Raw genomic sequence first — 72,089 nt, 5'->3', positions numbered from 1 at the left:
CTGGGGAAACTGGTTCATTCCATTTCATGGAGGGAATGGCTGTGTTTTCTTGGAGATATCAGTTTCCTTTTCCTGGCCTTGGTCTCATCACCTGTGAACCAAGGAGTTGGATTAAATACAGTTGGTCTCTAAGGCCTCTTCCGACTTTCATGATCCTTTCCATCCCAGAGGATTTGGCCTGGTTCCTTATAGATGCTACGAGAGAAATCTCCTGCATTAAGCGTGTGCCCTGCAGAGTTGGAAATCATCCAAGATGTACATCACTCATACCTTGCTTTGACTGTGTGGCAACTGGGGACTGAGGAAGTGGGGGAAGAGGGCGTGGAGGAGGGCAAGGAGTTGCTGAGATAGTCTTGGGGGATCTCTTATAAGTATTTGTTCTTGACCTTTCTCCAGGAACTGATTAGAAGGCCGCACATGTGGCCTGGAGAGTCATAATCCTTTGCAGCAGTCCCCACCTGGAGTCCTGTCCACTTGCTAGAGACCCACGCTGAATCCCTGTAGCCATGTGGGAATCAGGCCAAACTCAGTGTGGTCCGAATTAACATATTTTCCCCTCCTCCTCTACCTCCCTCACACCTGTCAGTGGTTCTGCTGTTATGTCCCACTCCGAGGGCTAGAAACCTTGGTGACAGTTTTGGACCCCTTCCTCTCCCCAGTCCTCTATATCCCTGTCTTTTGAAGATACATTTTTTTCCTTCCAAACATTGCTTAGAACTTAAATCTTCTCTCCCGTTCTATTGTGACCATCTAGTCTAGCCTACATAGGTGATCCTCATAGTAGGGTCTTCCTGAGGTTTCTCACTGTACTTCCCATTGAGAGCCACCTTACATACTCCTGCCAGCCTAAGTGTCCCGCATTTGCTCTCTCCTGATGCCTCCTTCCTGTTCAGGAACCTACAACAGCTCCTTACTATTCCTACATCAAATCCAAACTTCTCTGCCTCACTTCATAATCTGGCCCCCCTCTGACTCTGTTTTTCTTCAACACTCTCTGTTCAGTGAGACCTGTCTCCTCTCTGCTTTACCTTTCATTTTGGCCTCCGTGCCTTTCCTCCTATGGTTACCTTTGCCTGGCTTGTAATTCAGTTCAGCTGAGTGTACTTCCACCAGCGTTCGTGAAGCACCTGCTCTGTTCAAAGCACAAACACACCTTTGCTGCTCCCAGTCCTTCTCTGATGATCATCCTGCAGCCCACAGTTTGCTCTTGATGTTTTCATTCCCTGTCTGTGCCACTCCCCTCCTGGACTCACATTCCTTGAGGACAACAATTGTACCTTTTGCTCTTTGTAATCCCCTACTGGGACTTGCTATTAAGTCCAGACACCGAGGCAACCTTTCTAGCCTTATTCACCATCTCCTTCCCACCCCTTCTATCATCTGTGAGTTAATGATAATAAATCTACCTCACAAGGTTGTCTTAAAGATTAGAGATATTTGTTCAGGGTGGACCCTCAATTAATGGCTGCGATGATTACATTATCCTTCTTACCCATCCTTCCCATGGTCCTTCAGGTTTTGATGCACAGGCTATTAAGTATTTGTAGTTAGAGAAAGGAACAAAAGGGATTTTATCACTACAAGACATGGACATTGTTCCTACCCATAATTCCTTTTTTTTTTTTTTAGCAGAAAGTAAAGGCAAAGGACACCCCTATACTTGATTGTAAAAGTCCACACTCAACTCCAAAATTACAGTAGGTTAATGCATCTCATGTCACCTATTCATAGGCAAGCATTTATTAAGTGCTTGCTGTTTACCAGGCACCGTTCAGGGCTTATCATTAGCAATTTCAGTGACCTTTTTTGTAGGTGAGTCATTCCCTCTTCCTCATCTCAGACCCAGGCCTCCCTGCCTAAGAGGAAGTGCAGTATGGGAACTGTGCAATTCAGAGTTTTCACTGAGGGCTTGGTCCTGAGCCTCAACCACATAAACCTCACTCACCCTCCGCCCTCCTGGGTTCTTCTCCTGAGGTTGTGGCTGCCAGGTGCCAGCTGGGGCCTCTGTCTGCTGGCAGCCTGGGCTATTCAGTTTTAGAAAAATAATTTCTAATCCAAACTACAACTATTTGAAATTCATTCAAAGTGTAGCAGCAATTCACTCATTCAATAAATTCAATCAATGAATAAATTCTATTCAGTAAATGTTTGCTAAATTAAAGCAATCATTCAGTAAGACTGAGTTAATCTCAAAATGTCCACTGTATGTTTCTGCAATAAGCTTTACCATATAATTTATTTTTTAAAAGGTCAGTCGATATTCCTTTGTTTTCTGCTATTTCACATAATACACATGCTCTTAATTCAAGGAAACTTTTTAAACTAGATAATGTGACATTATACGATAAATACCAAAAGAACCATCAAAACAAAAAACAACAACATCAATAAACCTTGGCTAATAAGAAAACATTAAAAAAATTACTTGAGGAATCTATTATCTAGATTATCCCAGCTTTAAGACTGTTCTAAATCTGTGTCCAGTTGTTCTATGTGTGAAGCTGGCACAAAGAGACCAGAATGTCAGAATTGACATACTAATCATTTACAATCCTTGTCTGTATGTGTGTGTTCAGGGGGAGATTGATTTAAGCCAATATTTTCTACCTAGCCTGCACATTTATGTTGGCAGGATTTCACTGGTAAATATTGGTTTAAACCAAACACTGAAATCTTTAATCACATTTAAACAGACATTGCATTATACTGCATTAAACACTGCATTAGAAAGGGAGAAACAGGGAAAGAGTAAGTACAGCTGATAGCTCCGATCTTTCCAGGGTAAAAAGGAAAAATTAGAATTATGTAAAATTCTTCGGACGGAGAAATGCCAAGAAAACCATTGCCGAAATACAAAATTTTGTTTTTCTAAAGTCTGGAACTGAGTTCAGTTAAGTGACGTAGTTTACAGACCAGGGGAAATTGGGCAGGAACGGAAGTACTGCTAAATTAGGAGAAATTGGCCAAAGGAAAGCGAGCTAGCTGTGACATACACAGTGTTGGCTTCTTTGATTCTCAAACAATTCTTGTTTGCTACTGTGTCGAGTTGGGTTGCCATGAAACCTGAGGCCTAATTTTATATTTTGCTGGAAGTTCTGAATCTGTCACATAAAGCGACTGTTTGTCTAACCCACAAAAGCTGCAAAAAGCATACTGTTAACCTTTCCTAACACACATGCACACATACACAAAACCCCAACACCCCAAAAAAGTCACTTGGCTTCCTTCATTCTGTGTCTTCATTCACATCTAGTGGCTCTTATTAAATAATCCAGAACCCCATAAATCATCTTGAGAGCCTGTAAGTCTCCTGCTAAAATGTTTCTTCCTCCAACCCTCACCACCTCTGCACTCCCTAAGTTCCATTTCAGACACAGTCCTAGGCTGCTTAGATATTTGCTAATAAAGTCTTCAGGAGGACTGGTTGTTTTATCTCTAAAATCTATGATTATCCCCATATAATTAAACCACATTTTGTGGTAGATGACAAGATTTGAGAAAAGCAGGGATCCTGTGAGATGAATGGGCAGCCCTAATGAAGGCTGCCTTCAGGGAAATGTTGTTCGTATTTATTTATTTTCTTTTCTTTCAAAAAAAAAATTTTTTTTCATCAGCTCTTAGGAGAGGAGAGGAGGTGGGACTCCCAGGAAAGAAATGCTGAAAATGAAAGACTCAGGTAGGGGAGTTATCACCAAACCCAGCTGAAGATGGGGATCCCCTGGAGCAATTCAAAAAGAGCAAATTCCTGTAACCCACCCTGGAGAGATGACTTTATACATCTAGAGTTCCGCCGGGGATTGCCCCCAGGAAATGCAGACACAGCTCTTCTGGAGACAGGTGTGGTGATAAGTATCAACTTTGAATTCAGGCTGGATTAGAAACCGGGTTCCAGTATATACTTAGTGGTGTGACTTTGGTCAGATTGTGTAACCTCTCTGAGCCCTAGTTTGCTCATCTATAAAATAGGGATAATAACTATTTACTGGATTTGTTGCAAAGGTTAAATAAGATAATATGCAAAGTCTCTCATGCATTGCCTAACTTATGATAGGTCAAAAATAAAGCCCATCCAAATGTCTCCTTGGGACTTACCCCACTGAGACAGCCATGATGGCTTTCCTGGTAGAACTGAAGGCAGACTGCCTAAGTCTGAATCCTGGTTCTGCTAAGTCTGCTAAGTGACCCTGGGAAAGTTATTGAATTTCTCTGTTTCTCATCTATAAAATAAAGTGATCTATTATATATAAAACAATACTCAGGTCATCAAATGATGATAAATACTAAAATAGTTAATGGATATAAAGTGCTTAGAAACAGTGACTGCTACTCAATAAATTTTAGCTACAGTATTTATTGTTATTACCACCTCTTTTAAGACAACATTTGTAGTGGGATGACTGCTGGCCTTGGATTGTCTAAGTTCTGACTGTAGCCTTGTGATCTAGAACAATGCTGCCCAATAGAAATACAACACAAACCACATAGGTAATCTTAAATTTTCTAGTAAACACAAAAAGAAACAGGTGCAATTAATTTTAATAATGTAATTTACTTACCTCAGTATATCCGAAATATTATCATTTCAGCATGCAGTTAAATATAAACATTTATTGAGCTATTTTACATCATTGTTTTTCATATAAAGTCTTTGAAACCTAATGTGTATGTTATACCTGCAGCACATTGCACAGCAGACTAGCCACGTTTTAAATGCTCAGTAGCCACATATGACCAGTAGCTACCATATTGGACAGTACAGAAATGTCAGATTTTAAAACAAGTCCTCTCACCTAGATTAGCCTCAATTATCTCATTTGTAAAAATGGAGATAACTCTAATGACTTTGTTTGCAGAAGAAAATTAGTGAACTTGAAAGTGCTGTGTCAACTGGAAAAGACTGTACATCGCAGGCTTTCTGCTCTTTGCAATACTTGCACTGTCAAAGGCAAATGCGATTCTCACAAGGTTATGTGCCAAAGTTCTGTAGGATCTGAGACATCACCCAGCAGAGCACCAGGTAGAGACACTTCCCTACAGGCAGATGGAAGAGATTTTAGCTGGTAAAGTTTCAAGAGATTGGAACTGCTTGTCTTCTTTTCCTCCCCATCCACCACCTCCATTCTCAACAGCAAACACATTTACTTTTACTCTCCATTGATTCTTGGAATTCCTTTGACAACTTTTCTTCTAAAAATAAAGATAAAATTAAGGTATAAATAACCCTTGCATTCCCTCTGATACCACCTTAAGTTGAGGCCCCTTACTTCCTAAACTACTAACTTTTCCTACAAATAATAATCTCTGATGCTAATCATTTACTTGCTTATTCTCTATACACCATCTTATAATTCTTAAAACTTTCTGCTATCAGATCAATAATTCATCTTCTTGTAAGCTATACTGTATATAGCAAGAGCACTGAACATGGAGTCAGAAAGCCTAGAATCAAGTTTTTAGGTTTTGCATTTACTAATTATGGGATTTGAGGTGAGACACTTAAATTCCCTGAGCTTCAGCCTCTTCCTCTATAAAACAATAGACAATAATACCTCTCCCATGAGGTATGATGAGAATTAAAAGAGATGACACAGAAGAAAGTGATATATAACTACAAAGCATTAGACAACTATAAAATCGTATTAAGAGATTTATAAACCACTTCGTGCATGTCATTCTTATATTGAGCAGTTTTCATTGACTTCCTACTGTCTGCCAAATAAAGTCAGATTCAGTTAGTCTAGTATAAAGAGCTCTCCAAGATCTGGCCCTGACTTCACTACTTTTGCAAATCTCTCCCACTTACCCAAGCCAGATGTTCTAACCAAATTGGACTGTCATTTTTGTCTTCCCCAAATAGGAAGTGGAGTGACATATTTCTAATTTCATACCTTTCTTCATGCTGTCCATTGCCTTGTGTCATTTATTTATCTTTCAAAATTCCACCCAGTCTTCTTTACCTGGCCTCCAAATTTCTCCTGATCTTTCTTTCCCCCAGCTCTATCTGTGCTGCCTCTGAACTTGCCTTGTATCTTCCTTATGACAACTGTAAAAATCTATTTGGAATTCTAGTAATGGTTGGTGCCTGAATGTGGCTATTCGGTGAGACTTAAATAAGGAAATCTACATGTGATTTTGCAGAAGTACTGTTGAGAGGCAGAATGTCCCCCATATTGTAAGTAGCCAGTGTAGAAATCTAATCTAATCAGGACATGAAAGCAAAACAAAGGCAGGGCTCATCAATTCCAGTAACGTTGAATAAATCAGCACAAAGAAGGTGGTTGTTCGCATACTAGCAACAAAAGAACAAGGAACAAGAATTTCTGAAATTTTGTCTCCAATACTATTTAGTGGCAAAGGCACCTTTTTGGTAATGGATAACCCATCTATTGATATGCTGAGAAAGTCAACAGTTCAAGCAATATTTTTTGAGCTTCTACTAGATAGTAGGTGTTGTGCTGCATAAAAAACCAGCCTAAAGGGATTTGTTCCCTGCTCTCATGAAGGTTGGTATCTAATAGGCAAAGAAAACTAAGAGAAATAGTTGCAATGAAATATGTTGCATTGGAAAAAGAGGCCTGCACACAGTGATATGAGAGCTTAGAGGAAGGGAACTTAATCGAACCTAAGAATACTTAGAAAATTTTGTAGAGGAGATGACTCTAGGCTGAGTCCTAAAAGATAAGTAAGAATTAGCCAGGTAAACAAAGTTGGGAAAGGCACAGCAGGCAGATGGAAATGTATGAGCAGAAAAAACTGCAATCTGTCTCAAGAGTGAAGGTGAGTATATCAGCCTTGAGGAAAGGAGCCATATAAAGCACCCAGCTAACTCTCCTGCTCTGATTTCATACTTGCCAAGCAATCTTATGGTTAGAGTTTGGTTTCCCATGGAGGAGAGCGTGTGATGACCAGAAGACATGAAAAGCTTTTTGAAAATTATTGCTTTCTCTATATTAATCCATTGGCTTCTGATTCATCACTGGGCTCTTGTGGGTTAGACTAGTATAAGCTGAATCAACTAAAAATATACTGATAAAATCACATTGATGGACCTGAAAAGCTAAAGTGAATTTTGTTCATCAAGCAAATACCACCACCCTAGAGGTCATATGGTTTCAGTTTGGGAATGTCTCAAATCCCTTTACCTCTCTTCATCTCCACTGCTGCTACATGCTTCTAGCCATCACCGTCTCCTGCATAGGCTACTGCAATAAAAAAATAATAGTGCTGTCTTAGTCCATTCCTGCAGCTATAACAAAATATCTGAGACTGGGTAATTTGTGAAAAACAGAAACGTATTTCTCACTATTCTGGAGGCTTGGAAGTCCAAGATCAAGGCACTGGCAGGCTCCGTGTCTGGAGAGAGCTGCTCTCCCGGCTTCAAGATGGCACCTTGTTGTTGCATCCTCTGGAGGAAATGAACATGTTGTGTCCTGATGTAGCAGAAGGGAGGGAAGGACAGAAATGCCTCGCTAGTTTCCTGCAGCCCTTTTGTAAGGTTACTGATCTCATTTATGAGTTCTTGCCCTCATGACTTAATCACTTTCTAAACCATTGGTGATTAAGTTTCAACCTATGAATTTTGGGGGACACATTCAGACAATAGCCAATGCTACCAGCAACTGGCATGAATACTTACTAGGTGCTGGGTAACGTGTTATATGCTTTAATGTGGTTTACCTCATTTAATCCTCTTAACTATCCTGTATGAAACATATACATACCCCCATTTTAGAGATAGGAAACTATTAATAGGAAACTATTAATAAGACTTAGCAAAATTAAGTTCACCCAAGTTCACACTGCTAATAAATGGCAGAGCCAGAAATCAAACTTACGTATGTCTAGATTCTGGGCTCTTATTTAGCTACCCTCACTGCTAGTCTTTAACATTCATTCTTGACTTCAAGTTCATTTGCCATAGTGATCTTTTTAATTGCAAATTTGGCTAGGCCACTCCTTCACTAGGGCTTCACAAAGTTTCCCAATTGTTTCTAGAATACGGTCTAGGGTCCTTGCCAGGGCCTTCTGTGGCTGGGTATGACCTGATCCTAACTTCTGCCAGTCTTTCCCTGTCTATGTTTCGGAGCATACTCTGATGTCTCCTTACCTAGAGTGCCTTCCTCCCCCTTGGTATCTAATTCTTATTCCTTTGAATCTCATAGCTTTCCAAGGCAGGCCTTGCCTCAACTCTCTTTACCACATCCCCACATCTCAGACTTTTGGGTCATCTGTTATTCCTGGTATAAATTTTTATAGCACTTTATACTTCTTAGTAGCTCCACTCTGAATTGTAATAAGTTTCTATATAATAATTTGTCTATCCCTGCTAGGATATAGGCTTCAAGTAAGCAAAAACTCTATAATATTCACCACTATACCCTTAGACATTCATAATGTGCCTAAAACATGAGCAATCAAAAAAAATCTACTCATTAAATATATATTGTATCATATTCAATAAATAATAACCAGCACTTATCTAGTACTTGTAATATAGCATGCACTGTCCTAAGCACTTTACATTTATTTGTTAATTAGATACTACAGCCTATTAAATAGATACTATTTTTATCCTCATTAGATGGATGTGGAAACTGAGGCACAGAGAGGTTAAGTAACTTCTCCAAGGTCAGATAACAGTTAAGTGGCGGTACTAGAACCTAGGCAATGTAGCTCCAGAGACTAAGCTTTTAACTACTACTCTGTACTCTTAATAAATCTTTCTTCTACATATTTAATTTGTTATAAAAATAATTGGACAGAAACTTTCCTCTATCTCCAATCAATTTCCTGTGTCATTGGTCTTTAACACAAACACAGGTAGATAATTAAGTTCCTTGAACATCCCTTCACATTGGTGGTACATATTTTGCCTGGATGAGTACACATTTTCATTAGTAAGTTAATGCCAATGTCGCTGTCTTCCTGGAGAGCAAGTTTGGGTAAGGGTGAAGACATTGAAAGAGTGGGAGATAGACCAAAAGGAAATAGTGCTATGAGGCTGGCACATAAAAGGATGTAGTTTTGTCTTGTCTAAGCCTGCTTTGGTAAATGAATGAGACACTTAGACCATTTCTGTATAACAGGTCTCATGGATTAGCAAAAAATGATCATGGTACTAACAATCAGAGAACTTAGGTTCCCTCTCCCTGCCTCCTTCTCTCTCCGTCTCTCTCTCATCATATGACTTTGAGCAAATTGTTAAACATGTCCAAGCCTCAATTTTCCCACATTCATAATGGAAAATGTATGTCATAATGATAATAATTTCTATCTCATGGGATTTATTTTTCAAGGAAAAACTGAGATATGCAAGAGAAAGTGCTTGGTAAACTGTCAAGTTATATATACAATTGCTAGTTATGATTATGAGAGTTTTTTTCACTTGTAGTCTTAGAGGAGTTTGCTAAAGAAGATCAGCATCAAAATGACCTACTTTTCACTGTTATTTCCCTTGAGGGCAGTGAACCTCTTCTCCTATGAATCCACCCAGACTCCCAGAGTGAAATCCCTGTCATATGCAATTGCAAAATTCCATATTTATAAAGACATGTTAACAAAGTCCTGCCTAAAGAAAGACCACATAGCACTTGCAAGCTTTGCCTTTGGAAGAATTGCATTACAGTTGTATACGTATTCTCCAGTTCCTGTCATTAATTCTAAGAATGTTTTATTCCAGGTTAAAACAACAAGCTTTCTTGAAATGTTGCATTATGGGTGTGTTTCACTTAGCAAATATTCATCACAATAAACTATATAACTTTGGACATAATAACCTATGATGAATAAAAGATATTGATAACTATAAGGAAAAAAATCATGACTAAGACCACCAAATAAATAGGCCCATAGCCCCAACCTAATACCTTTATGTAAGGGGAGGCCGATGTCCATATGTACTTATTGGACTATGGGGAGGAACACAAGATTGAAATAAGCATGCTGACTTTGGCATCTAGAGTGTAGAGAGGAGCCCAGACATAAGGACAAGGCTTGAAGCTTATGAATAAAGCTAGAATGAAGCTGGATGTAAAAACTCAATTAATACACACTTCTTACTTGCAAGTATCAGAACAGTAGGAAAGGAAGTTGATAAGGCACCTAGCTTCACAGACCTACCATTTGGAGAATGGAAAAGGGATTTCCAGTAGAATCATGCAGTGCAATGGACAGCACCACATCTGAGGTATTGTGTTCATTGCTGTATTCCAGCACCCCACCCAACAGTAGGCTCAGCACATAGTAGAGGCTCGATGTACTTTGTAAATGAAATGAATGAAAAAACAGCTTTCTTATACAATTTTCCACGTTCAAAGGGCCACTAACCTGGTATGTCAGTCAGGATTTGGTGAAAGCCAAATGATCCAACAGGTCAGGCCTAAATTTTAGAAGTGAAAACCGCCAACCTCCAACCTAAGACAAGTACCAACAAGGCAGTTTTTTGAAGTCATGCAGTGGCAGGGGCATTTGAGGATTTCACGGCCAACCTTACACGTGCTCGCTTCCCTAGGACCGGAGCAAAACTCCAAGACTCAGCTGTCAAATATGTGTCAATTATATTCTCAGGAAAGTGACCCAGGACCAGAGAGGTGGTGGGGAAGGAGGAGGAAGTTCCCGACACATGCCAGATGCTGTACCAAAGGCAGATGTTGATTAGCTTAATTCTCACAGCTAGTTTACAATATCTTCCTGTTTTACAGGGGAAGAAATGGAGGCACAGTGGGCTAATTACCTTGTCTAAGGTCACACTGCTAGTAAATCGCACAGTCAGGGTTTATAAACAGCTGGGTCAGACTCCCACGTATTCCACTGAATTTTGAGCGTCCCGGTCTATGTCATATCAAAACTAACATTTTTGCTGTTTTTCAGCTGTGTGAGACTTAAACTCTGTTGACACACATTGCTGTAGCTTAGCAAAAGGAAAGGAAATGTGTTCTTAGAAATCCAGCTCTTGTTTTTTAAACTGGACTTTCCCTAGATGGGACTGTCTGTCGAAAACCTACACACAAAAAAAATCAGGAAGACAGAAAAGTTCACAAATCACAAGTGTAGAAATCAGTGAATTTTCATAAAATGAACACACCCATAAAACCAGTACCCAGACCAAGAAATAGATCATTGCCAGTGCCATAGAAGGTCCCTCAAATCCCTCCTGGTCACTAACTCCCAAGGTGACAACCATCTTGACTTCTAATATCATAGATTGGTTCTTCCCTCTTTGGAATTTATGTAAATTGAACCATGCTCCTTTTTCATATACTTTTTAATATTTGGTTTCTTTTGTTCCACATTTATGTTCATGAGAGTCATCCCTGTTGCTGCATGCAGCAGTTGTTCCAACTGATTTAACCACTAATACAACCTTGTAAATAGAAAGCACCTTCTCTGATGGGAAGAGAGTCCGATTATGTGAGGCTCATAAACAAACGGTTACATACAATTCTTTTCTAGGTGCTTTCTTTGGGTAGAAAATGGGGAGACTTGACAGATATGTTCTGATGATACAGAGCTATGTTAAAATTATATTTAGATGCAATTTGTAGGAAACGTATTTTGGGTATATTGTTATGCTTTCACTTGGGAATTATGTATAATTTCGGGCAGGGCACTTACCTCTCCAAGCCTCAGTTTTCTCATCTGTATTAAGAGTGATGGAACTTAGGGTTTCAAAGTGAAATGACATGAAATATGTAAAAGGCCTGTACCCCCACTTTTCTAAGGTATCAGTAGGGTAATGAGATCACACTTTTTGCATAGATTCCAAGCCCGCTTTTAGGGCACCTGAGGTCTGTTACCAGCTTGGCCAGTGACTTCATAACTGCTAAAATCTGCTCCCATGTTTTCTAACTATGAGCAGCTAGCTATTTGTGGCCAGGCAGAGGTTTCTAATTACCCTGTCCTGTCACCCTTCTCTGGATCTCTTTCTCTTCCCAACACCACTCTGCTAATATATACACATTTCTACTGGATTTGCATGAAAAAGCTGGGGAAACTGGACTATGAACCTAAGTATTAGATGAACTAAAAAATTACTAAAACAGAGTGCCAGGCGCACTGTCTGGAGAATGGACACACTTGAGGCTCTGACTCAGGGGGATGGGCGGGACATGGACAATGTATATAACCTGAGCTTTTGTACTCCCATGATGAGCTGAAATAAAAAAAAAAAAAAAATTACTAAAACAGAAAAAAAGGAAAGCTCATTGACTGAAAACAAGAATGTTGCTCAGCAGTTTGTACAGTGTGTTTAGATTATACACATGTGTATGTACATACACATGTACATGAAAGGATATGCACAAAGGGGCTAACCATGGTGGTCTCTACTTGCGAAAAATGTGAGATTTTTATTATTTCAAATTTTTGCTTCTCCATAATTTTCTAATTTTCTACAATGCAACATCTGTAACAATACTCCATTGTAACAATAAATGAGATATTTGCAAAATTACTTAAATGTTTGTGTGTATTCTCCTATTCCACCTTCCCTGTGAGAAGAATAGGATATTTTTTTTTGCCCTCATTTTAGAAATAAAGAAATTTAGTCTTAGAGGACTTAGGTAATTTTCCTGAGGTCACCCACTGAAGAAAGATTCAGGATGAGAACGTACCAAGTCTTCTGAGTAAACATGGCACAACCTCCCCGCCCCCCCAAGGGCTGTGGTAGGTAGATCAGAAAAGGGAAGAGGAGACTCAAGAAATGACAACATTTAGGAAAGCAATTACACAATTTTAAATAGAAAAGACCTAAGGGTAGGATGCAACTTGAAATGCAGCATTTTCAGGAATACAGGCATTTTTCAGTGCTGAACTGAATCCTCTATTTCATAGACCCAGATATCGTCTTGCCAAGAATCTGGAGGGGACTATTTGCTCTAACAGTTTAACCTCTGACTTAGTTTGTGCCTAAAGGTAAATGAGATAATCATGCCTCTTCTGCGTCTATCGTCTATCACGTAGAGATGTTGCAAGGATTAATGAATAGTGTGCTTGCAGCTCCTCTGAGAAAAGAACTATTTGATTGCCACATATTATTACCAGATTAATATTAATTACAATTGTTTCTCCATTTTCTCTTCCTGTTTCTCAGGGTCAAATGCAGTACCTACCAGATCTGCAGAAGGAAGAAAATCTTCCTTTGCCACTCTTGCTGGAGTGAAAGAGGGAAAGAAGGGAGGAAGGGTAGGGAGATTGATTCTCCCTGCTCCTTCCCTCTGGAAATATTTGAGAACTAGGGTCGACCACATGGCCATATATGGTCCCATTACCTGCTCTTACTGTCTTGAGACTTGCTTCTGTGGTGTTAAGCACCATATTTTTTTTTTTTTTAGAAGAGGCTAGTTCTCCCTGCTGGGAATAATAGCCCTTCAGCATTGTTCTTTCTCAGGGCCATCTTATGTGAGACAGGAACAGAGCTAGACTCGTGGTCATGCAACCTGTATGGTGGCATAGGGCCTCTTGCTCTGAAGGGTTCCATATTTGCTGTCTTGAAACTCTTAATAATTTTATCTTTGCACTCATGTTTTGTAAGTGAAGTCTGATGGGACAATGGAGTACACACCAGTGGCCTGGAGCCTTGGCTTCTGCATGGCCCATTGCCGGCCACCTGCCTTTCTCTCCTGGACAAGCTCTTAACCGTCCTCTTGCTTGATCCCTGACACCCCAGGAATCATTTAGCCTCCTTTTTCCTACCTCTGCCATGACCACTGCCTCTCTCTATCCCCAGCAGGGCCTGGGTGCAGGTACAGGGAGGGTCTGGGTTAGGCATGTGTGCCTTGCAAAGTCTCAGGTAGGGCGTGGTAGCAGTTGTCCTTGCCCTGGGCTGGCAGATAATATCATAGACAGAGGCCATGTCTTGGTGAGGGGAGCCTCTTGTCCGCACCCATGCAAGTATTTACCAAATTCCAATATAACGGTTGCAGTACGCTTAGCAGAGTACCTAAGTACTGAAGGAATGTCCTCTGTGGATTGAGACGCTGGGACCATGGGAAAGAGAAATGTCTGGCTTGGCTTTCCCAGGGCTCACCCCTGGTTGGGACATAGCACATGAGTCTGGTAGCTAGCAGGACAGGCTAGCCAAGAGCTGGTGAGCTGTGCATGTGCCCTCAAACATGGGGTACGGAGCCTCTAGCCTCCTGTGAGGAGGGTCTGTGCTTACTTCTTGGTGTCCCTATGCCTGAAAGAATATGACATTAAATAAAACACACCAAACTATTCATTAATTGTGACAAATGTACCATAATAATGTAAGACGTTAGCAACAGGGAAATCAGGATGTGGGGTATGCGGGAACTCTTTGTATGATCTTTGCAATTTTTTCTGTCAGTCTAAAAGTATTTTAAAATAAAAAGTATATTTAAGAAAACCACTATAACAGGTTGAGAGAGAGAATGCAGAATAAAGGAAAAAGCTTCATACTTTAGTACCTTTAATAGCGCTTTTCCCTGCTTTTTGAACAAGAGGCCCCTAAACTTTCATTTGCACTGGGCCCTTCAAATTGTGCATTTCTGATTCTTACTGTAAAATCCCTTCTTGAATATGCAATTCCGCTGTCTCCCTTTCTTTTCCCCCTCATGCTCTTCCTCACCCCTCAATGCCAGGCCTTTGGATTTCTTTGACTGCCATAAGTAATTATCCTAGGTATTTATCACCTACTAAGAACTGGCCACCATACTGGGCACTTTATATACTTTATTTTATTCAATCCCTTTATAACTTTATGAGATAAATATTTTTGTTCTTATTCTACAGATGTAGAAAATTGAGATCCAGGACCACACAGTAAGGGGTAGAAGAGAAAGTCGATATTCCTGATTCTTACTCCTAATCCAGTGCTCTTTTGACAGTGCTACAGATGTACCATTCAACCTCCAGATGCCCAGTTATTTGCAGACTGCTTGGTCAGGCAATTTGGTTTCCATTCTTCCAAGTATTTACTAAATATCTACTAGGGACCGATCATTGGACGTGGTGCTAGAGCTAGGAAGTTATAGCAGGGAGCTGCCCTGGTCATTTTCTTTGGCTGCATCCATAAGTAGCAAGTGTTTGATGCCTCCTAGCCCATTATGACATCTGTGCTTCCTGCCTTAGTCACCATGATAAGAAGGCTATAAAATGGGACACAAAGAAAATTTTGACTGTGGATTAAGAATTTGGAAAGTGACAATCTAACTAGCATAACTAACGTAACTTCAAAAAGTAATAATTTTTGCTTAAAAAATATTATAGTTGACCTGAAGAAGAGAGGGCAAGGGAGCAAGGTCCTATCCTATCCACTGACCAGTCACTCATGTCTCGTATTGTACCAACTCTAGAAGCACATGTGTGCTTGTTCTGTGTAACAGACAATGAATGAGTTGTGGTGGTAACTCCTAATTGGTGTCGCTTTGGAGAGTCCTTCTCTTTTTTTAGTACTTCTGCCGGTACATATTTTCTTTGTCAAGCTTGAGTGGAAATCAGATCCCTTTTTTCCGCTTCATGAAGGGGAAATTTGATATGTCATCTTACTGTCTTTCTGCATATCAGCTGATTCAAAAAGCTCTGAACAGACTGCTTACTCCCTAGCATCCCGGTGGAGGTCTGATCTTAGTTACAGAGAACCACAGGTTGTGTTGTGGAAGACAGTAAGGCGCAAAGCCTGAGCAGTGGAGAAGCAGTTGGACTTTTTCTTCTATTAGAGGCAAAGAATGAGGATGGGATGAATCTGTCTCTTCAGAAAAAACTTCCTTGGAAAAAGTGCTCTTCTGGGAGGAAACAGAGGAAGCAAGAGGGTGTTTTGGATGCACTAGAGAGAGTGAGGAGAATGTCCGTGTTTAGGCAGCATTGCAAAATTGAAGAGGAAGAAAGAAGGGAAGGTATGTGCAAATCTGGCTTGAAATGAGTTTTATTAAAAACACTTCAATTCTTGTCTGCACATTTTTGAGGAGTGTGAAAAAATGGAGGAAATTACCTCCAGTGGTTTTGTGGGTTTTCAAGTATGACATACAGGATATTGAATTTAACCCCTGTTTCTCCTGAAGTGTACGAATATTTGGGGAATAAACAAAGCAACTATTCTTTGAGATGTGCATCTGTGGCCAAGTGATTCCAGTCACTTGAAATCACATTTTCTGTTTATTCTCTTTTCTGCTTCAAGTATTTGGGCACCACACACATAAAAGTATTTGTATAATAAATAAAAAAAAAACTATGTGGTCTTCCTAGAATTTTTGTATAATTGTATAAAAAGGGGGGTCTAAATCTGACAGGAATGTTATAACTCCACACAAGATTTTTAATTTTGTTAGTGCCTATTGTGTGCTTGCACTTCAGAAATCTTGGTAGAGTTCGTGGATGTTGTTCCCTTCAAAAACGGTCATGTATGTGGGAGAGTCTGCTTTTTACAAGTGTCTGTAGCATCTTCAATTCATCTAGCATTTATAAAATTAATTCAGTGTTTATTAACATAGATTTCTTAAGTGAATAACCTGAAATATTTACGTAGACTCACAAACTTTTGAATATGGAATGGCAGATTGAGAATTTGTAGAAAAGAGTTTTCATTACCTAGCAAAATGTAATCTTGAAAACAGTATTTTTTCATACGGACTCCCAAGAAATAGATTCCTAAAATCTAGATTCTTAGAGCAACAAATCGGAGTTCCCAGCGTTAATCAAAATGAAAAATCTGCAGCGTTCACATCTGGCTCCACCTGAAAGTCCGGTTCAGAATTTCCCTGTGATCCTGGCACTTGCAGAAGGGAAGTTTTAGCTTTGTTTAGTATAACAAGAGCTGCAGGACTCCCAGCCCCATAAATGTGTTCACGTAAAACTCCAGACAGTTTCTCTTAGACTGAAGTCTTATCAGGGAGACCTTATTTTGCCTCTAATTAGAGGACAGATTCAAGGGAGAGAAAGGCATAGCCTACGCCTGTTGCTTGTGTGGGTCAGTGTTTGCCGAAGTAGAAGTTCTTCCAACAGGAACACATTCCCCGGAATGAATGACCGCCTCGCCTTTAAACATAATGGTCAAACAGTTATCCCCCAAATTTCAGCTGTTTCATTTAGAAGAAAAGCCAAATGAGAAAAAAGCTTTCCTCATCTCTGCTCAAGACTGCAAACACTCAGAAATGACCTCACGCACCCTAAAGAACCCCGAGATGACTAAGGCAGAGTGAGCCTGAGAAAACTCTTTGCTGCTCTGCCTTTAGTTTCAGGACATATTTATGCAGATGAGCTTATAAGAGACGTTTCCCCGCCTTCTTCCTCAGAGGAAGTTTCTTGGTAGATCACTGACACCTCATCCAGGCGGGGGGATGAAAACTTGGCACCAGCTATCCCAGGCAGAGCACCACTGTGATTTGTTCTCCTGGTGGAGAGAGCTGGAAGGAAGGAGTCGGCGTGCAAATAATGAAGGAGCACGGGGGCACCTTCAGTAGCGCCGGGATCAGCGGTGGCAGCGGTGACTCTGCTATGGACAGCCTGCAGCCGCTCCAGCCTAACTACATGTCTGTGTGTTTGTTTGCAGAAGAATCTTATCAAAAATTAGCAATGGAAACGCTGGAGGAATTAGACTGGTGTTTAGACCAGCTAGAGACCATACAGACCTACCGCTCTGTCAGTGAGATGGCTTCGAACAAGGTAAGAGATGACCATTTTATGCATTAAAGTGTGACCACTGTAAGGAGCTCCGGCTCCTCTCACCCCTGTCTGCAGCAGAGTGTGCCGGGGAACACGACCAACCAGCAGCCGTAAGAGTGTTTGTTGATCTGTCTCAGAAGATTTTCTTCCAAAGTGTCACATTTTGCTTGTGTCTTGATGCTACAGCACAAGTTTAAAATCTTCAGTGAGCTTTAATTCCCCGAAACCAAACTTCTCTCTTATTGATGCAGTTTGTAATGTGTTTAAGATGAGAGGTGTCTATAAATCCTCCAAATCGCTACACAATTGAAAATACCCCTTTTTTTTTTACAGTTATCAGAAAACTAAAATCTGAATGAGTCCATAGGGTGAAATGTATAACATGTTGCATTGCAATCAGTTGTTACATATTTTTTTTAAACAAGAAAATAATTTGACCTCCGCCTATCAATGGGAGAGAATGGTTTGCCATCAACTTTGATAGATTCCTTTTGAGAAGAAGGACATTCTGGGACTTTTCTAACATTCTTTTGTGATGCTGGCATGATCTCAGATAAAAAAGAAACAATATACTTGGTCTCCAAAAACAGAAAGTTATTTTTTTTAAGTTTGCTGATTTTCATAGTGGAATCATTTAAAATTAAGTTTCACCCATCTGGCAAAAAAAAAAAAAAAAAAAATTCGTTTTATTTACAATCCCCAGACAAAACTTAGTGTTAAAGAGCTTTAATTATGTATCATTATATCATTTGTTTAATTAACACCTGGACTTGGAGTGCTAATTTATGTAGTGAGAGTTGTTGCTTTATGTTTGTATTTTTATGTTGAAGAATGTTACATATATATAAATTTATATATCTATATGTATGTATACATACACATGTACTTTGATGGAAAGCCTTACACTTCGCCCTCATAATGCACATTTTCAGAGTCTCAATCATTCTAGCCTGAGGTATTATCTTATTGTCTTACGTTTCTGGTGTTGGAAAGAGATTTTGCTCCACATCTGCCAGCATTCCCTTTCCCACCCTGAGGTGCATTCGTGAGCCTGTGTCCCTCCTCCATCTTCCCTGGGGTAGAAGGATCACCTTTGGATCAAGGCTCTCTGGCTCCTGCTCAAAGGCTCTGCACAGACGAAGCAATGTGTCCTCAGGAGATCCTGAGGGAGGGGAGGTGGGACTCTTCTGACTTGGAACTCTTTGTGTATTGGTGAATAAAAGGGCAAAAGTAAGTCCCTTCCTAAAATTTTCATTTAGAGTTCAAGTTAGGGGGTGGGGGGACGGGAAGAAAAGAACACATTTGAGATTTAACTTTACTGACATTTCTCTGAAGCTCTCAACTGAAGGCTAAATGCAGGGATTTTTTTAGGCTGTTCTAAAACTCACCCAACTGCTTCCCCATGAGGAGGGCTTAGCTGCACAACTTCTCCAAATCACACTGGGACTCAACCTAGAAGGACTTTCACAACAGCCTTGAGCCTACTTTGGAGCATTGGCAGATACAATGTTTTCTGTAGTTTGTGATCACTGATATCCATGCAAGATGTAGATTCCATATTTAGAGGGTAGTTTTTCAACAGATTTCAGCATAGAGGATGTGGAAAACTTCTAGAGTCATCAAAATAAACTAATGATAGTCATCAAGATAAAGCAGGCAACTAATTCCAGGAGGAGAAAAAGAATACTCCCTGGGAAACTACCAGTTGCCATTATTTTTCATCATGAATGTTGTTGGTGCGCTGTCATATTCTAATCCCGTTTGTGTCTGGAGTGCTGAAATTAGACATCGACTGTCTTACAAATTTATTAAAAATGATTTCCTATTCAGCATAGTAGTTAATAAGGCTCTGAGACCAGGCACTCTGTAGGTCCTGGTAAAAATCCCAATCCCTCAGGTTTCCGCTCCTCCTTTATGGTGTCGTGTGCAGGAAGCAATGAAAGTTGAATAGAGCTAACCCTAACAAAAGGGCTAACCCTAACAAAAGTGCTGACACAGTTAGCTAAGTAGAAGGCATGCAGCCTCACCCATCTTCCAGGTCTGCAGTGGAAAGGTTGTCAGGCAAAGCACTTACCCAGTGAATGGATGATTCGCAACTGATAGCCAATTTCAATTTTTAAAAAGATCTTTTACTCAACTACCTTTTTGCAAAAGTCCCTATTATTCAGATACTTGTCTCAGGTAATCTCAAGCATAACGTAAATCATGGCATGTATAATATAATGCACTGAGAACATTTTTGTGGCCACCAAAAAGAAAGTGATCTATATCAGTTCTTTGGGAACTGAATTATCTACAGTAAAAATAATATTCCACATTCAATTTTAAGTGTTGTTGAAATTATTGGAGATTTCCATCCAATTTGCCATTTAAAAATATCATCATCCTCATCATTACTGTCATTACTATGTAGCTTTCTTTGGTCATATTTTGCTTGTCCTCACTACACTGAGGAGCCACGGCAGATCTCTGAGTTGCAGACCTGGAAGTGAACATGAAGACATTCTATAGAGGGAGTATGTTTATCAGCAGCAGCCACTACATTTTTGCAAAGACTCCGTGCTCTTGGTTCTATTTCAGCTAAGTGATCACTAAGTTTTGTTTGCAGTGTCTGAATTTGCTTAAGAATGTGCTGGGAGAGAGAATACTATGCTTGAGGGGGTATTTGGGAATTATGTTTGTGCAGTCTACATGCAATTGGTAGACAGTTAACTGTGTCTGGTGGAGGAAAAGCAAGGAGTCTTTCTTATTACTTCATGTGGGTAGGGTTGTGCTTTTGTTTGTTTGTTTGTTTCCTTAACTGTTTTCCATTTTGAAAAAAACTGAGTGATTCAAAGATTATAACAGACTTTCCCAAAAGTGCTTCACAGCCCAGGGAGTTACAGAAGGAATTGTTCCTGTGACTTACAAAAACATAGTCTTCTCTTTGGCCCAAGTTTCCCTGATCCCTTAACGCTGGCCACAGGTCAAATGGAATTCCAGAATTTTAGAGAACAATGCAGCTAGGTAGGTTAGTATTATAAATTATCGTCCCCCAAGAATTACCAAAAAAAAAAGGGAGGGGGGAGGATAAATTTAGCAGGAGTTGAACAAAGTGATGGCATTGTTTTTCAAGATGAAAAGGTTGTCTATCGAGCCTTCTGCAAGCTGCTTAAGTTTGGTTAGACATGTTAGAGCTGTTCTGCTTAACAATAGATTCCCTTCTTAGATTTGTTCATTAATTTTTGCGTTTCAATTTTCATCACCTCCTGAATTAGAAGAATTGTCTTACACTCCAGCGAAATGCATCAGAGCATGAGTTCCCCAGTGGCAAAACAGTCAGATGTTTTGAAAACAGGATGCTTTGGCCCTGCATTACAAAAAGAGGAACGGAAAGAGAAACAGTATAGAAAGGAAGAAAGCAAGTCCCCGCAACAGGATCTCCAGCCCAACGACGGCATAAACAGTGACCTATCTTCCTGAACTCCACTGTGGCTCAGTTCCTGACCTCGTGTCACCAAAGCCGACCGACGTCATTGGAGGAGGATAGGGGGAACGGTGCAGGGGCTATGAGGGTGACGACAATTTCCTGTCTCCTTCCTGACAGACGCAGTCAGAAAAGTACAGGGTTGCAACAACAGTGGCTGAGGAAGGACCAGCCCAGAACAATCCCAGGAGATGCAGCTGTGACTGACAGGGAAGGAGGAGCTGATCCTTCCTCCATTTTACTGAGAAACATAGTCTCTCACCTAGAATTTGCAGGTGACAAACGTCAGAAGTGTCATTCTTACCCAGCACGTTGAATGTTTTTCAAAAGATAAACATGCTGTGGTATTCAACCAGGAGCTACGTTCAAGCAACTAGTCACTGTCTTCACTTCCCCTAAAATGCCCTCCACTGTCCTTTTCATTCTCTACAGGCTTTGCTCTGGGCCTATGTTAGATGCAGCACAAAGGTAGGACCCTCCCGGGGAAAACGGATGTTCTGTTGTTGAGAAGAGTGGCCCTGTATATTAATCCTTTCTTCAGAATGAAGCGTCGGGACCTAGCACTTCAGTAAACGTTTGCTAAGGAAACCTATCAGATAGGAATGGGAGATAGGAGGCCTCTTTCTCTAAGGCGCTGTGAAGCCAGCTACAGATACCATCACAGGGAAGTGAGTCCTCCTAGCTACACAGCTTATTTTTCCAGTTCTTCGGGTGCAGCTGTACTGTAGTACTGAACACTGAGAGCCAAAGCAACTAATCACCTGTGCTCTCGGGTGGGAGAGAACAAAGTCTCACAGTTCCACCAGCCTGGACCCAGTTGAGAACCAGGCTGAATGGCACTGGAAGGTGGTTGTGAAAAGCTGATTGCCCTACCGTTGGGTGAGTCATTTTCTATTTAACCGAATAATCGATAACTTTGGGAAATACTGGATTCAGCAGAACTGAAAGGAAACAGATCTTATTGACCAACAGATTCATCTTAGAACTCTGTCAGGTGTCAGGAAGGTGGTAAGCAGGTGACCAATCCTTGAAAGGAATTAATGCCACTTTTGCCCAGAATTCAATGATGTGATTAGAGCAGTGCCACCCTTAGCACGAGACGGGTGCTGGACCCTGTGCTGTAGCGGAGCCTTTGCCTGGTCTTCCCCCAGCTGCCCTCCAGCCCAGGAAATGAGGAGGTGGCTGGGTCAAGGGAGCAGCTCTACTCCCCTCTCTAGACCACACTCTGCATCTGCTGGACCCCAACATTCTCTGCCCAAATGGCTTTGAACCCACCTCTCGGGCCTGCACAGATCTCTTCCCTGGACACGCTACAGAAGCGCACACCCTTAGGCCTAAGGAGTAGCCCAGAGGCAGCATCGGGGGTGTGAGGAGAGTTGCCCGGGAGGAGCTTGGGCGTGCGGGCTGTGGCAGAGGGCTCACTCACACAGGCCTGCACACAGGTCCCTGGAGATGCGGGGACTTGGGGAAAGAGGAGGGCTGGGCGTGGTCCGGGAGCTGGGTCCCCCTGCACTCCCATCTCGGGGGAGTTCAACAGTTCTAAATTCAGTCTGACCTTCCAGGCTGTTATGAAGGTGTATCTGTCGAGGAAGGAGTATAGGAGATAGCTCAATTTATAATCTTTATTTATATATTTAGACTTATGGTGTGTGGTCCCACACATATTAGAGGTGACCCTGGATTAGAGGGCAGAATAGAATGAAAATTAATTCTGATAGCCAGGTGGGCACTCATGCATTTTTTTTTGGTGCAACTTTTCTCTCTTTACTGCTCAGATTTATTATGTAAAATAAAGTATGGAGGCAGCAGAGTAAAATGAAAAGGGCTGGGAATAAGCCATGAGTTCGAGTTCTAGCTCTGCCTTTATTTAGATGTATTATCATAGACTATTAAACATTTTGAATCTTTACATTTTCTTATCTCTAAAACTAATTAGTTGGAGAAGACTATATCCATGGTCTCCTTCAGCTCTTGCATTTATTGGTAGAATAATAATAGGGAACAAGCAGACTGTTTGTACAGGTGTATGCTGCATGTGCAGACATTGTGCTGAGCTCTTTACCTATATTCTGTCATTAATATTCACAGCAACCCTTTGAAATAGGTACTGTTATTATCCCTGTTAGATAGATGAGTAAAGTGAGGCCTAGAGAGTTGAAATAACCTGCCCAGGGTAAATAAGAGAGTCAGGATTCATACCCAGGTCATCTGACTCACAATCAATGATCCCAGTGAGACAAATAAATATAGAGAAAAGTTGAGAGGTTCTTAATAATTCTTCTAAAGGAATTTTGGAGTGGTCAATCAGAGATCTTATTCTGGTAACTCTGGCCATCCTGGGTGGGTTCTGGTTCACAGTCCTAATCTGCAACTCCCATATTCTCAGCCCCTAGGCCAGCCATTAATTGCCCTAAACTCAGTCTTTTTGTCTAAAAAGCAGTGTCTACTAGCATAGATCAGGGGAAGAATAACCACAGTTATAGAGAATGGGTGTAAAGCACTCATAAACATGTAAATAAGAATATTAAACTAATACACCACTTATTGTGGATCAGTTTGCTAAATTCAAGATTTGTTTCTTAAAATTCTCTGACATGGCCTAAGATAAGATAGTACAGTTTTGTTTAAAGGACCTCAGCCTGCCCCCAAATTCCCTTTATGCCTGGCTTCTGAAAGAAAAAAGAAAATGGAGAGAAACCATTCTTACTTTTTAAAAATTTTTATTATCATTCAAATGATTGGGGCAATTTCATTATACACCATATCCTTTCCAATGCATGCAACATGACCATAAAACAGATAATTAATAATTCAGTAATATATAGGGAAATTTTCTGGAAGTAACTTGTAGGCTGTTTTCCTTGGACTTTGTCTTCAAATAAAGATAAAAGAGAAGATTAAGTTGTTTATTCTTTATCATTGCTTAATTACTGTTTCTATGACAAAACAGAGTTGCATTATCAAGAGTACAATTCAGTATTCCAAGTTCTGGTCTTATCAAAACTTAACAAATCAAAGAGTTTGAAAGTTATTTAGTGCTTTATTTAAATATGTCTGCATTGGTTTTCACAAAACCATTTCCTTCACTGAGTTCTAATCCACTTAGCCCAATCTTTCTGCTAACTTACCCAAGTGAGCAAATCCCTAAAAGACAAACAGGGATGAAGTGAGGGAGCATACCTTTGATTGTTTTACCTCTGAGTAGCTGGTAAGAGAGCATAATAGCTCAAAATCTGGTAAATTAGTCATTTTAAGGGGAGCCTCTCTCCACAAGGGGGGAATTACTGTGTAGAGTGTCAAATATAAATCTAGAACACTAGTCTTGAATAATAGAATTATAATACATTAACAGAATAAAATTTGGTTTCCATTTGTATGCTTCTTTCTTGTCTTTTTTTTTTTTTTTTTTGACTATATGCCAGTCTAAAAAGCTCCCATGTCCTATGCCATCATTATCTATGAAAGAAAAGCCAAGGGTGGAGCTTGCTCTTGGGCTTTTCTTCTAAAACATTATATTTCTATATAAAAGTGTGCTCAGCAAGTGGGGATAGCTGAGCTATCCGGAAGCCAGGACAACTAAACCAGAAGATGGCAGGGCCAACTTAGGACACAGTCAGTGGATCTCACACTCTTAAAGGCCCTGCGTCAATTGCTGATGTGTTTCCCTGCACATCTCCTCCCTTTAGCGTTTTCCAGGGAACTACCAGCCCCTTACAGTCTTGCCCACTTGTACATGATGTTTCCCTCCACTGGTGCCAAACTGTTTAGTCTCATGGATCTCTCACTGTAACTTCCTTTGTTTGATTTGCTTTAAAGTAGCCAAGTGCTTCCACAAAGAAAGGACTGTTAAGTTATTTGGAAATGAAGAAGAAAGTAAAACTCCTGTTTCTTTTGTTTCTGTTTTGGGAAATGCCTAATAATCTTTTCTTCTATATGGAGATTTTAAAACTGTAAATCATGCAATTCCATTCATCGGTCACAATATTTTTCCTTCTGATAATTACTAGCAATTTAAGAATGTATCACTTTTGAAAACTAAAGCCCTAGGAGATTAAAGTTTAGTGAACTTATTAAAAGAAAATTTATCTTTCTGGCTCAGTCACTTTCATCTTTTAATTTTTTTAGTTATTCAAAGTATAGTAATTTTTAAATCGATTATTAGAAACTTTAAATGGCCACATTCCTCTCACTCTTTGCTAACAGCATAGTGCATAATATTACTATCTGTAGCAATTATAAAAATGAAATTTGAGTACAGATATCAGGAAGTAAAAGTGATTAAGCCAATTTAAAAATTTTAGATTTAGGACAAGAGGTGATGGTGTTTGATATCTGAAAAAATAGATTTGAGTAGTTATTTTGGAAACAAAACAGGCAGAAGAGAAATTGTCATTAAGTCAGAGTATCTTTCCAACTCAACTATATAGGCTGAGCTAAAGCCAATCAGACAGGGCAAAGTGAAATTTGGCAACTATCTAATGTCTTTGGTCACCATCGATGGTGACATTTGGTAAATCAATTTTCTTTCTAGTTGTATTTCTACATGTTTGCATTAAACAATATCCTAGAACTTTAAGCCCAAAAGGGAGTCTTAAGTATTATCTATTTGAAGTCATTTTACAGATGAGAAAACTGAGGTAATGATTTTCTTGTTAATAAAAAGTGAGGATTGAATATATAATGTACTCCAAAAAACTTTGTAAAATATAAAACACAATCTTAAAAGTATTTTTATTATGGGGTGACTTCTCCAGAGCCGTAGGTTAATTAGTGGGATTAAGATACTAAAATACAGGTTTTATATGTAGCAAAAGGCTGACTACGTTTAAGAAAGATGTGGAGCATTCCCTCATTAGTTTGCCTTGATCTCATTCTCCATTTGCCTTTCTTGAGTAAAAGCTATAAAATGTCTTAATCCTTTCAAGTAAAGAGAACTAATTTAGTATGCCTGAAAATTTGGTGATCAAAATACAGAAGCAGATACTTAGAATGAGTTATTTTAACTGACTCTGGACTGAGTTGCTTTTCTTCACTTTTTGCTGTTTTAATTTCTGGATTAAAAAAAATATATATAACAGCTGGACATGGTGGCTCACACCTGTAATCCCAGCACTTTGGGAGAAGAAGGCGGGAAGATTGCTTGAGGCCAGGAGTTCGAGACCAGCCTGGGCAACATAGTGAGACCCGATCTTTACAAAAAATTTAAAAATTAGCTGGGTGCAGTGATGTGTATCTGTAGTCCCAGCTACTAGGGAGGTTGAGGCAGGAGGATTGCTTGAGCCCAGGAGTTCAAGACCAGCCTGGGCATCATAGTGAAACCTCTTCTGTACAAAAAAAAAAAATTTAAAAATTATTTGAGGATGGTGGGACACACCTGTACTCCCAGCTACTCAGGAGGCTGAGGTGGGAGGCCTGAGTCCCAGGAGATCGAGGATGCAGTGTGCTATGATCACCCCACTGAACTCCAGCCTGTTCAACAAAGTAAGACCCTGTCTCAGCCAAAAAAAAAAAAAGAACAAAGATATAAAGCATCAGAGAAAAAAAGTTTCATCTTACAAAGGCAACCAGGGTTAGAATTTTCATCCTCCATTGAAATGATGCCCTATACATAATTTATGTGCAACTTTTTCAGTCAACATAATATCCTATCTCTTCATGTGATGCATTATCATTACTAATATTTGATGGCTGCTTCATATTCAGTGTGCAAAATGTACTGTTAGTAACTTACCCAATTTACGATTAATGTTTTCAATTTTTCATCATTCTAACTTTGTACCATCTCTGGTTATTTTCTTAGGTGAGATTCCCATAAATGGAATTAATGAGTTAAAAGGCTTGAACATTGTTAAGCCTCTTGATCCTTGTTTGCTTTCTCACTAATTTCTATGTCAAAGTTTAAGCGGTAAAAATCCTCTGTTGTTAATGTAACTGCCCTTAATTTCTTTCTATTTCTTCCTTTCCTCTCTCTGAAACTGAAGGTGATAAACTGGAAAGTTTTACCAACTGGTGAAAAAATAGCCAAGACTTGTATTCTCTTTGCCACTTAGCAGAACTGTTAGCTGGGCAGATTGAAATCAAGATGGTGATCTCAGTAGATATTGACCCTCTTCCTACACTCAGGAATGTTTCTGCCAAATGGCTCAGATTATGTGAATCTCTCAAAACTCATATGGTTTCTTGATCCTTGAGTCCTGTTACCAACATCCTAGTGGAGTTGGGTACAACGGTGTTGGCAGCTACCTATTGAGAAACAAGATAAATGTAATTAATCCCATGTAAACATTTTAAATCAAATAAATCTCATTCACAGCATATAGAGACACATTTTTATGTATTTAAGTAGCTTAAGATAAGTTTTAGTATTTGTAGACCTCTGAGTTAAGCAGATACTGCAAATATTTTGCCATAAAATATCGATAAATAATAAACTATTAATCTAATTATTTAAAATGAGTAGATGCCGGGAAAAAAAGTAAGGGAAAAAGATTCAGGGAGAATTGATCATCTTGGTATACTGTTTATTAAGGGAAATTATTATTCCATGACTAAAAGATCCTTGACAGTCTGACTTATGCTATTTTGGTCTCTACCATTTCTAATCATTACTTGTGTTATGAAGTAGGACAAAGTAAGAGAAAATTACTTAGCATATAATGTAAGAAATAAAAAGAAGATTCCTAATTCTTGAGTGGGTAAGAAAGCTAGATGCTTTGGCTACTGAAATAAAACATAGAAAACTTGAATTACAAAGTGAAAAATTTTAAAAGAAGATTCTACTGAGGAAAAAAGCCATTTAAGAGTCAGGTTAAGCATTTGAATATAAGAGGAATGGACACAGATTAGACAAAAAGAGACTAAAATTTTAGTACCTCTGTTGATCAAAACAATGGAATTCCAACTTCCTCTCTACCCTTGATGTCAGAAAATCTACTGAAAACATGGCTTAAGAATGTTAGTAAGAGTTTTATTATCACTTGAGAATGAAGAAATACAGGCCTTTATCCCTCTCTTGTTATTTCACTGCCTAGAAAATTTCCTCTTGGCTCAAACATGTCATTAGACTCTGCTCCTGGTATGCCAAACTTCGTGGCTTTCTTTTTTGAAATCCTGCCTTAGCTGCTCTAACTTCCATAAGATTTTCGAAGACCATCCTCTTACCTAAATTATTGTTTACTACCATTGCTAATATTTTAGCTATCTGGGATTTTATTTACATCTGCTCTGATTGCAAGTTCTCAAGACTTGAAATCACATTTTGAATGATTGAGACCCCACTTAGCTTACAGTATTAGGGCTAAAAAAAATTATCAAGGAGGCATAGCTCTATTTCTGTTTAACTGTAAGGAGAAAAATGAAAAGCAAATGAAAGCTTTTGTCAGTTGGTGGTAGTTGATTTGGGGTTTATTTTATTTTAAAAAAGCTGTCTGCAATTCTCTTACTTGATTTGCTCATTTAAGAAATTTGTTGATGTGGAGACTTTTGATAGATTATCCTGCTTTTAACCAATGCTAGGATGGGTAATGACCTCCCTGGGGAGCACAGCACACTACTGAAGATGGAAATTCTTTTAGCATTTTCAAAAAATTTAAATTTATAGAAAATCCTTCAATCATCCAGGGCTAATGTGATTTTCTGGTATACTTTTGCATGTTCGTTTGGTTGTGAGAAGCGAGGGACCTCCGATGGGTCACTAATAATGGACTCCATCTCCCACTCTGGATCTCCTACTCATAGTCCCCAAGGGTCCATTTAACTGGCCAGATGTTGCCCATTCACCAGGCTGAAATGGCACAGCGTCCTCCCTGCCTGTAGCCCCCTCCCATTGTGAGTGCACTGCTGGCTCCATTCTGTAATGGAGTCAGATGATTTAGATCTGTCTGTGTTTACTGATGCAATGGGTATGTTCCTGGCCAGGCCCAGTACATTATTTGTGTTCTTGACAGGGTGAGCTGCCACTGAATTTTTTCCTGCTGTATGTTAACACTCAGGATGCGATTGCACAAGGCTTATTTGCGTCTTCCTTATGCATTGCATGGGAGCTTCCCTGAGAACTAGTATTATTTTTTAAACATTTTAAAATCACTATCATTTAATTTCAGACAATTTGTTTTGTTTCTTTGAGAATTAATTAAAAATACTTTTGTACGAATATTTTGCTTTTGTATATTTAAAGTATTAAGATAAGTTCACTGTCTCATACTGTATTATATGTCTAGCATAGTAAAATTTGCAAACCGAGAAAGTTCATACGTTGCTTTTCAGGAAAGACTCTTCAGGGCCTTTAATAAAGTCCTAAATTAGAAGAATCTTGCCCAAAATAAACAAAAAAAAAAAATGTGAACGCCTTTGTAGGAATAGATTATCTTTGTTTTAAATAGATTGGGTTAAAATGAGTAAAATATGGCTCATTTTCTGAAAGGTAATAAAGCAGGAGTAGATATTAGTTAGAAAGAATTCAGGAAGGATTTTTCTTTTTCAATCGCTGCGTTTCAAATCGAACCTCATGATCCAGGACTGCATTTACCAGAACACTCTGCACCTGCCTGAGGGAACATTAGTTATGAGGCAATGCAGAGATTTCTAAGGCCCATTTCTTCACTTAAAGCTCATTTGTTCTCAAAGCATCCTGTGGTACCAGGATAGAGCATTAAATAGAGGGTTATTCCCTTTTAGTATATAGCTATTTACCATTTCCGTGTTGCTAGATCCGGCATGGCATGGTGAGGAAACGTATCCGAAGAGCCCTTTCCTCCAAACACAGTGCTTTCACCTGTGTTCTCATAGGACACTCACTGAGAGAAATACCTTATTATATGCCCGTTTTCAGATGTCAAACTGAGATTCAAGAAAGATGTGATTTTCTTAAGCCCTTCAGCTACCAATGGCAAGGCTCAGGGTCAAATCTTGTTCTCTTTGCTCCCAAGTCAAATAATTTAAAAATAAAAATTAAGGGGAAATCCACAGGAGAATTTATTATCTTCTTGTAGAACTTGTTAACAAAACATATAATCGTAGAATTTTAAAGCTAGAGATCAACCAAGGCTCCTTCTTATTTTTCAGACCTCAGTTTCGATAGTCTCTCTTTAGAGAGACCTTCCTTAATGACCCTAACTTAGCAGCTTGTTGATTTCACAACTTACTATCACAATTTATGACATTTGGTTTTGGATGGAGAACTTGGTTTTTACTTATCTCTTTCATTAGACCGTAAAGTTATCAGACCCATGAGTTGCATCTATTGTGTTCACTACTGTAGCCCCAGCATTTAACTAGGCACATAGTAGGCATTTGCATAAATATTTTTTGATCAATTGCATGACGTTCAGAAATTTAATCTAATTTGTCCAGGACCAAATATTGGTTAGTGGCAAATCCATTAGAATCCACGAATCCTGTTTCCTGTTATGCTGCAGTGGGCTACACATGGGTGTTTGCCATACCTAATTCCAGTTTTTCTAATTGTTAGGTTGGATGAGAAACCTCATCTGGTTTACAATGACTCTTCAAAGTACCTTCACAGGTGAAAACTTGCTCCTGAGTCTTCTCCTACATTTAAAGCCAAATAACAAAGAACAAAGTTGTCAGTTCTTGTGGGCATAAATGCGAAGCACAATTTTGCTTGTTTGTTTGTTTTGTTTTTGGTTCAGTTTGGCACTATCTGGCTTATCGTTCTCTCAAAAAGTCTGCATCCTATGGACAAGAATCTAAGCCCTTCAGAAATGGGCAATGGTTATTATTCTTCTGGGAGCCTATTCGTGAGCACCTATTGCATCTGTAACTCAGCCAGTCTCCATATCTGTTGTGTCTGGAGAATAGCAGCCTAATTATTCTGCCATCGTTTGGTTATGTTTTTCATTCCTAGCATGTTACGGACACTCCTCTCACCTCAGCCACATATTTAATTAATTCATATGTGTTACCAGATTGATCTCAACTGTGAAAATCTGAGCAAAATGCATACATACTTGGTGCAGTTTTCCTTATGTCAGGCAATCTGTGGTCATTCGTGGCTTTTAGTTAACATACAAAGAATTCTAAAGTCTCTTAATTTGAGAAAATGGGTTAAATCAAGGAGGCATGAATGGATAGAATTACCAACAGCTGGGCCTCTCCAAATAGGCTTTTTTTGTGGCATGACTCTTAAGGCCTTTTTGAGTTATGGTTTTCATTTGGCATGCTTCATCTATCTTTCTGGCAATTCTGGTTTACACTCCTTAGATTGGTGAATAATCTAAATGTCAACCAGCGAGTCTGAACCTCTGTGAGTAACTCGTGTGTCACATAATCTGTATGACATAGCACCGCATCACACCTGCAGCAGCATACTGTGGGAATTTCATAGTTAATTATGGAAGCTGCTGTCAACAATTAGAAGAAAGGAGGTTAGGTGCCAAAGAACCAACCAAAACTTCCACCCAAAAGCAAATCCAAAGTGAGGAAAGTACCATGAGTTCAGATTCTTTTACAATTCAGAGATAAAACCTAGCTTCAAGCATAAACCCTGTGGACTAAAGAGCAGCAACTAGGTCTCAGATACCTTGCCAACCATTTTACATATATTAATCTTAATCCTCCCATTTTTAAAGATGGAAAAACATAGTGTCTAAGAGACTCAATGACTTGCCCAGCTTCTCAGCTAAGTTACAGTACAGGTTTTTATTTCCAATTGAATACTCAGATGCTCCTATGTCATGCTATGATGATGTTGGATTTGCTGTTAGGGTCTCCTTTGTGCTGTTAGAGCCCACTGGTAAAGCAAGCCTGCAGCCAGCATCCTTTCTTCTTCACGTGTGAGCTATGCAGCCAACTCTGAAACTGCTCTATAAGGCTTCCATGAACCCAATGAACCTAAACATCTTGGGGTACATTGTTGTTCAAAGCATCTATCCATCTCTTCTAAATTATGGTAGCTAACATTAGAAAACACTACATAAAAAACAAGTATAACTATCTGTTTTTAATAGTATAAAACTACATTAGTCTATTGTTTTCATCCTTTATAGTTTAAAAATATGTTCAAACTTCCAACCTATGGCAGATTTTTCACAACTTGCATGTTCATAGTCCTGCATGGAGATTATCAAAACACCAAAACAGATTGCACATGCCCTTTCAGGGAGGAAAAGAATAGGTCATGTAGTCCAGGATTTTCTTTCTTTTATTCAATAGGCCCCAGAATTGATCTTGAAAATTGCCAGGGTACTAGGCTGTCCTGGCCCTGAAAAGCTGCTGATCCAGAAGCAGTGATTCCCAAGGCAGGTTTTGTAGCATCCCATGGACTTTCAGCTCACGGTCTCAAGAGTTATGTGAGAGTCACTAGCTGAAATCAATGCAATTAATATTAAACACAATATATGCCACATGGTGCTTTTAAGTGGGTAGAGTAGTAATGTCAAAAACAAGCTGTGGTTAGTGGCAACAGCCACTTTAAAAAAAAAAAAAAAAACACAAGTTATGGTGGATTTTTGTGGCTGCAAAAATATTAGAAAATTTAAAAATTTTTAGTCTATAACCCAAGAGGTGTTACAGACTGAAAATGGAAATCAGTTCTTTAAGAGAATCAAGACCAGTACTTACGGGTTGTGAAAAGAAAGTAGAACATTTGGGTGGTGGTTTCCCTGTTCTGTGTAATTTCAAGTCAAACATGAAGGTCCTAAAACCTAGCTCTAGTTTCCCACCAGTCAGGAGAGGACACGGTACTAGATAGTCTGTGGGTCTGATCCGTGGTAAGATTTCTAATTTTCAAAAACATCTCAAGTTGTGGAGCTTCTGGCTGTGAAATGTTTCAAACGAAACCTTAGTCATTTACTCTGAAATCACATTAATATCCTGTGGCCTTAGAATTGTCTCTAGAAGTTTGAAGTTAAATATTAGCCATTATGCCCGTGCAGAAAAAGTTGTAGAAGGCTTAAATGAAAAAACCAAAGAGTGACTGAATAATATTCCTTGATTCTTTGACTTTTCTCAGGTACCTCAATGACTTTTGTCATCTGTTGCAAAGGGCTTCTGCTATATCTAATTGTGAAGCCAGCACCCCAAATCTGCCGAAGTTCCCCTTTTTGTCTCTATTAACAGAGAGATTAAAAGGGAGGGGCTAAAGTACATAAAATGAAATTGTGAGGCTCCAGGAACTGTTGCAGGGCTTCTAGTGTTTCTCTCCAGAAGGAAAGGCCTCTGTCAAAAATAACAAATTTGAAAATTTTAAATTATCTACAAATATATAGTATCCCTAACACGTTATGATGCATATACAGCTTTGAAATCCTATCTCTTTAAGAGATATTTGGACATGCAAATATCTGGACCACACTTACAGTAAAAAAACAAATTGTTTATCTGAAATTCAAAGTTAACTTGAGTGCCCTGAATTTTTATTTGCTAAATCTAGAAGCCCTACATATGTGAAAACATATATATAGTTTATAAATATTATATATATATAGTTTAAAAATGCATAGTGAATATACCAGTCTTCAGATATAAATAGTTACAGTGTATTTTTTCTATTTAATTGTGTTACTACAGCAATTTTCACAGTTAAGAGAATGTTGGGCCATGAGAAATTTCTAAAACCACTGTTATGGAAATTATATTGGGTCTAGGAAAGGTCAATTTTTTAGTGTTCCAATAATGTGTGTCATCGCTGCTCTTGAAAAGTTATCAGAAATTCTAAGAAAAATGGACAATAGCAAAGGAGATAGATAGGTAGGAAGAAATGCCTAATGATTATGAGAGCTATTCAAGACCCAGTCACAAGTTGTACAGCAGTTATACTTGAATTCTTTTATCTTTTGATCTTTGTCAACTCTCTGTAGTAAAGCACTAATAGTTTGTCCCTACTTTGCCTTTTAATATGTCACTTGAGGGGATACCTGTCCTCTAACCAGGAAGTAGAATTGATTCTATTTTTGCTTCATTATAATTTTTGATGCAGAATTATGGTAGACATATCCATGCTTGTTTTTCATGAGATACTTATTCATCATGGATTACTACATCACTGGGAAGGTAAGAAGATAATCTCAATTCTAATATGTTTAGAAGAATTTCTTTCTGATTTGGCACACGGACAGTGAGAATGACCTCACTGTGTTACCTGGTGCTCCAGGTGTTTGCTAGGCACAGCAGAACTTGTTTGCTAAGGTGGCCCATCATGGAACTTTAGTCTCTGGTTAAGTAGATGCTAATGGACAATGGCATGTCCGTTACTCCTTATTTTACCCTGTTACTAACCCACTTGATTCAACTTCACTTGCCTCTCAAGTAAGGCCATTAAAGAAGCTGGACATCAAGTTTAAAATGAATGATAGTTTATAGGGAAAGATAGAAAGAAGGGAGAGATGCACGTTATCAAATACTCTGAAACGTTAAGAATAGTGAAAATTGTGAGTTTCATAAGGGGTTTTAGACAAAGTACACTATATCCCCATTCTAGTTTTCCTTTTTTATTTTAAAATGAGATTTGCTTTACTTCTTTGAGTCTTTGCTTCTTCCCCTACAAAATAGAGGTATAGAAGAGGCAATTTCTTAAAGTCAAGAGGGATCCTAGAAATTAGTCATTTTACAACTAAAGAAAGAAACTGAGCCCCAAGAAGTTAATTTGTTTTACCCAAGATTACACATTTGGTTAGTACCTGAGCTAAGACAGAGACAGTCTCTGTTGACTTCTTTTCTTACTAAACTGCTGCAGTTTCAACTTCTTCCTACCACTATTAGCATTCTGTGACTTCAGGAGGGATTTTCAGCCCCTTCGCGTTCCTGATGCCTGGGAATTCTTATTAAGCTATGACTAACAAAGTATAAAATATGAGTCAAAAGTTAGTCCCTAATAAAGTCATTGTGACTTTAATGACTTTGGCAGTTGTTTTATACTGCGAAAACAGGAAGATCCTACACAATAAGGTGCCTGTCTCACAGCTGGGCTCCTGCGTAGACGGCCACCCACAAGAGTAACTGCCAGGGCTGTCTTCCTCTCTTTGACACCTTTTTATCCTCTGTCCTTAGAATTGTATCTTACTGTCTTCATCATGAAGTTATCAATGAGAGGAAAGTGCCTGCTTTATCTAATCTTCCATAGGCTGATCACTTAGAATTCACTCCTAAGTGATTTCCAGTTCATCCCAATAAGCCTAATTCGTCTTAAAAGTAGCTCTTTCATGTGCCAGATACTAGCTTCTTGGATTGTTTCATTCTTTGAAACATAAAATCACCGAATTTAGATTTGAGAAGACTTGGAGATCATTTCAGTTCACCCCTCCTGTGTGATTGGTTTAACTAAGACTGTATTTAGCCTGTGGATCTTTGCACAAAACTCACACTAGTCCTCCGATGAGAAATACAGAAAAATGATGAAGTATTCCCTCACTTCAGAAGAAACTGGCTTTGAAGAAAATAATCTCTGTTTGTAGCTTTGAAACTAAAAAAAAAAAAAAAAGAAATGAAAACCATCAAACAAAATGTTCCTATCAAGTGGAATTGAATTTCAGGTTTTGCTAGTTATCCTATATTTTTAAATGACTTCTCACTATGAAAGGAATGGATTTTTAAAACATCACAGATGATTTTATAGAGAAGGTATATTCTAGGCAAATAATATTAAATCATTTTATGTAGAAAATAATACCTTCTTACCTTTTCAAAAAATAGCTGCAATTTCTAGCAGTGTTTGCAAATCTAATGTTGGCCATGAGCTTAATAAGGTATTGGAGGAATTTGTGTTACTAAGGGTTGATTCACAAACTTTGCTTGTCTGTGTTGAAAAGGGGCTTTGGCCATTTCCTCTGGGGACATTATTTCTAGGTAGGCTCTAACAGGGTTTTCTTTGAAGGCAGATTCTTACAGAAAAATAGTATCTGTGTACATGAGACACATTTATCTTTGAAATAGCGGGCTCGTGTTTGTGGAGTTCTCTACTGCATTTGATAAAGTAAATAATATCCATTCCTTTACAATCTTGTAACTCCTTGGGACATAGTTTTATTCAGGAGCTATTTTACCTTCATATCTGGACTAAACACCTACCTTGATAAATAGACAGGGAGATTCCAAAAGTCTTAGACTGTGAAACTCTGAGGGATGATAAATGCTTATCTTCCTTTGTTGGTGACTTATTCTTATTTCCATTTTGAGTTGTTTTTCTCAGTAGTATAGAAGCAGTTTTGTTTTCTGGGAAATATTGGTTGCTGGTAAATAATATGTCCAAGCTGTAGGAGGCTGCTACAAAATTTATCATAGAATTATGAAAGATTAGGGCTGAGAAGCCAAGATCCCAAAACCATGCGTCATTCTCATTTTATACATGTGGGGTGATGACTTCACAGGACTGTTAGTGAAATCTGAGAATGAAAGTCCAGATCCATCTGCTACATCCTAGCTGCCTCTGGTGAGCCAGAAACAGCTCTTATATGGGAGCCCAGCTAAGCCTCACTCCTCATCTGTCTCCTCAGCCTTAATGTCAAACACAATTCGTATCTATTCCACTCCTTGGTGTGTCTCATCACACAAGCCAGCATAATCATACTAACTGGACTTGACGTTACTAGAATGTAAGAGATATCCCCTGTCTGGTCCTTGAAGGCCGTGTCTGCCTTCCTTAGTTTGTACAGAGCACACATAAATGGGCCCTTCATAAGTGCTTTTTGATGAGAGCAATGATTGCCTTAGTCAGTGTGGTTGGGCCCTCCCTTACAGAGGAGGAAAACCAATGGTTGTTGCTAAGCAACATTTAAAGCACTAGGTTGGTTTCTGACACTGAGTGACCTCCATTTGCGTATTTCATCATGTTGTATGTTTTATGGTTGCCTTAAGATGACTGTGTTTTGGTGGCATTGCCATGCCTTTAGCAAAAGGCTCATAAAAGAACTAGTTTAGGCATGGGAAGGAAGGACGTGATATTCATCTGTTAAAGACTTACATGAGTACACTGACCCCTTCTGTAAGTATGCAGGAAAGATGAGGAGTTTGGTTTATTTTCAGCCCTGTAGCTGAGAGCAACCTTCCTGGTCCTATGTCAGGACTGATTGACGATGTATCTCAACAATGTTGCAACGGGAGACTATAGAAAGAAAATAAAGAGAAACAATCTTTCCTCCTCTAGCTTTTTATGATTCAATTTTTACCTGCTTTTATCTTCTAAGCTGAGAGACCAATATGGCTAATAAAGAACTGGCCCCATTCTCTTCAGACTGTCAACTGTTGTGGTTAACCAACATGCCCTAATATATCTGACTGGTACTACTAGAATGAAAGCTGATTAAAAGCATGAAAATAAAAAAAAAAGCATGAAAAAAAGCATGCTTGTTTGTTTGTTTCACTGCTATATCTTCACTGCTTTGCCTGGCCATTTTAGGTATTCAATAAATATTTGTCAAATACATGATAAAATGGCATTATTGAATGACTACAAACCTGATTGACTTCAAAATATTCCTGAGTATTTCAGAGAGACCAAAGGAACCAAAATGAGATGAATTTTTTGAATGTTAGATTTGGCTAAATCTAGTGCAGAGAAAATTATGAAAGAAATCATCTGCCTTTAAGGTTTTTACAAGATATTTTAATAGCAGTTCTAGTAAAGTTTGCTTCTCTGCCAAAATTCAGCTGGCAGATCAAAGCATATAAACCTGTCTCCTCTAGCTTCTAAGTTTTCAGTGTAAGTACCTGTCTTTTGAGGACTGAAAATGAGAAGCCATTTTGACTGAGCAGTTATGCCTTTAAAAATAAATAACTTGGTCTTTGTGTGATTCACCTGGAGTTCAAAATTGCACAGAGTTCAATAAGTAAAATACACTACTAGCTGAGATGATTAATTCAGAGATCCCTGGTTACTATTATGAACATATTGTATAATGAGAGACACACACACATACACAAACAAGGTTACCCAGAAAGAGGGTGATTGAACGTCTTTGAGGACAGTGCATCGTGCAGTGAGCCAACATGCAGCAATAGTGACTTGCATTGACTTCCCCTCAAAGGCCAGGTCTCCTGGGCATAATCAATGGCATGACCCAGGATTTGGATGCTTGAAGTGAAGCTATTGGGTGTGGGATGCTCATTTGAAAGAGGAATGCCTCATAAGAAAGAGAGCCAATTGCAAGTTGGGGCTGTTGCCATGGTGCTTTGTTATTCTCTCAATTTCAGCTTGCTATAAATGAATGCCTGGGAGTCCAGGGGTACAGTAAGAAGAGGGGAGGGAGAAGGAGGAGAGTGGAATGGGCCTGGGTAGGGAATCCCTCCCGCTGCAGTAGGGCTCTAGTCTTAGTCTTTACTCTTCCCTGTGCTCTAATGCTGACAAGGAGAAAGAGAGAGAGAGACAAAGAGGGACAAAGAGGGACAAAGAGAGAGAGAAACCTACAGGAAAGGAATGGCTTTCTCAACATGCCCTAGGTTGCTAAAATAAAGTAAAATTAATTTAACTCCTCAATATTTCTAACATGAATTGGAAGATGTAAAACTAAAATATCAAACAAACATAGTCACTCATAACTCCAAATAATTCACCATTCATTCAGCAAACAATGTCTTATATTTCCTAACACGTTCCAGATCCCAGATCGAAAGGTTAAATGAGTTTAACCCATTTGTCGAATGCAATCTAATATGCATATTAATGAGATGACGGGAGTGTAGAAAATTGCAGGCTGTATATGAAGTGCTTTTCAAATGAAATAAATTAATTCCATTCCCATTCATTTTATTGTGAAAAAAGAGCTAAATGCATTAGAACACCTTTAGTGGGCAAATGCCTCCAAAAAGCTAGTAAAAAAAAAAATTCTTGTATACTGGGAGCCTAGGCTGAAAACAGCCCCAATTATAATCTTTTTTTTTTTTCAGTTTTTGTTTAAATGTTCAGAAAGTAAATTAATCAAATGCACCATCACTTTGAAGCAATTAGAATGGCAGAGGCTGCCTCTGCAGAGCGCTGGTCTGCAGTGGAGAGAGAGGGTTAAGGAATACCTAGTTGAAATGGGGGAGGGTACTGACTTCAGATTTACTTAAATATTCATGGGGCTTCCTCCATTTTAATCTTCTCCTTTTTAAAAGATGGCTGTGTTTCCCAGTCTGGCAACTCCGCAGGAAAGAAGAATTGCTCCTTCTTTGCAGAGTTCAGCTGAGTAGGACTAATGCAGAGTGGAAACCCCTTCGGCCACCAGGACTATTCATAATTCACAAGTGCTTCAAGCCAGCCAGCTGAATGCATTTGGACAGCCTCTTGCGCCTTCGTGCAATTCCTGATTTCATTACTCTCTTCTGCCAGGAAATAGGCAGGGAGCATAGGCTTCTTGCAAGAATGGTGTGCGAAGATGGGCTTTGTTTGAATTAGGGAATGTCATAGATTTTGGAGGTTTTGTTTTTTCTAAATTTTGATTATTTTACCACTGGATCTGCAGGGCTTTCCTGATCCTTTCGGGATTGCTCTCTCAGAACTGTGAATTCTTTCAAAGAGATTTGTGGATTGTGGCAAGGAGAGCATTCCAAAATGCCTGAGGCAAACTATTTGTTATCTGTATCTTGGGGTTACATCAAGGTGGGTTAATTTGATTGTATTATGTGTCTTTGATAGAATGTGAAACATTCACATCTGTGTTTTTTCTGTGAAGTGGAAGACATCTGCAATGATTTAATATGTGTGTTCCTTTAACCCACTGGGACTTCTTATTGTAAAATAAGGGCATGTTATATTACATTGTATTTAAATATACTGTACTGTATTTTAATCCTGTTCTTTTTATTCAACTCTATTTTTTAAAAGATGCTTTTTATTTTTCTTTCATTTTATCTTAAACTTTTCACATATAATCTCACAGAATGGGTTATTAACTCAAATTCTATTTTAGAGTTAATTTCAGACAAATGTGTTTTTAAAAGTAGCTATATTTTTAAGTGAAATTATCTTGACCTCTATTAAAATTCTTTTTTCCTGTGTTTGCATCTTCAAAAGAAATCAGATGTTAATTCTAAGGAATCTTAGGAAAATCTTTTTCCCCAAGGTGACGTTGGATTAATTTCAAATTAAGGGGGTATTATATTTTGTAGAAACAGTATCATTTATCTAATGGTATCTATTCATCCCATCTCTTGGTTCCTGGACAGTAAAGTTGGAAATATTTAAGAGGATAATTTACTCATTTTTAGGTGGTTAATGCATTTTTGTTCTCCTTAAACAGTTCAAAAGAATGCTGAACCGGGAGCTGACACACCTCTCGGAGATGAGCCGATCAGGGAACCAAGTGTCTGAATACATTTCAAATACTTTCTTAGGTAAGATATTAACTGGGAAAAGCCTGTCTCATAACTGGGGATTTTCAGCATTAATTTCTATAACCCATCAAGGACATCCCCATATAAATTTGGAGTGGGGTTAAGTCACAGAAAAAATCCATTTAAAGTAATAACTAAGGGCAGTCTTCAAGTGGAAAAAAAAAATAAGCAGGGAGATGACATAAAACAAAGTAAATGAGAATACCCATCAAAGACAGAAGGTTATTATGGGCTGATTGTTTCTATACATCCCTCAGGCCCCCCCTTGTCTAGCTGTCAGCTTCTATCTCTGCCAAGACCCCCAAAGTAATGGAGAAGCTCCAATCACCCAAACCCTAGAGACAGCTCCATTGGCTCTGCTGACATAGTATGCTTTAAATTCTTCCAACAACTAGGCTTTGAGCAAAAGGTTTCCTCTAAGGTGTTTTATAAGGGATATGGTTGAGAAATAATTCTATAGTGAGTTGGTCCATGAGAATAAGCTTTGGAAATAATTTGATTATTGCTTTGCTAAGTTATTTCTTAAAAATAAATGAATGGTAGCATCATCTTCCCTATCTGATCCTTTATTTATTATTCCCTATGTTACATTGCCAGTATTTAACACATGACACTGACTGAAAGGTTTGCATAAATGGTCCTCAGCTATTGTCATGCATCTTGTTTGATTATTAGGATTTCTAATCTCAGACTTAAAGACAATTTTATTGTATAAGGAACTTATTTGGACTATTTTGATTTAATAAGGCCTACAGAATCTGCAAATTTGTACTTCAGAGTGAATGGGTAGCATCTAGATTTTCATTCTGTTTACTTTCAATTGCTGCTGAATTATCCCTAGTTATAAAACCCCATTTTCCAAAGAAATGACCCATTCTTACAGCTGAACATCACACCTTCCCTTCTTTTTGGCACGGCCACATATTGTTAAATCAATGAGCATTTGCCTTGATGCCTTCTGGTTTTATTTTTAAAAATCAATCCTATTTCTCTAACACCAAAGCGGTTTCTGTTATCAGCAGATCAATCAGCTTTCTCTTTGAGCAGCCTAGGACAAAACTCACTGCATTAACTCTGCAACCAGTGGTCACTGGGCATGATTAACAAGTGCCTTTCCAACTGTATGTAGGTGTCTGCAGCACTTGGTTTCCTCCAGCTGCAGTTGCAGCAACCTTTGTCAGAGAACAAAGGAGAAGAATTTTTCCTACATCCTAGCTCTCAGAGGTGGCTAGAATCTAACTGTACAGAAAACATTACATTCTGATCCTTTTCTTCTCCCTTCCTCCCCCTTTATCTCTTTGAAGATGGGAATCTTCTGCTGACATTTCAGATATACCCTGTTTTGTGTAACACCCAATTATTTTTCATAAGCTGGGAGCTGTTTTAGGGACATTGACAGGTTAATAACTATCAAACAAGAAAATAAAATCACTAAGTGCAAGACCACATTTTTGTTTTTAGAAACATTGTGTTTTAAAATACCAGAGCTTGTACGACTTCTCACTACTAGCCTTAAAGCTACATGAAGCCTCTGAGCTCTTAATCATCGAAGACTGGACTAAGCAGTCCTCTTCGTTTGTAGTCTCTTTCAATATCTTCTTATCAAGGAAAATGAGAAGATATTAGTCTACTAATTAATCTTTTTTTTATCATCATAGGCTACCAAGACAGAAAGCTGATAAGATGATAAAGATGAGCTCTCAGTCTCAACAACTTATATCTCAAGAATGGGCAAATGTCAACTCTTTCTTGAATATTCTATTTGCCATTTAGGCAGATCTCTTGAGAAAAACCAATTGTTTGGCTTCCCATTATTCCAAAAATGGGATATTAAATTACCAAGAACAAGTTGTTGAAGAAGTTTATCAGAATCTCAAACGTCACAGACTCTTACCCTTAAGAGGGTGGGGTATGTGAGTGTGTGGGTGGGGTGCTGTGTTTAAGTGTATGTGGTAAACCTCATCAAACAGAGTAGACAGACAGATTAGAATTTTAAATGCTCTTGGGAAAATATAGGGAGAAAAAAATACATAAACAAAAGATGCCTCAGTTGCCTCACCTGGAAAATGGGAGCACTGGTATAGATCACATCCCAAATCTCTTCCACCTCTAACATATGACTCTGATATGTACCAGATTTATCAGTTCTGCTAAGCCATACCTGGCCACCTGGTTTCTCTGGGATGAAACCTAGGCTTGTAATTTGACAATCTTAAGAAACAAATGAATAAGCAACCAAAGCTTGTTTCCAGACTGCAAATGCAGGCCATGGAATTCTTAGTCCTATCTTGTGAGCATACTGAGTGTTCCTGGAGGACCATGAGGCCTTCTTCATAAACTGTCAGATCTGCAAGGGACCTTAATGGCCTTATTATCCAATTCTCTTGTTTTACAGCAGAAAACATGGAGGCCTAGAGGGATGAAGTAACTTGACCAAGGTCACTGGGCTAATTTGTTCCTGAGCCAGGACTAGGACTCAGCTCTGTTGACTGCTAGACCCTAATACCCTGTCACCCCTTTAACTAGGAAAGAAGGCTGTTAGGAACTCAGAACAAATACAAAAAAATCACATTTAAGGGCATTTATGTAATATGTATATTATTTTAGAAACAAGTCTTTGGACATCAGAATTATTAGACCTAAAAATAAAATATGTTTATTAACAGTTTCCAGTAATACAATAGGCTCCTGTAAGAACGTGACAACCATCTCAGTGAACACAAAATGAGAAGACCTTAGCAATTTAAGTTAAACCTAATGAGCACTATCTTGGTAAGAGCCACTGAACGTTAGAATGTGTCATCCATGGGGGAGGGAAATCCCTTAATCGAGAGATCTGTGAACTTGTGTTCATCCCATCTAAACAGATAGTGTCCTGGTGGGCAGCAGTAGACCCTTTACCAGTCCAGATACTTGCTGATACTGTCCTATAGTGGGCTTCAGGTTACTGATACAAGGGGAAATAGAAGTATCTGGCTTCAGGGGAAATAAAGCAGGACCTAGGTGGAGGGTGCATAAAAAAAACAAGATTTGAAGATTTATATTTATAGTTTAGTTAATATTTTCACAGACCCCCTACTTACCATCTCAAAGGCTAGAGCTTAGAATTTTCAAGATTCAAGGAAAAGAGCTTAGGAATTTTGCCTGATTGAATGTATGATCTCGCGAGAAAAGCACTTCCAATTATTCCATTAACATAGCTTGTATGAGACCATTTTTTGTATCCATTTTTTGCTTGTCTTAGACTGGCCAACTGTTTCCCCATTGTATTCTGACCATTCTGTAAATGTAAATTCACTGAGTGTTTATCATGATTTGTTGAGTCTGTGTTTCAGGTTATTTCCACACTGAGCTGGCTAAGCATTTAACAGAGGAAATTCAGAATAGGGAAACCTATCAGTTGTTCCAATGCCTGCACAGGGAAACACCCATTAATGTCAAACTGACACTCTTTGTGAATAATGGTCTTTCTTCTTTATTGCAGTGTTCCAGACACAGTAGTGGTTCAGCTCAATTACTCACTGTTGCAGGGAATCTTTAATTAAACCAAGGTGAAAAGCTGCTAGTCCCACTAGAAACGGTTATATATGCAGTGGCACAGGAAAATCTAACAGCCTGTTTAACCAGAGGTGAAGAAAGGTAGTCTGGAAAGGCAGGGGCCACTGTGGCCTTTCATTTTAGCAAAAAAGTAGTAATTATTAGGAATGAAGTGGCAAGGAGAAAAGTAATTTCAAAAATAATATAATATACAGTTTTTATGCCAGAGATTGCACGGCAGGAAAGAGGTTTTTAACAGGAACCTCAAGGCCTGGGTTCCATGCTATTAAATCACTGTGTCTGGAACAAAGTTATTGCAAAATAAATATCTGTTAAATAAATTGCCCTTTGAGCTCGGGCAAGTTGCTGACTTCATGTGAAAAATGAGAGTGTGGGATTGTTACTGGTTCCCAAGCCTGGCTCTGATCATCCAAGTTACTCGGGAGTCTTTTAAAAAATACTGATTCAGTAGGGCTGAGTGGGGCTCAGAAATCTGTATTTTTCAAAAGTTTCCTGGGTGCTTCTGATCCTGGACTAGGTTGGAAACCCCTAAACTAATTGAGATGACCACTAAAATTCCTCCCTGAGCAAAAGTCATAGGCTTGTGATTCTAGGAGCTTGTGGGTACCTGTAGACGGTGCTGGATGCTAGGGATCAAGATTCCCTTGGTCTGGCCCTGCAGACAGGTGGCAATGAGTGCATGATGTTTGCGCTGTCTCTCGCTGTGCTTGCTTTGTTTGATGGAGTGTCCACAGGGGCCTGTGAGTGGGCAAAGGTCTCAGGGGAAAACATGTGACTGTGCTATCATCTGCAAGAATCTGAAAGCAAATAGTCTAGATCACAGCATGCCATCTGGGAGCATGTCATTTTCAAATGGAGAAGTTGTCTTTCTACTAATTTTCACTGTAACAAGCAGAGATAAATGTCGGGCACTTTTGAAAGCTGCATTAACTCTTTCAGCCACAGGGTGTCATTTAGCTCAGTGAAGTAGTGGTTAAGCAATTTGATATATTATTGCCTTGGTGCACTCACAGGCAATCCCCATGGCCTGAAAGAGTTAATGCATTTTTCAGAAGTACTCAGGATACATCCCCCTGCGAAGTGAAATAGAATATTTGATTGCTGATATTTTAATAGCATAACATAAAGGGAAGAGCTTCTACAAGCAGGTAGACACTTTTTTTTCACTAATCCTAGCTCTGCAGTTACCTTATTATAATTTTTTAAAATATTAAATGAAATATAAATATTTAATAATCATAAATACATTAATAAGTGTTATGCCTATTATACATGAGAGGCCTTGTTATCATTTATTAGTAGAATTAATAGCTAGAAGGCATGAAATAAAACTGAAATTATGGTCTTCCTCTAAACCTTACATGGTAATAAAGCAAGGCTTTAAAGTAATTATTTGAAAATCATGAATCACTTATTCTTCTAATATATATACTCATTTAAATTGAACCTTGCTCAAGTCATATGGATTTTTAAAATTGAAAATAAAATGAACAGACCACGAAGCCTGTTTTTATTAACTTGGGTTTGACTGATGAGCCTTTTTTATTACACAAGCATAAAAGTTACTCACTTTAATAAAAAAGTACATATAAATATTGATGCCCCACCTTGAAAATATATAAGTGTAATTCTCCTAAATTATACTGGAAACAGAAGATGTGGGCTTGAGCCCTATCTACCACTTCTTGGACAATTTCATTCCCTCCTCTAGACCTCGGTTTGCTTAGCAATAATATGGAGCAAAAAATCGTCATATTTCCCTGAATACTTCACAGGATTGTCCTGGAGGTCCAGTGGGATAGTGCTATGGGAGTCCTTTATAAGGTTCAAAGCCATTGTAGATGGTTAGAGTTGTTTTAAATATTCTCATTGGCACAGAAGTGCTTCAAACACATTCCTTTGTCTGTTGCAGACAAGCAGAATGATGTGGAGATCCCATCTCCTACCCAGAAAGACAGGGAGAAAAAGAAGAAGCAGCAGCTCATGACCCAGATAAGCGGAGTGAAAAAGCTGATGCATAGTTCAAGCTTAAACAACACAAGCATCTCACGCTTTGGAGTCAACACAGAAAATGAAGATCACCTGGCCAAGGTGTGTATGAGCTGGGTTTGTGTGAATGTAGCTCACTGCTTTACAATAGACAGATGTCCATATACCTTTTAGAAAATAGTGGGGATCACTTTTGCTTTATCATTAAATTTTATGATAAGGAAGCTAATGTAAGCCTCTTTTTCCATTGCTGGGGCACCTGATTGAAGATCCTTTTTTCATGCCATACCAAAGAACCATTTTTTTTGGGGGGGGGGGCCTGAGTTGGGTTTGTTAATGGACAGTATCTCATGAATAGAGAATCCTTCTGAAAGGACACTGGAAAAATTCAAGGGAATGCCAGTAGGCAGGTCTAAATTTATCCCAGAGGACATTTGGGGGACTGTATGCCAAGGACCAATGGGAAAGTCTGCACTGATTGTCAGGACTGGAGAAGAAATAAAGAGAAATTGACAACACTGACTTTCAAGCCCAAACTCCAGTAATGGAGGAAGACATAGAAAGAATTTATACTTCCTCTAGGAGGCTGCACAAAGTGACTGCTGAGGTCCTTTCAGCCTTGTGAGAATATGAAATGAGTTTACTGTGGGCAGTAAAGCTTCTGAAAGGCCTCACTGAATGCTGGCAGTGAGGCTTTCTGAAAGCTGTCATTAGAGTAAGGTTGATTAAACATTAGGCCAAGTCTCTGGGGAAGAGTCTGGATCTCTTACTCTGGGCAGTTGTTAGGAATGGAATAAATTACTCCTTAAATCAGATAATCTTAGAATAATCTCACAACACAAGCATGAATGATGTTTTTTTCAGGTCCATCTGTGGCCCAGGAGCCTAAGATACTGGCATTCATCACGACCTTTTACATTAAATTGGGTTGACTTATGCACATTCTGGCAGCTGCGTCTTTCTAACCTGGCCCTCGATGATGATAACCAAAGAGCAGAAGAGTTTCCCTGAGACTGTTTTCTAGCAATTACTAATGGGCCAGTGGGCAGCAAGGGGAGAGGCAGGGAAATGGGGCTAGAGCGATCTCTATTCACATGAAGCTACCTTTGAAAGCAACATTTGTTGAAGACCGATACGTGGCAGCTATAGGTCAAAAACTGAATTTAGAAATACATACACATTCTCCTTTTTCTGGAAAAAAAAAAAAAAAACTTACAGCTATCACAAAGAGCCCACCCAACCTACTAGGCCATTTCATTTTCAGATTTTCATGCAACTAGAGCACTCTTAAATAGGCACTCTAAAGACCCAAGCAGCCAGCATCCAAAACAGAAATTAAAAGAATGAGGCATGCTAACAAAACTGTCCTTATTCCTAAATTCCTCTAATTTTTGATTACAGGAGCTAGAAGACCTGAACAAATGGGGCCTTAACATCTTCAATGTGGCGGGATATTCACACAATCGGCCCCTAACATGCATCATGTATGCTATATTCCAGGTGAGTAAACAGCAGTGAATGTTGGCTTTCCATTTGGATGGCTCTTGGTGATTTTTTTTTTTCCATCCCATTTCACTTTTCTGATTTAACCTGCCTCCATTTTTGGACATCCACTTACTTATGTTCTAATCAATTTTACCACATAGGAAAGAGACCTCCTGAAGACATTCAAAATCTCATCTGACACCTTTGTAACCTACATGATGACGTTAGAAGACCATTACCATTCTGACGTGGCCTATCATAACAGCCTCCACGCTGCTGACGTGGCCCAGTCAACCCACGTGCTTCTTTCTACACCAGCATTAGATGTGAGTAGCTTTGATCTGTTTTGCATACCTGCCGATCCTCTTTTAAAAGTACCATACAATATGCAATATATTTACAAGAACAGTGTAATTGGGTGCATGCTTCAACTGATTCTTTATTATGTATAGCATCTATCTCTTGGGTTATTTATAAAAATGGATGACATTTCTACTTGCTTTGCTTTCTAATATCAGAGTAACCTTCCCTTTATATCTCTTACAACTGAAAATTATGTAATTATCAAGCAATTAACAGGATCATCAGGGCAGGGATCATGCCTGTGTTCAATGTATTCCTAGTAAGGAATACAATATATCTCAAAGTATCTTGTTCAGTATCTGATATATTGTATACCCTCAGTGTGCATGTACTGATCTGAACTGCTCAACACCACCCCAGGCACTGTGGGGGATATCACAGAAATAGAATATAAAATGCTGTATATAGTTCCTATGAGGAATAAGTATCCATAGGCATATTTTCCTAAGAATTCATCAGACTGATTCTATGGGTTAAGGAAAAAGTAACTGAAAATCTAGAGCAGAGGAATTAATAATGCTGAAGCAAGGAGGAACAGTGTTCCATCTTGCCAGACAAGATCTGAGGAGGTGTCTGTGACTCCTTCCCTCACAGATTGATGTGTTTGTTTATACCAGTATAATCAGCAATGTTTACCGCAGGCCAGGCTGCTACTTGACTGATGGAAATGGTGGTCAGGTAATTCCAAAACATGCTGACCCACTGCAGGAAGGAACTGGCCAAACCCTATCCAGCCCCTTCTCTGCAGATCAGTTTGGGAGGTGAAGAAAGATTAAACTAACCACAGCTCTACTGCTTGGGTTCCAAATTTTCTAAGAAAAGAAATCCAAGAGGACTTGGGAAAAAAAGATAGAGCTAAGAGTATCTGATCCTCCTGAAGGAAAGAAACTGCTGTTTTTATGGTCTGTATAAGTATCAGAGTGCGGCAACACTATTTATCATTATTATTGATAGTACACCCACTGTGTAGCCAGAAATTGGCCATGAATGCCACAAACTTTTAGAGAAGGGAGAGTTCAATGTATCTTGGAGTAATGAGATGGGTCTTTATGGAAGAGATGGAAACTGAGCTGGCATTTGAAGGACCAGAAGATTTAAGTAGTCACAGAGGATAAGGAAAGACATTTCGGTCCTAGAATCAGCAGCAATCTATACTTAATAAATACTAGGTTTAAATCATCGTACATGGGCAGGGGCAGAGAAGCCTTCTTGACATGGCATTAAGGAGTTGAGAAGTGGGACATTAGGTTTCAGTTCTTAGGAATGTTCTCAAAGCTTGCCCATAGTAAACATTTGGTGGATATGTATTGAATGAATGAATGTATAAAGCTTGTGACCACACTATAAATTTAGCTTTGGGAAATAATTTATTGCTTATCTTATGAATGTGGCATTTGGTCAGTTTTCTCTGAGTTACTCAGCCTGAAAGCATATGAAGGTTGTTCTATCTCAGAGCAGAGCCAGTCTGATTTGCTTCTTTAATTTTGATGTGCTTATGTTACATAAGCACCATGCTGCCATCCCACTGATCCAAGAAACAAACATTGGGTGTTTACACACACCACGAGCATTGTGCTAATGCTTTCCCAAGCCCCAGCCTGCAGGCTTGATATAGGAATGAGGTCCAGCCATCATCCTTTTCTCATCAGAGACCTTATAATGATGGACAGAATCTACAATTAATTAAATTAGTGTATTGAGATGTTATATAAATCAATAGTCTCTCTCCCAACAAGAATAAAATGGGATACTTTAAAATGAAACTGAACAGGCAGGATAGGCAAATTGGATATGGAGTTAAACGTGCTCCTGTTGCCCCACAGGCTGTCTTCACGGACTTGGAAATCCTGGCGGCCATTTTTGCAGCTGCCATCCATGACGTTGATCATCCTGGAGTCTCCAATCAGTTTCTCATCAACACAAGTGAGTTCACCACTAGAACAGTCATGCGAGATAATCGTATGATTCACTGCTTAATTTTTTTCCTCCTAATGTTTTCATTATGGATAATAACAAGGGTAATAATGAGGTAATCCTTCCATTTCTCTCAAACTGGTCAGGCCTTTCCTGGATACTGTGTCCAATCTGGCAACACAATGTTTGAGCTGCGTAGAGAACTTGGAGAGGGTCAGAGGGAAGCCATAAAAAGTATTCAAAGTTTGGAAAATATAATATGTAAGGAAAGAATAATAGATGTGGGATTATCCAGTAAGGACAAGGAAAGACTTAGGGATCTTGTGATAATGATTTTCAGTGTTAGAGCACAGAGCATGGTGACCCACAACAGTCCCTCTCTGCTGGGAAACAGCCACAAATGTTGGACCTGAGCATGAGAACCTCCAAACAGAAATGAGAGTCCATAAAAAGCACTGGAATGGGATTCCACAATTTAGAAAGAAGAGTCATGAAAAGTTGCACACACTCTCTTCCAGCTGCATAGGTTTGATTATGGATGGAGAGTAGCCGAGTTAGGTGACCTCAGTGGCTGTCAGGGTGGTCCAGCCTTAGGATCTCAAGCCATGCTCACAGCTTTTGTCATGATCAAAATGTTTGATTTACATGCTAATGAAAGTTCATTCATTCTCTCAATTAATGCACTATCTCTAAGTGCTAAAAAATCTAAGTATTTTTTTTCTGAGAATATTGATTATCCTGTTGTGGTCATGATTAATATCAAGTGTTGATGGTTTTATAGAAATGTGATGTGAGCTACTTGCTATAAAGGAGTCTTTTTCATCAGTCCTTGTTCTTTATCATCAGACTATATGAATGATCTAAGTTTGCGGTATACCATTTTTTTTTTAACCTCTAGGGAACTAGATCTGATTTCACACTGAGATAATGCCAATGTTTGAATCATATCCCTTTGTATTAAGTCATCATTTTGTCTTGTTTATTAGATTCAGAACTTGCTTTGATGTATAATGATGAATCCGTGCTGGAAAACCATCACCTTGCCGTGGGTTTCAAACTGCTGCAAGAAGAACATTGTGACATCTTTTCGAATCTTACCAAGAAGCAGCGTCAGACGCTCAGGAAGATGGTTATTGACATGGTAAGACCTCAGCCTCCCTACATTCCTCACTTCCATTGTCTGTTCTCTCTGATGGATGGAATTTCTTAAGAGTTTTCATTTTCCTTTTACCCAAGGTGTTAGCAACTGATATGTCGAAACATATGAGCCTGTTGGCAGACCTGAAGACAATGGTAGAAACCAAGAAAGTTACAAGTTCAGGCGTTCTTCTCCTGGACAACTATACTGATCGTATTCAGGTATTTGATGACAGCCTTTGCTTTAAAACAAAGCCAAACCAAACTAAAGCAAACAACAATTAGAAAAGGAAAATAAACATAAATTCAGTTAATTGTATATCCTAGGCTACTACTACAGATTTAGGCTTATTTTAAGAACAAGCTAAAGAAAATGGACTTCCAAGTTTATCTTCTAATTTATGAGGAAAAACATAGTCCTACTTATTGGAATGCTTAGTTCTAAAAATAAATTGCAAAATCTATTTGTAATAGGGCATACGTGACTGTTGGTCCCAAAAACTCGTGTTTGGATTTAAACTCCATTGACTTGAAATTTGTTCGGTCTGTTTTGGATATACAAATTGCCATCAGCTGGTTTCTTCTTTCCACAAGCGGAAAATATGAAGTTGTCTACTTTGAATAATTCTTTGCATTCTTTCCAAACTGAGGAAAGGAAACGATAGCAACATCTGACCTCTAATGTCCCTTCCAGTTTTTAACTTCAATGACTGTCAGTCTAAGAAGACACACATTTTCCCGTTTGGGACTCTATAATGGTAAATAACCAACCCTGGCCAGCACCATTATAATACTGCTTTTTTTGGTGCATGCATCATAATTATAATGCAACTAAAATGTTCTCGGGTTTGGTACCGAGTGTACTAGGGATGAGATGTTAGATGTTCTGGCAGTATTTACATCTAATTTTATGGGATTTCCAAAACTTGACAATTTCAGGTCCTTCGCAACATGGTACACTGTGCAGACCTGAGCAACCCCACCAAGTCCTTGGAATTGTATCGGCAATGGACAGACCGCATCATGGAGGAATTTTTCCAGCAGGGAGACAAAGAGCGGGAGAGGGGAATGGAAATTAGCCCAATGTGTGATAAACACACAGCTTCTGTGGAAAAATCCCAGGTATTTAATATGAAATTTTCAAAGTTTTTGTGAGCTCTGATAATTGTAGAACTTGGAGGGGGAGTGTTCTATCTAGTTCCTTTCTTTTATCAGAATATACATATGAAATGATAAGGAAGCAACTATGCATTTAGCCCCATTATACTCATGACTCATTTGACTTTTCCTCTACGCTCAATTTCATGGGTGGGGACAAAGCAGTCATCGGAAACCAATCAAACTTTGGACTGTGTATCCCCAAATTGTTCGGATAGTTGCCTAGGACCTTAGCAAATCCAGCTGATTGATGGAATGCCGCCGTCTCCCCCATCCCACCTCTCCAGGTTTCTCCTAGCTCTGTCTTCATCCAGGAGCTCTGCTCCTCATCTTTGTTTCCCGCCCCCTGCTTTTGCTCTCTCTCTATAATTTCCCACTGTCACCATCACCAGACACAGTCTCTTTTACCCCATAGTCAAAGCCCTGTCCAGCACCCCTTCCAAGGTTGTTTCCATGCCTTGAAGAATATGCTGACATTTTCTGGCTGGCCCATAGCTACACATTCTATGTGTGCTAAGGACAGGGGACAATACTTTGGAGGCAGGAGGGGGTGCAGAAATGTCCCAGATGCCAATAGTTATAGAATATGTAGCACTAGAAAGTATCAGTATCCCCACAGAGGCTTCAGGGCTCGTGGAAATGCCATTTCTTTCAGGATAACAAATGGACTGGGCCAGGTGGCTGTGAGTGAGAATGGTTTCATAGACTGTCCCAAGTCTTTATTATAAAAACCTTTGGAGTGTTTTTGTTCCTGTCTATCCTCTTTGCCCCACTCCCCGCAAACCTCAAATTTGCATATACTTGTAATGTTAATGTACAGTTCTTTTGCAATTATTATTTTGTTGCTTCTTAGAGAAACCCAACTAAATGAGTTTAAAATCAATGAAAGTGCTGAAGTCTAATATGGTATGAAAACGTACGATAGCATTAATCAGGGCCAATTCAAATACCTCAAAGCCTTAACTGGAACAATAAATAAATAAATTAAGAGAAGTAGTACCCTTTTATTAGTAGCAGTGATGTTTTCTATTTATGTGATGTGCTGTGTTATTTTCCATACATTATCCCCTAAACAGCCTTGTGAGATGGCTAAAGCAGGCGTTTCCCCAACATGTCAGGTGCAGAGCTGTCCCCTTGGTCCAGTTCAGCAGTTCCCTCCACCCAAAGCTCTTTTCTCTCTACCCCATGGACAGTTCTCCTTGTTGCCATGACATCCTCATGCACTCTGGTGTTTCCCACAGATGGGCTCTGTTGAACATTGTCTGATTAGTCTGGCAATAAAGCTCTCTCTGGACTGGGTGCGCTTACGATCATGGAGCTCTCTCATCCCATGACCTAGGAAATAAACAACTAGCAGCAACCTTTCAAAAAAGTCCTAAACATTTCTTAGCAGAAGCAAAACAAATGAAAAAAGGAAATGACTGCACTGTGTTCAACGTATTCAATTTTCTCCATAGCCTTGAGCTTGTTATTTTGGGTCCCTGGAAAACACCTTGAAAATAGTCTCTAAAATCCATGAAACACACATAAAGAAGTAAATGAGAGGAAAAAGGAGTGGGTGGAAGCAAGAGAACTATCTGAATCATCCACAGTCAAGTTCTTATAACCAGTGCAGATCAGAGATGCTCTGACTTTGGTGTGAAATCTTGGTTGTTCAGGCTAGGAAAGCACCAGAAAGAAGAATATGTGTGTATAAATATATGAATGAAAGAGTCACATACAACCGAGGTTCTTCTATATAGTACTATATATAGTACAACTTCAATGTATTACATGACTGGCCGAACACCAGAATGTTAACAAAGTAAAGTTCCCAGTAGTGTGGAAAGACACCTAGGTAATGTCCCATGGCCCTTGCCCATTGTCCCCTGCATCCCAGCCCAGCACCTCTCTGGCTCCCCAGCCCATGGCAGGGGAATTCCATTCCCTCATTCAGCTAGTGCCTATTCTCTGTCTCTACCTGCCCCCACCCCCAGTGTTTCCTGTTTGTCTGACAATGTGGGGGTCAGCATGAGGCCACCTAGCTAGCTCATGCAGGATGCAAAGCTCCAGGGTAAACCATAACAGAGCCACAAGCCTGGTATTTATTCACAGGAACACCAGCAAAAGGAACTGCTTAATTGTTTTTATTTTCCCTTCTTTCTCCTGATGGAAATGATTATGTGCCCTATGGATCCCAAACAATGGCAGACGTGTCCGCAGAGGGGATAGGTGTTTGTTTCGAGGCTTGAAGTATTTTCCAGTGTTTTATCAAATGCCTCTAGGAGCCAAAAGCATCCCACCAAACTTGAGAGATTCCAGAGTAGTCACAGGCCAGCTCCCCATCATTTTGAAGCAGCGGCATATTTTAAAGTTATCAGGGAAAAAATACTGAGTCAGAACACATTAGACCTGGGGCTTCCTTCTTCAGAGAATGACTCACAGAATCCAAGTAGTGACAAAGTCATTCCCAGCCGGGATTACATCCAGACTTCTTATCTGGCACACGTAAAAGGAAAAACAGTTTGTTGTAGTGAGATGAACACAGCTTTGGAGTCACTTATTAGTAGGTGACCTGTGACAAGATATTTAATCTCAATGAGTCTTAGTTTCCTCCTTTGTAAATAGGAAATTTGCAGGATTCAGAGAGACAGCACACCTATTGCATCCAGGGCAGGGCCAACCATATCACGAATGCTCAAATCATGGAATCCATTGCCAGTGATCTCTCTGGGATGGTTTTTGCTCTTTCTTTGCGTGGAAACCAGGACAGCTTGTTTGGTTTTCAAAGGCCCATCACAATAACAGATGTGCAATCTTATTTCTCTCCAGGTTGGTTTCATTGACTACATCGTCCATCCACTGTGGGAGACCTGGGCAGATCTGGTACAGCCCGATGCTCAGGACATTTTGGATACGTTGGAAGATAACAGGAACTGGTATCAGAGCATGATACCCCAGAGTCCCTCCCCACCACTGGACGAGCAGAACAGGGACTGCCAGGGTCTTATGGAGAAGTTTCAATTTGAACTGACCCTCGAAGAGGAGGATTCGGAAGGACCTGAGAAGGAGGGAGAGGGCCACAGCTATTTCAGCAGCACAAAGACACTTTGCGTGATCGATCCAGAAAATAGGGATTCCCTGGGAGAGACTGACATAGACATTGCGACAGAAGACAAGTCCCTGGTCGACACATAATTGCCCTCTCTGTGTGAAGACGAACATTTCACCCTTGATGAGCATGCCAGCTGTGTGGTAGGGCCAGCCCACCATGGGGGCCGAGGCCTGCACAGGACAAGAGCCACCTGGCCTTTCCAGTTACTTGAGTTTGGAGCCAGAATACAAGACCATGAAGCAAATAGCAGCTCAGGAAATCTCACGGTTGACTTGCCTTGCTGGCAAGTGTGGCGGAGGGCTGAAGCTTCACGTGTTACTAGAGGCCGGTTCTGATCACGACAAAATGGCTTGAAAATGGAAGACACAAAACTGAGAGATCATTCTGCACTAAGTTTTGGGCACCTGTCCCCACAAGTGACTGAACTGACTGACTAATAACTTCATTTATGAATCTGCTCACCTGCCCCTTGTCTGCCAACCTGTGTGCCTTTTTTGTAAAACATTTTCATGTCTTTAAAATGCTTGTTGAATACGTAGAGTTTAGTATCCACTTCTACACAGATAAGCGTTCAAAGTTGACATAACTTTTTTGACTCTTTCTGGGAAAAAAAAAAGGAAAGAAAACCGTCTTCCTTCTTTCTTGGGCAATAGCTTTCACTTTACTACAGTTACTTTGGCAAACAGAAAGGATACACTTCTAACCACATTCTACTTCCTTCCCTTTTTGTCCAATCCAACTCCACAGTTCTTATAACTTATCTCTGTTTGCCTGCTCCAAACAGTATTTTTTCTCCTCCAGAGTTTCACTCTTTTGCTGCAAACAGAATGAAGTTGAACAAACACGGGAGTAGGAAGGAGTAGTTGTGTTATTCACCATAAGCGTCTGCGTAGAAATCAGCTTACTAAGGCGGTGTACCCTGCCGTGTCCTGGACCCTTCTGCCCCCAGTCGCATGGTCCCACCCTGTTCTCCCCCCTCTCTCCACCCGATCACATACGCTGTTTTCAATTTAATGCTGCCGTCTTTCTCTTGCACTGCCTTCTGCGTTAACACCTCCATTCCTGTTTATAACCGTGTATTTATTACTCAATGTATATAATGTAATGTTTTGTAAGTTATTAATTTATATATCTAACATTGCCTGCCAATGGTGGTGTTAAATTTGTGTAGAAAACTCTGCCTAAGAGTTGCAACTTTTCCTTGTAACGTTTTGTATTGTGTATTATGTAACCCTAACATGGCTTTAGAGAGACATATGGCCCCCTTGGCAATGAGGACAGGGGTGGGCTTCTGTTCAGAGGGTCTGCTCTTCCCCGGTCTGAGTTGCTAATACTGCACAACCCCTTTAAGAACCGGTTTTGGAAACAGGATTCTCACATTAGATACTAAATGGTTTATACTGAGCTTTTACTTTTGTATAGTTTGATAGGGGCAGGGGGCACCGGGATGTAGTTTTTACCCACGTTCTATCCAAATCTGTGTTCGCATGAGTTGGGTTATAACTGGGTTCTACCATAATTGTGGCTTTGGTTTAAAAAGCAACACTACATTTGCTCACAGATGATTCTTCTGAGTGTTCCCAAACTACTGACTTTGAAGAGCTAGCCTCCTGCCTGTCATTAAGCAGGAATGTCATGTTCCAATTCATTACAAAAGAAAACAATAAAACAATGTGAATTTTTATAATAAAATGTGAACTGATGTAGTAAATTATGCGAATGTGAAGCTTCTTCTGATAACACTTGTGAGGCCTCTTTCTGGTGTCAGTTTTCAGTTTGTAAAAAATGTTTCATGCTTTCAGTTCAGCATTGTGACTCAATAGTTAAAGAAAAATGGCACAAATGTGCATGACCAGTGGGTTTGTATGTCTATGAACACTGCATTGTGTCAGGTGGACATTTTATCATTTTCAAAAGTTTCTCACAATGTATGTTATAGTATTATTATTATATATTGTGTTCAAATGCATTCTTAAGAGACTTTTATATGAGGTGAATAAACAAGAGCATGAATAGATTAGACTGTAGGCCCAATTATTTCGTGGTTAGTTCTGACGTATTAAAAGCAGATCTTTCTCTTCTCTCCTACCATTCCCCACAGAGAAAGCCAACCACTTTATCCGGCCAGCATCACAGCTGAAGTTTCAAAATCTGTGTCCAAAAAGTCCCCTAGCTTGGAACGGTTCACTTTTTTCTTAGCAACCGTTCACCCAGCTCGATGGTGCAGGAAGGGGGTTGGTGAAGGAAAACAAACAAAACCACTTTGTTCATCTCAAACTGTTTCCTTCTACCTCTTTAAGAATTTGAAGAGTTTAATCTACTAGATAAATAAAGGGAATCCCCAACTTGGCTGGGTCCTCTAGAAAAATGAATCATAGATTATAGAACATTAGTGTCATGTTGTCAGGTCGTCCCATTGATTCATTTGACACGCAAAGAATCTGAGATCCAAAGAGTCATCTCAAACCGCAATCCACAGAACATGGGTAGACACTCATGGTCTTCTCAGTGATCCATGGAGTCTCTTGATGATCATATGGTTATGATTTTCTTTCTGGAAAGAACTGTTTAAATATCATAAGACAAATACTTAAATGCTTTGTCAAAATCTTAAAGTCAGCATATAAAAATATTTTATCTTGAGGGGTGTGGGGTGTGTGTGTGTGTGTGGTGGGGAAGGTTACAAACAAGAATCAGTGTGGACCATGATAATTTAACCACAGGGAAGTGGTCTCTGAACCCAGTATGAGGGTCTACTCTAAAAGAACTCCATTCAATAAGCTGAAATTACTGTATTTCTTTATAAAGACAAGTGAAGATGAGCTAACATTGCAGAACCAGCTTGCCTGCTGGCTGCAGAGCTAATGTTTCCAGCACTTTCCACCATCTCTGATTTCCGATTGCACCTCACTGTCTCTGAGCTTTTACAAATTGAGTGACAAAAGAGAATTGATTACAATACTCACAGGTGTGACTTTTATGATGCCTAGAGTTCTAAGCATGGGCAGGTCTGTTTTCCACTAAGAAGTGGTCCTTGCTGCAAATAAGAGTCATGAAAGAAAGAATAATTTTTTACAATGCTTGTATTCAGGCCCCATCCTCCTCTCAGATTTCTGATTGAATTTGTCATGAGTGGAACCCCTGGCATCAGATTTGTAAAATTTTCCCCAGGTAATTACAATGTGCAAATGGAGTAGAGGATCACTGCTCCAGAACAGAGAATGATGCTTATAGCTGAGGCATTCTTCACCCCAACTGTCTTCAGACATTCACTGTACACCCACCATGGCCAACATGTCATGTCCCATATAGCTATTTCCAATGGTAATTTTTGTTACAACCCAGTTTTATCTTTCTCACTGACTTCTAACCTAACTTCCAGGTAAGATGGGTCTGCACAGTTTCACTACTTTCCTACATGGAAATCTCAAGAAGAGCCAGGCCAGAAGTCAGGGGTCCAAGGCAACTGTAACATTTATGAGGGCAGAGACAAACCATGCCTAGCACTTTCTCCTGTTTCCACAACGCCTGCCATGGTACCTGACACAAAGTTGATGTTCAAAGATTTGTTGAATAAATTTGGATGTTGATGACAATAAAACTTCAGTTAACAGGAAGACAAGCAGAATGTACATTCTAGGCAATGTAACTCTCAGTTTCTCTCACTCAGTTGCAATGATCTTTCTTCAGATCTGTCTCCCCACTCAACACTGAACCGCTCCACGATAGCGCAATGTGTTTTGCTTGGTCTCTTTTTAAATCTTTGCACTTTTTGCCACCAAGCACTATGCTGGTCCTAAGCAAAAAGAGTGCCCCGTGATATTTGTTGAGCTAATGACCCAAGAAACAAGGTTGAAATCCCTTTTGTTGAAATTACTTGTAAAAAATATTCATACACTTGATTTTCTTGGGGAAAGCATGGTTTGACAAACTTGTGTCCCAGGCCTTTTCCTGAACGTTTCTAGCTGTGGGAATTTGGGCAAATCACTTACATTTTCTGAACCTAAATTTTCCAAAAACATGTTTGATTGAAAATATCTAGTGACAGGGAATTCAGCAATATCCTTCCAAAATAATGCAACTTGTTAGGTTTCTGAGATAAAATCAAATTTTACTCTTGGAGAGCACCTCCTCTGATTTGTGGTTTCCTCTGCAGCCAAATTATGCATATAATTCCTCCTCTAATTTCCTGTTCTAATAAGAAGCAGGAGCCAGACTTTCAGAGTTTTTGACTATGTGACCTTGGGAAAAATTATATGACCTATCTGAGCCCCAATTTCCTCAACTGTAAAATAGAGGCAATAGCAACAGTAACTGTGCATAAGATCATCACGAGGATTAAATGAATTAAAGTTGTAAAATATTTGAAAGAGTGTCTGGCATTTAACAATTTGTGCATTTGACAAATGTTAACTATACATAGCTAGAGGTAGCATGTTTTCTATACTGTAGCTTCTTCAACCATTTTTCATATAACTTACGTTCACCATTCTGGTCAATTTATTCTGGGCTTGCTCAAATAGACAGTGGTTCTCTTAGGATGAGTGTTCCAGAACCAAGCATCAGTCACAGTAGGGCACAGTGTGACTCTTGCCCTTCTTTGTTCTGGGCACTGCTCTGTAGCCCATGACTGTATTCATTTGGGGGGATGTCAGTGACTCGCCTGGATGATTCATAAGGTGCTTACGGGCAAAAAGAACCCTTCACACCTTTTCGTATGAACCACTGTTAAACCAAATCTCCATTTTGTACTTGTATAATTGAGTTTCTGAACTTTTGTACAGAATTTGTACTTTTATCTGAAAAACTACTAGAATGTAGGAAAGAGGATTTTCAATTTGAGCATCAGACTGATCTAGCACCACTTTTATGAACTTGGAGAAGATATTCAACTTGTTTGATCTTTAGTTCCTTTTCTGTAAAACTAAGGAATGTTACCCATATCAAAAAGTTATTTAGAAAGACTAAATGAAGAGTCTGGGACATTCCAAACATACAATAAATGAGAGTTATTAGTATTATTATTATTGATAATACCATGAGGTGGTGATTCAATGAGATAATATGTACATGAAAAATGTCTTCATATTATTAGTTTTAATCTATTAATTTTGGCCTAAGGAATCATTATGAATTCTGATTCTGAGGATTTGTTAACTGTGCCCCCCACCAATATTTGTAATCTACATTTTTTATAATAATGCATATTTTTATTTACACTTTAGCAAAAATGTTAACCAAGATAGGACAAAAAATGGATGTGTGTTAAGCTGCCAGAAGTCTTCCAGATCAGCATTGATCCATTAGTCAGTATTCCATGGGTAATGGCCCTGAGTGAATTATAAATTCACCCATGTACACCATCACCTAGGCCAATTTGGCCAAAAACATACCAGGAGAAATGTGGTCAAAGTCCTTTTGGAAATTCGGGCATACCATAGCCAAAGCATTTCCCTCCTTGGTGCATCTATTAACCCTTGCTAACTGAGAAAAGAGGCTATGATAGCATGACTTGTCCTCAGGGAACTAATGTTAGTTACTTCCCTCTCAAGTCGCCTAAAAACCATATGGTAACAATCTGTTTTAGAATTTTTCATACATTGATTTCATGCTTGACAATCTTAGTGCTGGACTCTATCTTTCTTTATGAAGAGTGGGATAATTGCCTATCACACACCCACAGATTTCTGCTCTTTTTTGTGTTCTCTCTGATTTCTCAAAGATCACCAAATATGCACCAAAAACACATTGGCAAGACCTTTCAATATTCTGGGAAATCATGTGCCTGGAAACACAAAACTACTTAAAGAATACAGATGTTCTCCTAACACCTCTTTGCTTTCCTTGGCAGGTAGTGCTTATGTACTCTTAAGTAACAGCTTATATCCTTTTAACTGAGGAAAATTGTCCTCTTCTACTAAATATACAGTTTCAGAAAGGATGCCCATGGAGCAGTGAAGGAAGATAGGGGAATCTATTTGCTAATTTAAATGGATGCTTTAGAACCTACCATTGATTAATTCATTGAACATGTATTGAGTCCTTAATATTTTTCAGGCACTGTTATAAAATGTTGTCCCTCCTCTTTATCTTTCAGAGTATATAGGAAAATAGATGTGCATTATAAAATGTGCTAAAGTATGACCACTGTCTGGGGGATGGACATGCTTGAAGCTCTGACTCAGGTAGGGCAAAGACAATATATGTAACCTAAACATTTGTACCCCCATAATATGCTGAAATAAAAAAATTAAAAAGTGCTAAAGTAGAGGTACACATAAAGAACACAAATGTGGGAGCACCTAACTCTTATGGGAGATAATTAAGGAGCATTTCTGATAGGAGAACAAGGTTGAGTCTCCAAGGATGAGTGGGAAGCAGTCAATAGACCAATGGGTTCGGAGAGGAAGGGCAGGAAGCCTATATTCTAGAAGGAAGGAAGAGCATGTGAAAAGAGTAGAGGATATGAAAGAGTATTTTTGAGGCTTATTCATACATTCACTTATTTCAAAAATATTTACTGAGTACATACTATGGACCAAGTACTCTCCTAGGCATTGGGGATACACAGATATAAAAATAGAGAAAAGTCCTACTCATTAAAGCTGCAGTTAGTGAGATAGATATTAATAACATTTTTTTAAAGTGAATGTGTTATTAGGAATCTATAGAAGCTCTCCAAAGGATGAACATATATGAGAGCAATTAAAAGAAATCACCTTGTCCAGTCTATAAGGAAAAGGGGAGAGAGAATTTTATGACTGTAAAAACAACTTGTACCAACATCTGTAGTAGGAGGGACCACAGCACCTGGGAGGAACTGAGAGAAGACTGGCTGGACTTGAGGTGGTGGAGTGGTCAGAAATGATGCTGGTGAGGAGGCACAGGGCAGACCCCACAGGACCTGGTGAGCCTTTATAAGAATTTTACTCTTGCTTCAACACAATGGGAATCCACCAAAAAGTTTAAATAGGGAAGTGATACAGTCAGACTTCCATTAGGACGATTCCAACAATTGTCCTAATTGCAGAGTGGGGACAAATCCTGAAGAACAATAAAGAATGTAAGGGATCAGTTAGGAGGCTCCTACAGTATTCCAGACAAGATGGGATGATATCTTAGACTAGAGTGGGGCTGAAAGATGGAAAGAAATAGATGGATATGCAGTTATTTAAGCATTGCATTTACAGATCTTAGTGATGGATTTTATCAGAGAAGAAAAAGACTCAAGAATAAATGCCATGCTGTTGCCTTTTGTGACTAGAAAGGTGATGAAGTCATTCTCTGGAAAAAGAACCACTAGGGAAGCACTAGTTGGCAGGGAAACATGACTCTGGTTTGGGGTGTGTTGACTTTTGTTTATCTTTGTGACATCCAAAGTATATGTGAAATAGACAGTTGAATATGACAGTCTGGAATTCAAAGAAGTCCAGGTAGGGAGTTATCATATAGATAGATCACAAATCATACATAAGGTACCTGAAGCCATGGGAGGTCCTATGGAAAGAGCATGTCATGAGATGAAATAGGGAGAATAAGATTAATCTTTGAGGTACTCTGGTGTTTCATGAGAGAATATAAAAGGATGGGCCTAAAAAGGAGATTGAGAAGGAGAAACTAAAGAGCTAGGGCATTTACCAAGAGAATCTGGTGTCTAAGAAGCTTAAAGGAAAGAGTGTTTTTAAGAAGAAAGTGGTCCACAATATCAAATCCTACTGAGAGATAAAGTTTAAAAAAATGAACATATACATTTTATTAAGAAATATGGAGATCACTAATGAACTTAGAGTATTTTTAGTGGAGTGATGGCCCAGTAGCTAGCTATCAGTGAGTGGAGAGTAAAATGGAGGTTTTAAAAAAATATATATATATGTATATATAGGCAGTAAGAACAGATGAGAAGCTCAGCTATGAAGAGGAAGTTTGAGACAGAGTGATATCTAAAGGACAATGAGAGGTAAGGGAAACTTTTATTTTGAAAGTATAAGAGAAACTTAAGTATGTTTTAATAAAAATGGAAAGTATCCTGCTACGAGAAAGCAATTGAAAATATAGGAAATTGCCTTAAATCTGTAAATCACTTTGGGCAGTATGGACATTTTAACAATGTTGATTCTACCAATCCATGAGCGTATGTCTTTCCATTTGTTTGTAGTTCTCCTTGTAGAGATCTTTTACCTCCTTGGTTAAGAATATTACTAAGTATTTTATTTTCTTTGTAGCTGTTGTGAATGGTATTGAGTCTCTGATTTGACTCTCAGCTTTACTGTTATTGGCATACAGAAATGCTACTGATTTGTGTACATTGATTTTGTACCCTGAGAGTTTGCTGAATTTATTTATCAATTCCAGGAGTCTCTTGGTGAAGTCTTTGGGATTTTCTAGAAACGAGATCACATTATCAGCAAAAAGCGATACTTGAACCTCATCTTTTCAATTTGGACACCCTTTATTTCTTTCTTTTGTCCGATTGCTTTGGCTAGAACTCCCAGTACTATGTTGAATAGAAGTTGTAACAGTGGGCACTCTTGTCAAGTCACAATTGCAAAGACGTGGAATCAACCCAAATGCCCATCAATTGATCAGTGGATTAACAAAATGTGGTATACATATACTCAGTCATAAAAAGAAATGAATTAATGTCCTTTGCAGCAATTTGGATGGAAGTGGAGACCATTTTCCTAAGTAAAGTATCTCAAGAATGGAAAAGCAAACACCAATTGTACTCTCTAGAAATTTGGAGCTAATTTATGGGCACACATAGGCACAGAAAAGAATTAAAAATCATAGGAAATCAAGAAGGGGAAAGCAGAAAAGGGGAGGGGTAAAATCCTACCTAACTGGCACAATGAACACTATTCAGGTGATGGGCACACCAGAAATCCCAACTTTAACATTATATTAACAAAAACATTTGTACCCCTTAATATTTTTAAATATAAATAAATAAATAATACAGGAGAGAGATGGGATCATTGACAATGTCTGCCTGGGAAGCAGAAGTGATGTGGTCCAAAGCACTGGTAGAGGGATTAATCTTAGAAGAAAGGTCATTTTCCCCAATATACCAGAAAAGGAAGAGCACAGATCTAAGTGGATTTATGTGTACACTAGACGGTTCACTTGAAAGAGTTCCTTTCTTCTGATGTCAGATACATTTCCTTTTGAAGAAAGAGCACTGGCCTTTTCTCACTCAGCATTTCTTTTAACCAAGAGGAACACTTAGTTAAAATCAAGTTAAAACACTCTCAGAAGATGCTAAATGGACTCAACTGTCTCATTGTTGGAGGAAAATGAGAGTGTTGAGCCTGAAGAAGGGATAATTCTAATTGAAGAAGAAAAATGGCAACAATCTTTGAAGATGTAAAGAATTGTTTTATGTAAAAAAAAAAAAAAAAAAACCTAACTGTTTAGTTTGTTCCTGATTGCATTAAGGATGGGACCCAGCTAATGAAAGCTATAGGAAGGTTTGTTTGGACTCAGAAGTGAGACAAACTGAATTTTCTAACTCTTCTTGACCAAAAAGGAACAGACATGGTGAAACCTCAGATGTTAAAAGGCACAAGGCGGGAGGCTGGATGTTGGGAGTTTCTATTTCCTTAACTGTTTTTCTCTCCTTTAGAGTGTGAGATCATTTGTCTCCTCTTCCACATAAAGTTCATTCTTAAGAAGACAGGAAGTAAGAGTTATCACGCCAGGGTTTTTCTGTGAATCACATTATCTCTGCACTATCAGCCCAAGCTGTAAGACTCCCCTGTTGTGTTTGCATGTGTGTGTGTGTGTGTGTGTATGTGTTTGTGTGTGTGTGTGTGTGTGTGTGTGTGTGTTGTTTGGCTTGTTTTTCACCAGAGTTTTGAATATCCTCTTTATTGTCTTCAGCAATTTTTCATCTTGCTTATTTTCATTGTTTTTTGTTTGTTTGTTTTTTACTAAGCATGGACTTATGTTCATCAAGTGAACTTCTTGACTCTTCTCTTATGGCCCCAATCTCTTGTTTCTGTTCTGGGAAAGATGGTCCTCCTCCTACTATTTTAATACCTATTAATTACAACCTGAGCTCTTCAGAGAGCATTCTTGTGCAGTCACATGATTTTTTTCTCATTTTCTTCCTAAAATCCAATAATATTGGTCTTTTGTATAGCACTTTATAGGCTCTAAAGTATCAATTCACAGGCATCACTGCATGTGATTATCACAGAAACTCCAAGAGATGCAAGGAATGTACTACTAGCTCCAACAGTGTCACCACTACCATTGTCTCTGTCATAATTATCTGCACCAACTCCATTTTAAAGATAAGAAACTGAGGCCAGGGGAAGATAGGGAAGTGCTTCAAGTTATTCCACTAAAGAGCTGAAAAGTAAAGCTCTGCATGACCCTGAAGTCTAGTCTCCTTGTACGTGTAAAGCTGCTGCTCCAGACTATCGGGTTATTGTAAATTTGGAGTTGGCATGGTCACTTTCTTCAAGGCTGCCTGTTATTTCCTCTTCAACAACCAACGCTTCCCCTTTGGCTGTAATTACATGGAATCGTGGTTCCCTTAGTTACTTCCTCAATTATAAAAAAATGATTATTGAATTGTTAAGTGAACTTTCCAAGACCCCCTTTTACCAAGTTCTCTTGAATACTAATGTTTCTTAGGTAGTCTGAGCTAATCCTGAGTCAAATTATTCTGCCTCTTGTGAGCTCTTTCTTTCTACATTGTCTCTCTTAGACACATATCAATGCCAGCCTTGATAGTGCACCCAATCGTTCAATCTATTGGTCAGTCAGTTAATCAAAAATGACTTGGTAAATACCTGAGACCTGACAAGCACTATCTAGAATCTTAGGATTAAATGATGAAAAACAAACAAAATACATAGACCATTTAGAAAGACATTAATCAAATGATTGCAAAAATAAATGTAAGTGTGCTTAGTAGTTGTTATTTTTGCTCTCTTAGCTCTTTTCTTTTTCCTTTTGTTAGGTCTTTTGCAGTTAATGTGACAAACCTACCCTAGAAACTTATATATTTAACATGTTGCAACTTTTCTACAACATATCTTGCTCTCTTAGAAAACTACTTTACTCATTTCACAGCCACGTAGAACCTTAGAACTGGAAGGAACTGGACATGGTGGTGTGCACCTGTCGTCTCAGCTACTTGGGAGGCTGAGGCAGGAGGTTTTCTTGAGCTCAGGAGTTCAGGTATAGTCTGGGCAACATAGTGAGACTCCATCTCTAAAAAGAAAAATGAACATCTTCACTACAATAAGTTCAAAACCAATGTCATCATTTTTATCAGGAAACCTTTTACATTTATTCAGCTTAAAACTAACAACTTTTTATATCATTTCACTCCTTAATTTTTCTAGAATTACATTTTGCTACCGATCTGTTTTGGAGGATACATAAGGATATTATATTGTTCAAAGTATGTTCAATGGATAATACCAGTTAAAAAATTATTGATGCTTCATATATAGTCCATCCAAATACAACCATAGATATGTAAGGCAGGTACTTTTATGAGCCTAATTTTCTTCTATATGTGAGAACTGTGGGACAAACTAATAAAAAGTAGAGACAACCCTGAGCTTTAGTCCCAGAGTCTGCAAGTTCAGTCACTGCACACACTGCCTTCTCTGCCTTTTGGTTTTCTAGTAATTTCTGCTTGCTAAAATCTTCTAGCTCAAAATTATTGTGGCCTTGTCAAATGTATCTGACATGGGGGGCTTTGATAGTTTTTCTCAAAATGTTAGTTCTGTTCTTAAAAATGGCTTCAGTCAGTCTTTCAACACCTATATATAGTTAGTGCTAGTGTAATAGAGATTTAAAAAGACAGTCTCTGACTTCACTTGGCTCCATTGAACTCATCTTGTGGGAGAAATGGGAAGGTAAGGGAATCTTTCATTACAACGCAGTGGGGAAAGCACCATGCTGTTAATAGCAGTAAATAGAGGGCATAAGAAATAACAGAGAAAAGGTTTTGCTAGATCTCCTGAAGGACATGGAAGGATGTAGAAAGTATTCTGGGAAAAGCTGATTAGAATCCTGTGGTTGCTTCACAATTTAGTTTGTTCTTTTAAGACTTGATTTAAATCATAAGCATCTATGCTTGGGCAATCACCTGCAAGTGTGTGTGCTTCCACACTCTGCCTAACACAGGTGTTGGCAAACAGAAAATACTCAATAAACCAACATTGGATAAATCAACAAAAATTTACACACATACATTTAACCTACCAGAAGCTGTCTTTAAATTTTAATTTTGTGCTTGTTTTTCTTTCTAAATACTTTGGGATACCTACGGCTGCCCTGACTTGGACCTAAGGATTGAAATTTCTACCTAATCTGAGTTACAGACTTCTTACCAACACACCTGCCTTGGGGACTGTATTAGCTGATTAAAGCTGCCTTAACAAATTACCACAAACTTGGTGGCTTATGACAACAGAAACTTATTATCTCAGGGTTCTAAGGTGCAGGCAAAGCCATGTTCTCTCTCAAGGCTCTGGAGAAAAATCCTTCCTTGCCTCTACCAGCTTCTGATACTTATGGGCACTCCTTGGCTTCTAGTTGCATAAAAAATTCTGCATCTGTCCCCACACAGCCCTCTCCTCTGTGTGCCTGTCTTTTCCTCTTCTGTCTTTTATAAGGATACTTGCTATCGGATTTAGGGCCCATCAAATTTTTCAGGATGACTTCATCTTGAGATCCTTAATTTCATCTGCAAAAACCCTTTCTTCAAATAAGGTCATATTGACAGGTTCTAGGGCCTAGGATGTGGGCATATCTTTTGGGGAACTGCAATTCAGCCCACTACAGGGGCATTTCCAGCAGGGTCAGGACTATGGTGAGAAGAATGAGGTACTTGCATCAGATGCGAAATTTAAAGGAATGCCATCATTAATCAAGAAAAAGAATATTTTAATGCAATATATTTTTTGAAAAATCAAAATTAATGGAAAAAGTCAATGATGAATAAAATATGAAGTTTGGAAATAAAGATAGGATCAGTATTACTGTTTTTTTTCTTCCTTTATGGTCTCCAGTATGGTTCACCATTGCACTGATTTCCAGCAACAGCCCAGGTTTCCAATCCATAGCGAAAATAAGCTGAACCAACTCCACGATTTCCCTTGCCACAATTTAGATCACCCTTCTCAGAAACATTGCTCCAGGGAGCTTTACTCAGGAGACCAGGCTACTATTAGCTGGGCTTCTCACTTCCAGTGCAGGCTTATTTATCTTATGAATTGTGCAAACACCTCCTGAGAAGCTAATTAAAATGGAAGTCAATGCTGCCAAATCCGGGAAGCCTCCAAATGAGCACCATGAGGCTGCCAGAAAGTGTTATTAATATACACACCCAACTCCTCTCATGGCTCAAGGAGGGGGGTAGAGGACTCTGAAGGACAAATGAACTCTGAAAGGTGAATATCAAGTAGAAGCTGCTGATCCCCATTGCCAAGCACAGAAAATGAAAGGCACTTGATATGTATGTACTAAAAACTTATTGCGGGTGGGTGGAGTACAGGAACGGGAATAAAACTGAATTCCCTGCTTCTTAGCACAACTAGGAAACAAGAAATGCTGTCTACGTTTGATTTGTATGCTATCATTTGAAGCTAAATTAATAAGACAGATCAATAAGTTGGGCCCAGTAATAAAATAAAAATATAAAATCTGATATGAAATAATAACCATTGAGGAAGTGTAATAAAGAAATAAAATCACATTTACAACAGCTCAGCAAAAATATCTTAAAATACCTAAGAACAAACAGGAAGAAATAGGTAGGGCCTATAAGAAAAAAACTCAGAGACATTCTTCAGGGCACAGAGAAAGACTTTACTAAGTGGCAACACACACCACACTCTCGGGTGAAAAGACTCCATATCATAATATAAATCCACCGCAAATTCACATATAAACTCACTGTAATTCCAATAGTTTTGGAGGGAATTTAAAAACCTGATTTTAAAATGCATCTAAAAGGTTACAGGAGGAGAGTAGTTCAAGCAATTTTGAAAGGAAAAAATGGATAACATGAATTTCCAAGTAATTAAAATTATTACAGAACTGCAATAATGAAGACAAGGAATAATATTACAGACTAAGAAAATGGACTCATGAAACAGAACAGAAAGCCTATGAACTGAGTTCTGTCTGTATAAGATTTTAATGAGTGATAGAGGCTTTATTGTAAATCATCTTTAAAAGGAAGGCTTAATAAATATTGCCCAAACCTGTAGCTCTGAAGAGAAAAATAGTTTTCTCCTTCATATATCACTTAAGCTTAAATTGATTAAAAAGTTAAAGATAGAAATGAATTATAAGAAATTATACAAGACTATCTTATCTTGAGGCAGAGATAGATTTTTCTAAGTATGAAAACAAGGAAAGAAACTATAAAGTAAAAGATTAATCAATTTTTCTCCATAAAATTTAAAATCTGTATGTCAAACCTCAGCCTAAACAAAATTAAAGGAAACAATAAATGTAGAAACCATACGCCACGTGTATGAAACATAAATGATCTTTGGCCTTGTATTGGCTTCTCAAAAATCAATAAGGGTTAGTTTTGATTCTCAAAATCAATACAAAAAAAAAAGATGAATACTGTACTCAAAAAATGGGTAAAGCTCATGAATAGAGGATCCATTTAAAAAGTAATCCAAATGGACAATTGTGTCTAAAAAATGTTAACCTTATAAGTAACGAAAGAAATGCAAGGTAAAGTAACAACAGAATACCACTTCTCAGCCTTACAAAATTATTCTTAAAAAATCAAACCCAATAGTGAGATTCCAATAAAACTCAAGTCTCTGCAATGCTCCCTCTGGCAGAAGTGTCAATCTGTACACTCCTTTGAAGTGTTTTTGGTACTATATATCAGAAGCCTAAAAAGTCTGCCTATTCTTTAACCTAGTAATTCCATTTTTAAGTGGAACTGACTGAGAAAATGATTTAAGCATACCCATATGTTTATACATATTAATTATAATATTATTTATAATGGAAAAAACTTTAAAATATTCTCAATGTCCAATAACATGAAAATAATTTTATGATGGAGCCCTACCAAGCCATTAAAACAATACTTTTGAATAATATTTAATTATATATTTTAATGCTATATTTAGGTTTAAATTTCTTAAAAGCTGTAGAGTAAATATATAAACAAATAAATACCTGAGCATACAAATGCATACTACAGGAAAAAAGAATTATTAACCCTGATATATTATCAATAATATTCGGTTTTTCTCAGGGATAAGGTTTTGATTTGCTTTTTAAAAATATTTTTCTATGTTATGTTATCCAGGTTTTCTACATTTAGAGTGCATTGTTTTATAATCAGAAAAAAAGAATAAAAAATATTTTCTAAAAGGCATGAACGTCAGCTCATAGGATGTCAACACTGGAAAGAGAATTAGTGAAAACTTGACCCAACTCCCTCATTTTTCCCATAAAGAAACCAAAGACTCATAAAGCTAGATGATTGGCATGTGCCTCTCAGAGACTCAATCTATTTCAGAGGATCCAAAGAGAGGCACCCAAAGGGACAAGCCACCAACCCTCAGTGCTCCTGGGGATATGGAAGGCCAAGGGCAGTTTTCCAACTCATCTCAAGCTCTGGCCATTCCTGTTGAAACCTTAAGACCAGAAAGTGGAGGATGTTACCAGGCCTCTGCCCCACTGCGCAGGAGACCAAGCCTCACCTGCCTAGACCCTTGAGCAGATTCTAAGTTCCTTTGCCCAGAACATGAAAGGCTCCATATATAATCTGAAAGGTGAAGCAACTGAGGGAATCAGTGAATTCTATCCACCTCACATCCAGATACACCATGGCTCTGCACCCCTGCCCTAATACTCAGGTCTCCTTCACCCAAAAGTAAGTGTCAGTGGTGGTAGCAGTGGTTGATGGGGTCATTCTATAGACTACAATGTGAATGGTAGAGTTGTGCCAGGTAATGAAATGACCTTGATCTTGAAGGACTTGAAGGAGTTTGCCATGGAGAAGGCAGAAATGGATAGGTTTGCCAAGCAAAAGGAACAGTGTGTGTAAGGAGCCAGAGCTTTGATGCTGTGTAATAAGAAGTTCGGCAGCATGGTGCATGGGGGCAAGAGGGGGTGACAGCCCACGTGGCTGGACTGTGAACAACCTTGACTGCACGAAGGAAGACTCTACATATCCTACAACACTCTCTAATATGGTTTAGCTCTTTCACTATACAAAGTAGGAAACTGAGGCTCAAACACTCTGGAGAGAAGCCCTTCCTATGGTAGAAAGAGCTGGGATTGAGAGTCCCTGAGATCTTTGCTCTAGTTCTAATTGCTTTACTTATTTTGAGCAAGGGGCCTAGCACTGTTATAACACAAGTGTAAATACCACTTATTGCATGCTGACTAAGGGCTAGGCTTTGTGTGAGGCTCTGAACAGTTGCTATTACACTGCATCCTCACCATAACCACAGGAGATACCATCCTTTGCCCCTTTCCAGGATAAGGACTGAGGCACAGTGCCGTCGCAAATCCCCTCCCCAGGGTTCAGAGTGCCCAGCTTATATCTTGAGGCCACCCTGGGCAGACGCTTCTCCTTTATAGAGCAGGGAGACTCTGAGCTTGAAAGGTCAATGTCAGAAAAAAATTGTTTCTTTTGAAAACCACCACTCTGGTTGATACTGGTGTGCTGTGTGTTGCCAGGAATTCTAGGGGAGGTTCTAGAGAGACATTCATGGCAGTTCTGAAGTTCATGGGTTGTATGGCTGGAGCCACATTTGCTAAACTCAATCACCAAGACCCCTTCTCTTTCAAAGGAACAGAGCTCCTCCTCCCCCTTGCCGGACTCTGCATTTCCGGAACCCTGGGCTTTGCTCTCTAAGAGCCTCAGATGTGTTGAAACTCTGTAGAATTCAGGGGAAATCTTTGCTGGGTCAGAGCCTGTGCAGTTATCCCTCTGGGAGTTTCCAGCTTAGTGTGGGCTCAATGTCAACAATTTCTCTTCCAGAAGCTCTAGCGCTGGCCAAACGCCAACGTCCTCTTTACCCT

General features: G+C 39.0%; 1 protein-coding gene across 2 annotated transcripts; it reads left to right on the top strand.

Annotated features, from left to right (window-relative positions):
- The first annotated feature begins 15,748 nt into the window (after positions 1-15,748).
- PDE4B (phosphodiesterase 4B) lies at positions 15,749-57,069 on the top strand. 2 transcript variants are annotated; one of them, XM_045547817.1, is made up of 11 exons: positions 15,749-15,854; positions 17,507-17,619; positions 40,258-40,351; positions 45,822-46,000; positions 47,300-47,398; positions 47,545-47,709; positions 49,570-49,669; positions 50,647-50,801; positions 50,897-51,019; positions 51,737-51,919; positions 54,767-57,069. In XM_045547817.1, the coding sequence occupies exons 1-11, from the start codon at positions 15,803-15,805 to the stop codon at positions 55,130-55,132; spliced, it is 1,629 nt and encodes a 542-aa protein (XP_045403773.1). In that variant the 5' UTR covers positions 15,749-15,802; the 3' UTR covers positions 55,133-57,069. The 2 variants fall into 2 exon arrangements, with proteins under 2 accessions (XP_045403773.1, XP_045403772.1); XM_045547816.1 differs by lacking the exon at positions 15,749-15,854 and having other exon boundaries at positions 16,761-17,619.
- Positions 57,070-72,089: the final 15,020 nt, after the last annotated feature.

This window comes from Lemur catta, chromosome 3, assembly GCF_020740605.2.
Source record: "Lemur catta isolate mLemCat1 chromosome 3, mLemCat1.pri, whole genome shotgun sequence".
Taxonomy (NCBI): Eukaryota; Metazoa; Chordata; class Mammalia; order Primates; family Lemuridae; genus Lemur; species Lemur catta.
This window is presented reverse-complemented; position numbering and strand designations above follow the sequence as displayed.

Bases quoted from the DNA above. Each gene is read 5' to 3' on its own strand.
- PDE4B (XM_045547816.1), top strand. From the start codon at position 17,389: ATGAAGGAGCACGGGGGCACCTTCAGTAGCGCCGGGATCAGCGGTGGC. The intron at 47,710-49,569 runs GTGAGTAGCTTT...GTTGCCCCACAG, and splicing joins TTTCTACACCAGCATTAGAT to GCTGTCTTCACGGACTTGGA. The intron at 51,020-51,736 runs GTATTTGATGAC...TGACAATTTCAG, and splicing joins ACTATACTGATCGTATTCAG to GTCCTTCGCAACATGGTACA.